This window comes from Osmerus eperlanus, chromosome 15 (assembly GCF_963692335.1).
Source record: "Osmerus eperlanus chromosome 15, fOsmEpe2.1, whole genome shotgun sequence".
NCBI lineage: Eukaryota > Metazoa > Chordata > Actinopteri > Osmeriformes > Osmeridae > Osmerus > Osmerus eperlanus.
Window position 1 is genome coordinate 15,177,195 of NC_085032.1, and position 70,790 is coordinate 15,247,984.

At 45.9% G+C, this 70,790-nt stretch overlaps 3 protein-coding genes and 1 pseudogene across 7 annotated transcripts; 3 read left to right on the forward strand and 1 right to left on the reverse strand.

Moving 5' to 3' along the window:
* Positions 1 to 14,949: 14,949 nt before the first annotated feature.
* On the forward strand, positions 14,950 to 18,547 carry LOC134035089 (E3 ubiquitin-protein ligase TRIM35-like; annotated as a pseudogene).
* A 3,124-nt stretch (positions 18,548 to 21,671) lies between these two features.
* LOC134035088 (E3 ubiquitin-protein ligase TRIM35-like) lies at positions 21,672 to 24,041 on the forward strand. The gene is made up of 6 exons (XM_062479899.1): positions 21,672 to 22,117; positions 22,342 to 22,437; positions 22,527 to 22,757; positions 22,844 to 22,866; positions 22,952 to 23,070; positions 23,401 to 24,041. Exons 1-6 carry the CDS (start codon positions 21,716 to 21,718, stop codon positions 23,937 to 23,939), a joined length of 1,410 nt encoding a protein of 469 aa, XP_062335883.1. The 5' UTR covers positions 21,672 to 21,715; the 3' UTR covers positions 23,940 to 24,041.
* A 1,464-nt stretch (positions 24,042 to 25,505) lies between these two features.
* LOC134035090 (cAMP-responsive element modulator-like) lies at positions 25,506 to 31,311 on the reverse strand. Of its 5 annotated transcripts, none has more exons than XM_062479901.1 (8): positions 31,128 to 31,311; positions 30,530 to 30,591; positions 30,254 to 30,348; positions 29,993 to 30,123; positions 29,732 to 29,902; positions 27,491 to 27,647; positions 26,203 to 26,342; positions 25,506 to 26,089 (listed from the first exon to the last, which is right to left on the reverse strand). In XM_062479901.1, exons 2-8 carry the CDS (start codon positions 30,584 to 30,586, stop codon positions 25,980 to 25,982), a joined length of 861 nt encoding a protein of 286 aa, XP_062335885.1. In that variant the 5' UTR covers positions 30,587 to 30,591; positions 31,128 to 31,311; the 3' UTR covers positions 25,506 to 25,979. The 5 variants fall into 5 exon arrangements, with proteins under 5 accessions (XP_062335885.1, XP_062335884.1, XP_062335886.1 ...); XM_062479900.1 differs by having other exon boundaries at positions 29,993 to 30,126; XM_062479902.1 differs by having other exon boundaries at positions 25,506 to 26,342; positions 29,993 to 30,126.
* A 1,010-nt stretch (positions 31,312 to 32,321) lies between these two features.
* On the forward strand, positions 32,322 to 43,924 carry cul2 (cullin 2). Its single transcript, XM_062479898.1, has 21 exons — positions 32,322 to 32,458; positions 33,640 to 33,775; positions 33,942 to 34,044; positions 34,139 to 34,233; positions 34,938 to 35,043; positions 35,243 to 35,325; positions 35,455 to 35,551; positions 35,730 to 35,840; positions 38,609 to 38,771; positions 38,953 to 39,077; positions 39,258 to 39,365; positions 39,618 to 39,677; positions 39,777 to 39,905; positions 40,076 to 40,162; positions 40,456 to 40,608; positions 40,995 to 41,072; positions 41,491 to 41,557; positions 41,892 to 42,094; positions 42,250 to 42,351; positions 42,449 to 42,565; positions 43,128 to 43,924. The coding sequence occupies exons 2-21, from the start codon at positions 33,657 to 33,659 to the stop codon at positions 43,257 to 43,259; spliced, it is 2,238 nt and encodes a 745-aa protein (XP_062335882.1). The 5' UTR covers positions 32,322 to 32,458; positions 33,640 to 33,656; the 3' UTR covers positions 43,260 to 43,924.
* Positions 43,925 to 70,790: the final 26,866 nt, after the last annotated feature.

The following is a 70,790-nucleotide window of genomic DNA, read 5'->3' on the forward strand; positions in this document are numbered from 1 at the left end:
AGCTTTCATGTCCTGAGAGGTTGGGGTGATTATCTGGTTTGCTGTGTTTAATGGTAGTTCAGCAGTTTCCCTGTTCTGTCTGGAGGGTGGGGAAGGGTGGGGGAGGGGGCGGGGAGAAGTGGGGGAGGGTGGGGGAGGGTGGGGGAGGGGGCAGGGAGAAGTGGGGGAGGGTGGGGGAGGGTGGGGGAGGGGGCAGGGAGAAGTGGGGGAGGGTGGGGGAGGGTGGGGGGAGAAGTGGGGGAGGGTGGGGGAGGGGGCAGGGAGAAGTGGGGGAGGGTGGGGGAGGGTGGGGGAGGGGGCAGGGAGAAGTGGGGGAGGGTGGGGGAGGGGGCGGGGAGAAGTGGGGGAGGGTGGGGGAGGGGGCGGGGAGAAGTGGGGGAGGGTGGGGGAGGGGGCGGGGAGAAGTGGGGGAGGGTGGGGGAGGGGGCGGGGAGAAGTGGGGGAGGGTGGGGGAGGGGGCAGGGAGAAGTGGGGGAGGGTGGGGGAGGGTGGGGGAGGGGGCAGGGAGAAGTGGGGGAGGGTGGGGGAGGGGGCGGGGAGAAGTGGGGGAGGGTGGGGGAGGGGGCGGGGAGAAGTGGGGGAGGGTGGGGGAGGGTGGGGGAGGGTGGGGGAGGGGGCAGGGAGAAGTGGGGGAGGGTGGGGGAGGGTGGGGGAGGGGGCAGGGAGAAGTGGGGGAGGGTGGGGGAGGGGGCAGGGAGAAGTGGGGGAGGGTGGGGGAGGGGGCGGGGAGAAGTGGGGGAGGGTGGGGGAGGGGGCGGGGAGGGGGCGGGGAGAAGTGGGGGAGGGTGGGGGAGGGGGCGGGGAGAAGTGGGGGAGGGTGGGGGAGGGGGCGGGGAGAAGTGGGGGAGGGTGGGGGAGGGTGGGGGAGGGGGCAGGGAGAAGTGGGGGCATATGTCGTGCATATGTCAGGAGCATGTCGTGGGAGGTACTCAGTGAAGTCCTCCTCTAGGAATCAGCAGAGGAGAAATACGCTCTTCACACGCACGCACACACACACACACACACAAATGTCTTCAATCACCCGGAGAGAGATCATTAATCCGCCAAGTTGCACTTGGCTGGACTTGCAAGAGGTGGTTGAAGAAGCGTCTGTGTTACGGATGAAAAGCCCCGGGGGAAATCGACCTCACAATCCCAGAGGAGAACATGAGAGTTCACCGGGACAGAGCACCCTACCCTGGGGGTGTGAGGGAGGAGGGTCTACATCACCCACTGCTGATGAGAGGGAGCGGTGCTGGGGGTGTGTTGCACTGGCCGACCTGCCGTTGTGGGAAACGTGATAAAGGATGAGAGGCAGAGCACTGAGGTGGGGGGAGCTGCGGCCTGTGTGTGTGTGTGTGTGTGTGTCTGTGTGTGTGTGTCTGTGTGTGTGTCTGTGTGTGTGTGTCTGTGTCTGTGTGTGTCTGTGTGTGTCTGTGTGTGTGTGTGTGTGTGTGTCTGTGTGTGTCTGTGTGTGTGTCTGTGTGTGTCTGTGTGTGTGTGTGTGTGTGTGTCTGTGTGTGTGTGTCTGTGTGTGTGTCTGTGTGTGTGTGTGTCTGTGTCTGTGTGTGTCTGTGTGTGTGTGTGTGTGTGTGTGTGTGTGTGTGTGCGTGTGTCTGTGTGTGTCTGTGTGTGTGTGTGTCTGTGTGTGTCTGTGTGTGTGTGTCTGTGTGTGTGTGTGTCTGTGCGTGTGTGTCTGTCAGGACACTGATCTTCTGATAGGATCAGATTTGCTCCCCATCCTGGGACACGTGACCTGAAGATCTGAGACACGCGGAACATGTGGTTCTCGTTCTGCTCGGACAGGCTCCTCTCAGATCAGTTCTGATTCAGAGAGAATCAAACCCGATTCCGTTGGATACTTTCTGAAACTGATGATCAGTGTTAGAACGACGACAGGCACTTGTAGAAAGTCTATTATCCGGAAACCTCGTGTTTAATCGAGTCAGGAGAAACACTAGCTATGATTCACCATTATGCTGTACCTAGAAAAAGTAATTTGTCATCATTATAAGATCATTAAATAGATTTGAGCTAATTAACACTTCCAGGGAGCTAATACAACAGCAGCTCGGTAGCCAAGATCCTAATTACGCATGTTGCTTGTTTTGTATCTGTAATAAGACCTCCTAGGGTAGAGCGCATCCCCGGCCTACATCAAAACCTCTGCAGAGATAAGTAGCCTTTCTCCGTAAAGGACCACAGTCAAGGTAGACATTTACATTTAGTCATTTAGCAGACGCTCTTATCCAGAGCGACTTACAGTAAGTACAGGGACATTCCCCCCGAGGCAAGTAGGGTGAAGTGCCTTGCCCAAGGACACAACGTCATTTTGCACAGCCGAAAATCGAACCGGCTCTCTCAATACCTTGATATGTTTCTCTAACTTTTTTATTTACTGGGGCAAAAAAGGCTGCAATGTCCCTTCCTTGTTTCATGATGACTACTAGAAGAAGAAAAACTGTGTAAAAAAATGTGTAAAAAAAAAATATAAATATTCAGTCTGCTCAGGGGGGCCACAGGGGGGGGCCAGGGACATTGTTACAGGAGCACTGGCCCCTGTAGGACTGGGGTAGAACCGCCCCTGGTTCAACACCATGTCTGGTGTGCGAGTCCTTCAGTGGCAGGCTGCCTGTTGCTTTGGTTCGGCTCAGGACATTTATTCTGCCTCGGGACTCTGGAGTCAAAGAAACCTGGTAACACTGACCTTATCTGGAGTCACACACGAACACACACACACAGCACTGAAGGTCAGCACTCAGCAGGCTTGGACTAACAATGGATGTCCGTTGGAGAGCTAATCTGATGGGGAACACAGTGGGTAGTAGCCAGCAGCCACGCCAGAGGAAATATTTATACACACACACTTTGTCTACTAATGGTCCATATGGTGGTTGAGAAGGCCTTGACGTAAAAAAAAGAAAAAAAAAACACCTTGCCCCAAACACACACACACACTACCCTACGCAACCCCTGCACGTCATGCAGACAGCAGGAGGCTGAGAAGATCCAGTCCTCCGGTGGAGGAGGGGCAGGGCAGTGTGCGCTCCAGCCTGGCAGAGGGACATCAGTCATTCCTCGCAGCCATCTGGCCTGAGGAGGCCAAGCACACCAGCATGTAGCTCACTTCCTGTGAGCACTGACATATGGGAAGGCACTTCCTGTTCCAGAGAGCGGGTCATATCCTGCTCTCACCCCTGAGATGATAACGTCATGCCCAGACTGAAACATTCATGACATTCACTGCCAAGAAGGGAATAAGGACACTGGAACTGGAAGACCTCAGAATGCAGAAGACTCGAAACCTAAGAAGATTAATGATGTAAATGAATGTGAAACATCTGAAAACTTAATTCAGTATAGCTGATAGTGTGAATGTCTCTGTTGACACTTTGTCATGCATACCAATGTGTTGAGCTGGTGTGTGTGTGTGTGTGTGTGGGCAGGTGGAGTGGATCACACACCGCCAGCCTCCAGCGATGGCTCCCTAGCAACGGGGGGAAGCGTGAGGGCAGGGCATGAGCCCAGCCGAACAACCAGGACGCTGTCTGGGGAGTGTGTACTAGAGAGAGGACGGCGAGAGAGAAGGCCAACTCTCACACACACACACAGTCTGAGTGGGGTCTTTTTACTCAGAAGCATGTATCTAGATGCATGCACCATTAATCTTCTTGAATTCAATGGTTTCACTAACTTGGCTAGGTGAGGCGTAATTCAATGTGTGTGTGTGTGTGTGCGTGTGTGCGTGTGTGCGTGCGTGCGTGTGTGCGTGCGTGCGCGCGTGCGCGTGCGCGTGTGTGTGTGCGTGCGGGTGTGTGTGTGTGTGTGTGTCTGTGTGTGTGTGTGCGTGTGTGTGTGTGTGTGTGTGTGTGTGTGTGTGTGTGTGTGCGTGTGTGTGCCGGTTGTGGTGGGGGGTAGCAAGAGGAGACACGCCCCTTCCTACTCCGCTCCCCGTTACCAAGCAACGCAGGCATGAAACGACTCCGCTGGCAAAGACAATCTCATCAGGAACTCTCTCTAACTCCCCCTCTATTCCTCTCTCTCTCCCCCTCTCTCTCTCTCCCCCCCTCTCGCTCTCTCTAACTCCCCCTCTATTCCTCTCTCTCTCTCTCCCCCTCTCTCTCTCTTTCTAACTCCCCCTCTATTCCTCTCCCTCTCTCCCTCTCTCTCTCTCTCTCCCTATCTCTCTCTCCCTCCCCCTCTCTCTATAACTCCCCCTCTATTCCTCTCTCCCAATTTACCACACGGCTAACAATAACATCTTGCTCTGTCAGTTGTCACAGTAGAAACACACACCTCACCTGTGGTATCACCCCCCCACCACACACACACACACACACACACAGAAAAGCAGACATGAGAATAGTTCCCCTGGGAGTGGTGCCCAGCTGGTCAGGCAGGAGCATGGACGCCTCAGTGAGAGGTTGGGGTCCTGCAGGTGCTGACACACAGGAAGGGAGCTGACCAATTAAATCTGGGCTGTGTGAGGGGAATGTTGGGCCAGACCCAGACAGCTGTTGAGGGGACAATGATTGGAGAGTGTGTGTTTGTGTTTGAGCGCAAGTGTGATTATACGTGTGAATGCGACTGTGTTTGTTTAGGTGTGTTTGTGTGGCTTCACACCGAGTCATTCAGGGTTGAATGGCTACAAAAAGCATGAGCTCAGTGGAGCTCAGGTTAATCCATATCCTGAGGGAAAGACTCAAATTGATGCTGTTGATTTACACCGATTACAACTCTATCAATGTTCATGCTTTTGTTGTTCAACAGTAAGGTTTGTTTGGTGCAACAGTTCTCATTCAGATTCTTTACAACACCTCAGAGGGAAGCAGAGTAAGCAAGACAGATGTTCTCCCTAGTAAGTGATGGACCTCGGCCATGCACACCAAGACGGTTTACTAAACAAACACTTGCTCATCTCGAGGAGAGAGGCGTGAGGCCTTTATCTCCCACATGTGATTCATCAGCCTTTTTCTTTTTCCCTGCTGTTTCTTCTCCCTTCTCTCCAACCTGTCTCCTCTCCTGTCTTTTCATTCCACAACCCTCATTTCTTAATCCTCTCCATCTGTCGATCTCTCTCTCTCTACCATCACTGTCTATCCATTATCTTCCTTGATTCAACTCTCATTCTCTCTTTTCACCTCACCTTTTCTCTACTTGTCTCTCCCTCTCTACTCATCCCTCCTTCTCTTTAGTCTCACCATCTCTATTTGTCTCTTTCTCCCTCCCTCAGGTTAATCCTATCCTGTCTAGGAGAGAGGAGGTCTGTCATGTGTCATACTGTGGAAGGAGGGCGGCCGGAAGGCTCTCTGTGCCAAACTGTCTGTGTGACATTCACAGACACACACACACACACACACATACACAGGTTGTGTCTACATTATCATCCATCTGTCATTAGCACCAGAAATATTAACCCAAAGTTTCACGTTCATTGGAAACCACGAAAAGGGAAGCGACTGTTCTTTTTTTAATTGCCTGCAAGGAGAGAAAAACACGTTTTGAATAACAGTGTGCAACTAGGAAAGTATGGATCATCGGGTGTAGAAATAAGGCAGTATTCGTTCCGAGAAAAAAGTCACTATTTTCTCACGCAACTCTCCATTCCATTTTAACACTGGCCTCTTTTTTATCAATACCCACTGGAATAGGACCAGAGATACTATCTGCACATTCCCTGCAGGAGAGAAGACAAGCTGATGCCAGTGGACACGCAGTATAGCCTCCTTGAACAGATCTCTAAAGCAAATAAGTACCAAAACCAATCGGCGTTGAACCCGATATCTAGCACAGTCAGACACTACACAGATACCTGCACACACTGCAGACAGTAGCCTCAATACGCTTTCGGAGAGCACAACGTTTATCTTCACAAACTACAGTGAAACCATGATTCTGTTGAAGCGTTTGAAGTCTGAGCCCAGACACTTAGACAAGAACCACAGATAAAAGTGATTCTTCCGGTAACAAGGGTATTCGAAAACACGAAAGAAACAAAATAAACACAACAATGCAGTCCTTTTCTTTTGTAATCAGGGAAGATAAATTACTTTCCCACAAAACATCAGCCCATTTATCCACCAGATAAGCTGGCTGTCCACCAGTAGCTTTGGCAGTATCGAGAGATTCAACAGGCCAGTGGTAAGGCTACAGTAACTTTGAAAGTCATGCTCAAAGTACTGAAGGTGACTACAATGCTGCCATGTATTTGAAGACTGAAATCCTAATACTGGTGGGTTAGAAGGATAGTCTGTTTGATGTTGTTCCTGCCAACACATTCAGACCTAGCCTGGTCCCATTTACAAACCAGCCATCATGCATCCAGGAAAAAAACTGTCATCAAGTTCAACCAGTTCGTGCAAGTCCTCATTCACAACCCCTTCCTGTTCCCTGAGAGTGGAACCAAAGTACCAGCAGAGGGAACAGGGAGAAATTCAAATTCAATTCAAACTCAAAAAAGCTTTATTGTCTAATATGTTGCTATGTTAGAAAATTTTCTAAATTTCCTTCAAGAAGCCATTAAGTGGAGCACAGTGAGGGCTGACATCAAACCAAGAAGTTCTATATGATCTTCAAACAAATATATAAAAGTCTGAAATAGACCAAAGTCAAACTCCTGCTGTTTAACTGCTCTTTCCTTTTCCCAGAATCCTCTCTAAAAGCTGTTTAAAAAATATATATATTTACACCCTTCCTGTGTCAATGTCTCGATGGCACTCGTGTGAATGTACAGTGAGGTTACAGGCAGCTCATATTTTAGGACTTTACAGCCCAGCGCCAGGCATTTATGTCTTTAGATCTCAAAGGCAAAAGCAGAACATGCACTTTTGAACTTATTGCGATTTAAAACTGAGACGCTTCTCAAACCGGAACCAAATAATCCTAACGTTTAACGTCCCTTTTTCTGTGACAAATCAGCTCAGTCGCTACCGTGGAAACCAGTGATTGAGGACAATTTAATATTTGAGAAACAGTTTCCGCTGTCATGCGTCACGAGCACTAATGGATCTTCAATGGAGATGGCTTTTTTTCTTCTTCTTTTTCCCCCACTAGGGAAATACATGTCTCTCCATTAACAAAGAAATACTTCATTTCTCACTGAACATTCTGGAACATGACTACAATATGGTTGGGAGCCAGTGATTATAATCCAGTGTTCTTCAGAACATCAGTCTTTTCCACTGGGGGAAAGATGAGATAGTAAAAGGCAATTTTTCTTTCATTACTGCTTTGTGAATCAGCCAATTGGAATGCATTGAGCGGAAATTGTGTCATTCCTTTGAGGAATAACAGTAGACTGATGTTAAATGTTACCAAGGTGATGTTTCCAATGGGCTTTAACACACAATCAACAAAACGCCCTTCTTTATAAAAAACAAGATTCTCTGCTACTGGCTGTCTCCATGGAGATTCTTCACAACCTTCCAACGTATTAGAGTGGCCTCTAATTCCAGACCAAATTTTACACAGCTTCTTTCACAAGTGTGAAAGTGTGCAACCCCTGAGAAATACCATGAATACGATTATGTTGGGTTGTCTCTCTAAATTATAAATAACTGATAAGAAACAGAACTGCCAACCTCTCCAAATGCTCTCCAACAACAGAGAGACAGAGAGAGGAAGAGATATATTGTGAGAGAGAGAGAAAGCAGTAAAGAGAAGATGAGAGAAGATTCCAGACAAACCGAAACGCCCAGCTGAGGGGGAGGAGCCCAGGACTGAGATGATCCGTGCCAGACCTGGCTGAACCAGGATGAACCAGGCTGAACCTGGCTGAACCAGGATGAACCAGGCTGAACCTGGCTGAACCAGGATGAACCTGGCTGAACCAGGATGAACCAGGCTGAACCTGGCTGAACCAGGATGAACCAGGCTGAACCAGGCTGAACCTGGCTGAACCAGGATGAACCAGGCTGAACCAGGATGAACCAGGCTGAACCTGGCTGAACCAGGATGAACCAGGCTGAACCAGGATGAACCAGGCTGAACCAGGCTGAACCTGGCTGAACCAGGATGAACCAGGCTGAACCTGGCTGAACCAGGCTGAACCAGGATGAACCAGGCTGAACCAGGATGAACCAGGCTGAACCAGGCTGAACCTGGCTGAACCAGGATGAACCAGGCTGAACCTGGCTGAACCTGGCTGAACCTGGCGGGACATGAGCGAAGCAGAGGGACCCGCCCCTGCACCTGAGACTGTACCTCTCTCTGTGGAGAGGTAGCTCTGTGGAGAGGCTCTCTCTCCCCCTCTCTCTCCCCCAGGGAGACTGGGAGACAGAACAGCCCAGCCTGCTGGGAGCTCCAGGCTAATGTCACATAATCACCCCACACTTACATACAGGGGACCGTGTGTGTGTGTGTCTGCTCTGACAGAACGGACTGTAGAACGAGCAAGTATATGAAGCGGTGTTTGTGTGTGTGCGTGTATGTTTGTGTGTTCACACTGGTGAGACTAGGCCTGCTAATGAGTACTGCCTGTGGGCTGTGTCAATGTTGAATAAAATCCTAACTGGGTTAGACATCATTTTTAATCATGCACATTGCTTTCTATTCCTAGAAAACACCTACTCGGCTCTTTAGTCTATCTAATAGACATGTGCAGGCTTCATGTTCAGGCTTAACACTCCAAAATAATAACTTTCTCAATAGATGGTTCCGGTAAAAATATCTCACTGGTCTCTTTAAGTCCCGGGGCTCCACAAGACAGAGAATTAAGTCCATCCTTTACTTGAAGAAAATCTCATATTTTATCTTCCACAGTCTTCTTTCTTCTCTCCTTTCTTCACCTCCATCTCTCTTCTCCTCCAGGGCATAGTCTCTCACTCACTTCTTGACAACCTGTTCCTTCTCCGACCTGTGATCGCTCCCATCACACCACATCACCATCCTATGCATTCATCTCTATCTACCTCTCCATCCATTTCTCCATCCCCTCTGTAGATGAAGTCTCCATCGTTGTGTCCTGGTGTCACCTTAGATGAAGCCAGGGTCTATTAACAGACCAGACACAACCATCTCTCCCCGACTGCTACCGGAGGACTGGATTTAAGACTTCACTGCTCACACGGCTGAAGAGGAGTAAACAGTCTTGTTGCCTCCACATCAACGGGGATGACTGGCTTACAGATGGATCTTCACGCTACACCTTCTAGCCCACGGTAAATGTTGGAATGGTGTGATGTCAGGTGGCTGAGCGGTTAGGGAATCGGGCTAGTAATCTGAAGGTTGCCAGTTCGATTCCCGGCCGTGCTAAATGACTTTGTGTCCTTGGGTAAGGCACTTCACCCTACTTGCCTCGGGGGGAATGTCCCTGTACTTACTGTAAGTCGCTCTGGATAAGAGCGTCTGCTGAATGACTAAATGTAAATGTGTTCACACGAGGGATTATGCTGGGGTATATCTGATATTCTGATATGGGGGATCTGTCGGCATTGCGATTAAACTGGAGGACACATGGAGAGACTGAAAGGGTACTATGTAGGGCTTAGGTCTGTAGTTGTGTGTATGTGTGTGTAGTGTGTGTGTGTGTTTGTGTGTGTGTGGGGGGGGGGGTTGGTCATAGCAGTCAGCAGTTCCCATGGCTGATTTTCTCGCTGTCACACAAGAGTGCTGGGGTCATACACAGACCTAAACACACCCTCACACACATGCACACACACACACACACACAGCTATCAGTCACGAGTGGCTCATGCAACCTCTGCATTATCACACACCTCTCTTATCACAGTCCATTCATACGCGCCAACATACACACACGTTGACCCGATGTTACTATTCACTGCACTATCAACAGGGAAACAGCATTATCGCATGTGTGCACCCTACTTAAATGTCTAAAAATACCTCAAGAATTTACACTGCATTCGGACGTCTATCTCCACAGCCCTCTTAGTAAGGCACGGGGTGATTACAAGTTCAGATACTCCTGAAGGAGTCACTTGACATTGGAATGTCCCACGGACACCAATAGAGACGGTCAACAGGTCAAACCCAATCAGTGGAGTGAATACCCAAAGACAAACAACTCAGTACGAAGGACAGGGGAAGGAAGAAAGAGAAGGGGGTGGGAAGGAGAGGAAGAGGTGAGGAAGAGGAGAGGACAGGACAGGACAGGACAGGACAGGACAGGAGAGGAGAGGGAGAGGGAGAGGGAGAGGGAGAAGGAGAGGGAGAGGGAGGGAAGAGGAGAGGGAGAGGGAGAGGAGGGGAGAGGAGAGGGAGAGGAGAGGGAGAGGAAGAGGGACGGAAGAGGAGAAGGAGAGGAGAGGAGAGGAAGAGGGAGAGGAAGAGGGAGGGGAAGAGGGAGGGGAAGAGGGAGGGGAGAGGAGAGCAGAGCAGAGCTGAAGGATGAGCCGTGAGGGTACATTAGTGAGAGCGCTGGGACCACCGGGGCTGCTTGGGTCTGCAGCAACACAATGCAGCCCTGGTTTAGAGACAGTCTCTCTCAATCTGGGTGTCAACTTCTTTGCTGTGCTATATTTCAATAGCTGAGTCTACAGGGTGTGTTCTTTCTCGGTTGTTACAACGGCTAGGTTGTTAGTAGATTAATATTAGGATGTAGTTTATGAACTCAAATCTTATATCTGCAAAACCAAAGTGTGATAACAGAGATGGACATGATGAATTAAAAGTGGGTGTTGTGATCAAATTCCTTTCCTTGTATCTGTTTAATTGTGTTCTACACAGCCTTTGTTATCTGTGAACAGAGCTTCCTCCGCGAGTGACTCACAGAACACAGAGACTCAGCGCTCCAGCTCACCATTCTGGTGTTAATGAGCGCTAACTCACTTCACTGGTCATGTTTAGCTTACCAAGGAGATTTATGGAGAACGGGCAGATTCAGACTGCCACCGACAGCATCCCTCCCCAGGCCAGTCGGCACCTGGCACATGCATCTGGCACACATACACTCACACACACACACACACACACACACACATCACTGGCCCAGGCATTGATGACACTGATATGGAATGACCCCTCCATCATCAGATTGTTTTCAAGCTGTGATCTGTTCACCACTGATGACTACAATCTAGGGTTGATGTGATGTTGGATGCTTCTTGGTCACATGGTTAAAGTTGTTTTGAATGGCCCACCACTGCCCCAGAACGCCCGCCACTGCCCCAGAACGCCCGCCACTGCCCCAGAACGCCCGCCACTGCCCCAGAATGCCCGCCACTGGCCCAGAACGCCCGCCACTGCCCCAGAACGCCCGCCACTGCCCCAGAACGCCCGCCACTGCCCCAGAACCCCCGCTACGTAACTCCAGATTAGGCTGGCGGACAGCTCCTCTGATGAGCGTGCAGTACACACATACACTCTCTAACACGCAGGCAGTACCTGGCACCATCACATACGTGTCACACATTCCCCCCCCCCCCACACACACACACACACTCACTCACATACGTGTCACACATTTCTGGCCTATGAACACTGACACACACACACACACACAGAGAACACAGGCGGAAGGCTACAGCCTGCATCAAGTAATCTACAGTAGAATTACTGTTGGGGCCTTGAATGAAGAATGGACCAGCCCCCCCCCCCACACACACACACACACACTCACACACACACACACACACACACTCACACTCACACACAACCATCCTGGGAGAATCATGTCAAATAATTCTTTCCTGCACACCCTTCACCAAAATAGGAAGATTAAACGTCACTGAATATAGATCTGAATTGGCAAGTTGGGGGATTTTTGCATTGGTTCTGGATCTTCAGACAGTGCCTTACCCAGAGGAGCTTGATGCTTGTAATAGCTTGCAGGCTTTTACGATGTTATATCAATTTCGTCAAGTGTAAGTTACGTTATTTTAATATGGCAAGATATTAGTTCAACAATAATATATTCTTACTTCTACCTCTAATTCCCATATAACAAATTCGTGTTTGGTTAAGACAGTTTAATGAGCTTAACAAACATAAATGCATCCATTCATTAATCCTACCGTCTATGTTTTCTCTGTCGCTGATGTGCTGAAGGTTGCAGCCCGTGTCCTCCCTACTAAACTGCTGTTCAGGGCGGTAGGGTTCAAGCCTTGAATGGTTATTTCTCCGGTGCTTTGGGCTTGAAGACACGCAGCAGGAGGTAGTATTCCCCATCGTCAGATCGCAGTAGAAGTAGCCGCCTGACAGCAAAAATGTATCTAATTCCTTTTATCCGCGCCTCGGAGACAGGCGAAAATGGGGCGGTAACGCGGATACTTGTGGCGATGTGTAAACGATTCAGACGGGCGGAGGTAAACGTACACCCATTCAAAAAGTGAGAAGAAATACTAATAAATCAATATCGCATCTTTTTCAAATGTGGACGCACAAAATGATGCTCTTCCCACGCATTTGCCAGATGTTCTCTCGTCCACACAGCCCTTATAATTCAGACATTTTGTCCATCTGTATTTTGAACATTTTAAAGCTAATCGGAAATAGTCACAATTGAGAGTGATCTGTCCGCTACATTGTTGCTAGTGCACGGCCGCTTTTGCAACTGAGTCTCCGGAGCAAAAAAAGCGCAAGCGAAGAGACGGCGCGCAGAAGCCGGGGCTAGGCTGCTGTACGCTCCATTAAAAAAGGTTCCGGGTCAAATGGGAGGCGAAAAAACCAAGGCAACACTTTACGCACCCACTCTTATCTCCTCTCCAGATAATTTGCATTTTTAAATTATTTTAATCACAGTGGGTCTTCTTTGCCATTTTTGTTTGTCTGGTAGACTGGTAAGCTAGGCTATATATAGATAGGGAAATATACTCTCAGAGACTTGAAATTGCAAAATAAATGCTGTAATGTCACTTATATGAGTGACTTTACAGCTAACTTATAAGCCACGGTTTGTCTTTATACCATGATGTGTGTGTTTTTTATGTATGTAATTGCATCACCGTCCGTAGATTCCATACAGGTGGCCTGTCATTAATTTTGATAACATTGTCATTATGTCAATGTTATATTAACCACAGTGCAATACAAGGCACACCTAAGCCATACTGTAAAATTTGTGTCTCTTACTTCTCAAAAATGTTGTGCATAGGGGTAAACAGGTAACTTCTGTAATGTATCTTTTAGATAATAGATTATTGGTGTGTTATTCCTGTAAAAGCGAATCCTCATTTTAATCACTCATGGCCCACATGATCGATTTAAATAGATTTCTACAGAATCCTGGGTTTTATCCATGGAGACAATGTGATAGTTTTGTTTGGAGTAACAAACCTACAACACTGATTTGGTGTTGTGTTTTAGTGCTTCCTACTGGTGCAGACAACTCATTACAAACAATAAACTGTTCTTTTAGTCTAAAGGCAAAACAACCACTTAATTAATCATAACAGACATTTGAGATACCGTGTCAGAATATACGGTATAGGCTACTGCCTTGCTGATTCATGGTGACAGAATGACATCATGATGATGGATATGGTATTTTCCCATGAATAATCCTCAATTTCGGTAACACAATCTTGAGTTCCATTTTTCATAATCAGTTTGGTAACAAAACATGGTTTGAGGGGGTGAGGCTGGATTTGGAATCTAAGACGGTTGGTTGCTCCTCTTACACACTTAACATTGATAGACCAAGATGAATGAACAGTGGAAATGTGTGTCCACTTGATGGAGACAGATTCTCAAATTAAAACGTGATCTGGGTTGAGGAACAGTCTATGCTACTAGAAAAGTATAATGCAAGCAATTATTTGAAGAAGACTATTTACGGCTTCAAACTACATCCCTTTTTAGCACAATCTTGCACAAACAGTGCATAGAAATTTCAGCAGAAGATCAAGGGTACAACAAGTGCATTCTTCAACAGTAGGCTAGTTTGCTGGTCAGAGCCATTACATTACATTAAGTCATTTAGCGGACGCTCTTATCCAGAGCGACATACAGTAAGTACAGGGACATTCCCCCGAGGCAAGTAGTGAAGTGCCTTGCCCAAGGACACAACATCATTCGGCAGAGCCGGGGATTGAACCAGCAACCTTCTGATTACTAGCCCGATTCCCTAACCGCTCAGCCACCTGACTCAGACTCAGAGCCACCTCACGAAGTGTCCTTTCTCCTACCCCATCTCAGCCACCAGGGACGGTAAACACAAAAGTACTACAGTGCAACAATAGCATCTCAATTACTTAAATGTAGTCTTACAATAAAATGACGATGACAGGAATGTTTAGTATATTGCAGTTGTGTAGGCTACAGTGAAACACGTCGTAGGGGCCTACTCGAAAGTACAATAATCAAGCACTCGTGATTGCAGTCGCTTGCCAGACACTGTAACTGATCTTGAACACAACGTGAACTGTTCAAATATCAGCAACAATATAATTTGTGTGTTTGAACATATTTAACTATTTATTTTACTACCGAGTGCATCATGGATATGATGACAGCAACAAGAGATTGCAAAAGTACACACATCCTTCACTCGCCGGTCCAGCCTGTTAACACAGCTGGCTGGAGGAGAGAGGAAGGAGGCTGGGGAGAGAACAGCCAGCAACACCAGCCCTGACAAACACACACACCTGACACACACACAGATCATTAGTACTGGGCGGAGAGGCAAAAGTAAACACATCCTTCACTCAAGTACAAGTACAAATACTCATGTTTAAAAAGACTGAAGTGAGTACACTTTTTCACTCAAAATTAAGTATAGAAGTGTGGGCTCTGACATATACTAAGTAAAAAGTAGCCATTACTACTACCTGTTGGACCTCACATCATATTAATACATTAATTAAAAAATACACTATAGACACGCCGCACATACGCCAGGAATACTTTTTGACACCGACAATTTCTCACATATGGCCATGGGTGACCAGGAATGTCTCTATTCTCAGTCATTTATTTTTTGAACTTTTCTTTCAAAACGTTCTTTCAAAATTATTTTTTCAATCTTTCGAGTTCTGTTTGAATCTTAGAGTTCAGTATTTCTCTGTTCAGTGACAGGTTCTGAGATTCACCGTTCTGCTCTAAGAGAAAACTGGACTAAAGTACAACTCAGAGAGAGAGATACTGTCTTTACTCATCTATAGGTGCAACACTGTCATCAACAGAGACTTGAACTCACTGCTGACTGAACCAGAGGAAGTTTTTATGAATAAAACTCAAAAGTGAAAGTAAAATCCAGACAGCGTTTCATATAGCAGGGTGTGCTATATCATATAACTGGGTGAGAAAATGGCGTCCAGCTTGTCTCTCCCAGAGGAGGATCTCTCCTGTCCTGTGTGCTGTGACATCTTTACAGACCCTGTCATCCTGTCATGTAGCCACAGCTTCTGTAAAGCCTGTCTGCAGGAATACTGGAAGGAGAATAAGTAAAAGAATTGTCCAGTTTTCAGAAGAAGATCTTCAAAGGACTTACCTCATTCTAACCTGGCTCTGAAGAACCTGTGTGAGTCCTTCTTACAGCAGAGACTTCAGAGAGCTTCAGCAGGGTCTGAGGTGCTCTGCAGTCTGCACAGGGAGACACTCAAGCTCTACTGTCTGCAGGACAAACAGCCAGTGTGTGTCGTGTGTCGGGACTCTAAACTACACTCCAACCACAGATTCAGACCTGTAGATGAAGCTGCACAGGATCACAAGGTATGATGACTTAATGCTCCAGATGTGTGATATACTTAGAATTAGACTCTCGGCTGTTTTACGGTGTTGTCAGATAGACATGTCTCAGAACCAGCTGGTCAAATGAGAGGATCAACAACTTTCCTTCAAACATGTTTTGTTTCATTCTAGGAGGAACTCCAGCCTGCTCTGAAGTCCTTACAGGAGAAGCTGAAGGTCTTTAATAAAGTTAAACAAACCTGTGATCAAACAGCAGAACACATTAAGGTAAATATGTTGATTAACAAAAGTATACAACACTGTTTTGACATTGAACTCTGGTCACCTAGACCCTGTATGAACCTCCATGTCTGTAGATCCAGACCCAGCACACAGAGAGGCAGATTAAGGAGGAGTTTAAGAAACTTCACCAGTTTCTACAAGAGGAAGAGGAGGCCAGGATAGCTGCACTGAGGGAGGAGGAAGAGAAGAGTCAGGTGATGAAGGAGAAGATTGAGGGGCTGAACAGAGAGATATCAACACTTTCAAACACAATCAGAGCCATAGAGGAGGAGCTGAGAGCTGAAGACATCTCATTCCTGCAGGTCAGGACTGATCTCTCTACGTTCATATGGAATTGCTGGCTGGGTGTGTTTATGAGTGTCTAACTTCATCTTCTGTATCTCCACAGAACTACAAGGACACAGTGAAGAGGTAGGTGACCTGCCTCCTGTCTCTCTCTTGTCTGTGGTTGTGAACCCAACCCCACAGCAGCTCTGACTCCAGAATGTTCTTCCAGAGCCCAGTCCACTCTGCCGGATCCACAGCTGGTCTCAGGAGCGCTGATAGATGTGGCCAAACACCTGGGCAACCTGACCTTCAGAGTCTGTGAGAAGATGCAGGACATTGTCACATACAGTGAGTATCTTCAGACAACCGCCTGGTGGTCCCACCGCTCAAGACCGCCCGGTCCCAACACAAGCTCTTCTCCTGTCTGGCCCCCCAGTGGTGGAATCAACTCCCCACCTCCATCAGAGACACTGACTGTCTCTCCACCTTCAAGAAAAGGCTCAAGACGCACTTGTTCCGGGAGTACAACGGTACTTAGGAATGGTTCGCTTGACCCGATGTTAGTTTCCTCAAGGATCACAATGACTCTTGCTTAGAGACTTGTTGCTCTTGTGGTTAGTGGTAACTGACTTAAATTTTTGTACTCGCTGTGATATATTGTTTTTATTATTGTTGCTTGCTTTTTCCACAGGTACACTTGCACTTATAGCAGTTCATGTTGTTTAATTGTAACTTGTTTAACTACATGCTCTTATGGTTCTTCCCTTTGGCACTTATTTTGGTTGTTCACAATGTGTGCTTCATGTTTTGGCTACTCGCAATGTTTTGTGGCTATCTCGTTGTTATGATCAGTGACCTATGCACTTTGTAAAGCTCTCTCTTGGAAGTCGCTTTGGATAAAAGCGTCTGCTAAATGAATAAATGTAAATGTATTAGATCATGTAGTTATATTCAACAAAGTACTTGCAGTCTCCTACATTACTACATTATTATAATTCCATGGCATAGACCATCCTTAACACTGGAATACAGGCTACATTCTGTAAATGACCAAATCTCACACCAATATCTTATGTTAAATACAACATGATACATACATGTAGAAACCCCCTGACATCCACATACATGATATGTAATCATTACTGGGTTTGTCTTGGTGTCAACTCCTGGTGGGTGAGGGTGTAAACATCAAACACTGCATCAACACAAACCTGATCTCTCTCCTTAGCTCCTGTGACTCTGGACCCCAACACTGCCCACCCACGCCATCCTGTCTGAGGATCTGACCAGTGTGACATCCAGTCAGGAGAAACAGCAGCTTCCTACCCAGAGAGGTTTGATTACTATAGATATGTCCTGGGCTCTGAGGGCTTTAACTCAGGGACACACAGCTGGGATGTTGAGGTGGGAGACAGTGCATTCTGGTTCCTGGGTGTGTTAGAGACTGTCCAGAGGAAGGGAGGAAAACTGGGTAAACGCTGGGGAATCTGGTTCAACAAGGGTAAATACACAGCATACTCCTCATCAGGCGCAGGCACTGTTCTCACAGTGAGACAGAACCCCCAGAGGATCAGAGTGCAGCTGGACTGGAACAGAGGAAAGCTGTCATTCTCTGACCCTGATAGAAACACACACCTACACACATACACACACACCTTCACTGAGAGAGTCTTTCCATGCATTTATATTGGCTGTCCTCTCCACCCTCTGAGGATCTTACCAGTGAAGGCCTCTGTAACAGTAGAACAGCACAGTCATTAGAGATGGTTCCTCCTCTCTCTGTAACAGCAGAACAGCACAGTCATTAGAGATGGTTCCTCCTCTCTCTGTAACAGCAGAACAGCACAGTCATTAGAGATGGTTCCTCCTCTCTCTGTAACAGTAGAACAGCACAGTCATTAGAGATGGTTCCTCCTCTCTCTGTAACAGCAGAACAGCACAGTCATTAGAGATGGTTCCTCCTCTCTCTGTAACAGTAGAACAGCACAGTCATTAGAGATGGTTCCTCCTCTCTCTGTAACAGCAGAACAGCACAGTCATTAGAGATGGTTCCTCCTCTCTCTGTAACAGTAGAACAGCACAGTCATTAGAGATGGTTCCTCCTCTCTCTGTAACAGCAGAACAGCACAGTCATTAGAGATGGTTCCTCCTCTCTCTGTAACAGTAGAACAGCACAGTCATTAGAGATGGTTCCTCCTCTCTCTGTAACAGCAGAACAGCACAGTCATTAGAGATGGTTCCTCCTCTCTCTGTAACAGTAGAACAGCACAGTCATTAGAGATGGTTCCTCCTCTCTCTGTAACAGTAGAACAGCACAGTCATTAGAGATGGTTCCTCCTCTCTCTGTAACAGCAGAACAGCACAGTCATTAGAGATTGTTCCACCTCTCTCTGGAACAGCAGAACAGCACAGTCATTAGAGATTGTTCCTCCTCTCTCTGTAACAGCAGAACAGCAGTCATTAGAGATGGTACCACCTCTCTCTGTAAAAGTAGAACAGCATGTTGGGTGTTTAAAACCTTCCTGTCATGAAGACCACCAGCCTCTAACATGAGCATCCAGGTACACAGAACAACGATCAACATGAGGGAATTATAGGTAGCGTTGTGTTGTTGTGAAGTCATTTAGCTCTGTGGTAAAAATATAATTTACATTTGTGTACTTATATTTTCTAAATCAAATGCTTAGTCAGCTCAGAATCAGAATCTGGTTTATTGCCAAGTAAGTTCTCACAAAGAAGTAAATCCCTTTGGTAGGTTGGTGCATAACAAACAACATAGTGAGTAAATTAAACTCACTCTAGTATTCTACTTGTGTACACCTGAACTTGAATCTTGACTTTATTCAGCTGTAGTTTCTTATTGTTGTAATAAAATACGATGAACTGTAACATGTTGTGATGCAGTGTTTTAAAACTTTGTAACTGTACTTTAGTAGATTTTTCTGGTATCAGTACTTTATTTCACTGTTTATTTTTCTGACAACTTTTTACTTTCACTCCTTACATTTTTTACACAAATATCTGTACTTTCTACTTCTTACATTTTAAAGACAGTCTTGTTACTTTAGTTTTAAGCTGTATTTGGTGGCAATATCAATATTATTTCTTGACATTGTGCACATCTTGTCATTTCCTGGCTATCACGCAACAAACGTCAGCTTGCTAGTCTACTAAGCTACCATGGAGCAAGGAAGAAAGCATCAAGAAAAACATTGTCGAAAACATTTACATTTATGCATTTAGCAGATGCTTTTATCCAAAGCAACTTCCAAGAGAGAGTTTTACAAAAGTGCATAGGTCACTGATCATAACAACGAGATAGCCCCAAACATTGCGGGGAGCCAAACATGAAGCATACATTGTGAAACCAAATAAGTCCCAAAGGGAAGAACAATAAGAGCATGTAGTTAGACAAGTTACAATTAAACAGTAAGAACCTCAAAAGTGCAAGAGTGGAAAAAAAGCAAGCAACAATAATATATCTCACGGCGAGTACAATAATGTTAAGACAGTTACAACAAACCAACAAGAGCAACAAGTCTCTCAATAAGAGTCATTGTGATCATGGAGGAAACTAACATCATCATCAATCATTCCTAAGTGCCGTTGTACTCCCGGAACAAGTGCGTCTTGAGCCTTTTCTTGAAGGTTTGGAGACAGTCAGTGTCTCTGATGGTGTCCCTTTTTCGAAAAAAGGTTCTTAATTTTTGGGGGGGAAAGGTTAGAAAAAAATGCTTTTGCATCGCATCATTGATGAGTACTTGATGAGGACTACAATGCTACTGTAATCTAGTGTACTCTGCTCTGCTCTCCTTAACTCTGTTTTAGGCCTCTCTGTTCTCTCTCACCTTTAACTTACAACTTTAAAATAAAGTTTCTAAGAAGGTTGAAAAAAGTTTCTAAAAACATGAAACCTTTGTGTCGTGTTTTGTGTGACTTTAAAAAAAAAAGTTTTTCAAAAGTCCATCACCTTTTCTGTGTCACACAAAGTATGACAAAAAGTTTCGAAAAAAACTTTCTTAAGGTTGAACAAATATTTAAAAAAGAAAAATTAAGCCCTACGTTATGGATGAGACAGAGGGAGTCAGCGATTTCGACAGGACTGAGTATAGACACATTCCTGATCACCCATGACCATATATGAGGGAGATGTTCGAAATTGTCGGTGTCAAAAAGGATTCCTGGCGAATGTCTATTTTATTATGATGTGAAGTCCAACAGGTAGTAATGGATACTTTTTACTGAAGTATTTGTCAGAGTCCACACTTCTTTACTTCAACTTGAGTGAAAAAGTAGTCAGTACTTCAACCTTTACCAGTCTTTTTAAACATGAGTATCTGTACTACTAGAGTGAAGGATGTGTGTACTTTGCCATCTCTGCCTCCAGCCCCCATGAACACACCATCCTTATCGATGTAATATTGTTTACTAAGTAACCTAAATAGACACATCATATTATTTTGAAGCAGTTGTATTCAGTGGAAAGATTACTTCCTGGTATGAGCAGCTCTGCTTGTTATCTGAGAACACAAGGAGCAAAGTTCTGAGTTTTATAACTGCTGAGAAAGATACTTTGCACTCACTGAGCGGACAAGTCTGGAACCATGAACTGACCCAGTAGAGAGGACTTCACTTCTCTCAGCTACAGGAGGGAACACTGATCCAAGGTAAGTGAATTCACTCCTCTAAACAAGTGGTAGCTACAGACAGGCAAGTGAAATTTGTGATTTGTGAATATATCATTATGTTGGGACTTTACCTGGTGAGGCACATGACTATTACGGTAACAAATGATTATGTACCGTCTCTGTGAGGTCATGGTTATTGGGTATTCATGGTCGTCAGGCCACACACCATCCACACTTTAGTTCTGTGGATCATTTCCAGAGTGACTGGCCTACTAAGTCAGAGAGCGGATGAAGGAGGGGTAAGTTGCGCTGTACGCAAATATCAGCACAACTGACCCAGTAGAGAGGACTAGTGAGGGCAGCTGTGGCTTAGGAGGTGGAGAGGGTAGCAAGGTTTGTGGTTCATCCCCGACTCCTCCTGGCCATGTGTGGAAGTGTCCTTGAGTGAGACACTGAATCCCAAGTTGCTCTCGATGGGCAGGCTAGCGCCCTGCATGGCAGCTCCGCTGTGTGTGTGTGTGTGTGTGTGTGTGTGTGTGTGTGTGTGTGTGTGTGTGTGTGTGTGTGTGTGTGTGTGTGTGTGTGTGTGTGTGTGTGTGTGTGTGAAATATGGAGCGCTTTGAATGCCGCTGAGGTAGAAAAGCATCATATAAATGCGGTTCAGTTTACTTCATTTAGTTTCAGGAGAGAATACTGCTCTATGACTTCAATCCTGTAAACAAGTGGTAGCTACAGACAGTCAAGTGAAATTGAGGAGAAGGAGGGGGTGATGGTGAGTTGAACCTGTCTGCTCTGAAAGACTCAACACTCTGCTCACACTGAGAGGAGACAGACAAACAGCTACAGGAGGAACACTGTCATCAACAGAGACTTTAACTCACTGCTGACTGTATACGTGAGTTTACGAAATACAACTCAAAAGTAATCTCCACACTACGTTCCACAGGAGGGTGTGACTGGGTGAGAAAATGGCGTCCAGCTCGTCTCTCCCAGAAGAGGATCTCTCCTGTCCTGTGTGCTGTGACATCTTTACAGACCCTGTCATCCTGTCATGTAGCCACAGCTTCTGTAAAGCCTGTCTGCAGGAATACTGGAAACACAGTGAATCACGGGTATGTCCGGTCTGTAGGAAAATAGCTTCTATGGATCCTCCCAATAACCTGGCTCTGAGGAACCTGTGTGAGTCCTTCTTACAGCAGAGACTTCAGAGAGCTTCAGCAGGGTCTGAGGTGCTCTGCAGTCTGCACAGGGAGAAACTCAAGCTCTACTGTCTGCAGGACAAACAGCCAGTGTGTTTGGTGTGTCAGACTTCTAAAAAACACACCGACCACAGATTTAGACCCATAGATGAAGCTGCACAGGATCACAAGGTATGATAACTTAGTACTAGAATATATATTGTATGTTGGTATCAGAATACTGTATACAGTAAATAATGTATATACATACGTGTTTTATTTCCTATATGTGAAGTATCACGTTCCATAATTCTGTCACAACTTCTCGGCTTTGTCAATTAGACACGTCTCAAAACCAGCTGGTCACATGACAAGATGATTCACTTTTCCTTCAAAACTGTTTTGTTTCATTCCAGGAGGAACTCCAGCCTGCTCTGAAGTCCTTAAAGACGAAACTGAAGGTTTTTAATAAAGTGAAAAAAACCTGTGATCAAACAGCAGAACACATTAAGGTAAATATGTTGAGTCACAAAATTATACAACACTGTTTTGACATTAAGAACTGGTCACCTAGACCCTGTATGAACCTCCATGTCTGCAGATCCAGACCCAGCACACAGAGAGGCAGATTAAGGAGGAGTTTCAGAAGCTTCACCAGTTTCTACAAGAGGAAGAGGAGGCCAGGATAGCTGCACTGAGGAAGGAGGAGGAGGAGAAGAGTCAGGTGATGAAGGAGAAGATTGAGGGGCTGAATAGAGAGATATCAACACTTTCACACACAATCAGAGCCATAGAGGAGGAGCTGAGAGCTGAAGACATCTCATTCCTGCAGGTCAGGACTGATCTCTCTACGTTCATATGGAATGGCTGGCTGGGTGTGTTTATGAGTATCTAACTTCATCTTCCATATCTCAACAGAACTACAAGGACACAGTGAAAAGGTGAGTGACCTGCCTCCTGTCTCTCTCTTGTCTGTGGTTGTGAACCCAACCCCACAGCAGCTCTAACTCCAGAATGTTCTTCCAGAGCCCAGTCCACTCTGCCGGGTCCACAGCTGGTCTCAGGAGTGCTGATAGACGTGGCCAAACACCTGGGCAACCTGACCTTCAGAGTCTGGGAGAAGATGCAGGACATTGTCACGTACAGTGAGTATTAGATCATGTAGTTATAGTCAATAAAGTACTTGCAGTATCCTGCATTACTGATCATGATATGTCTTATCATATATGTGCATAGACCATCCTTAACACTACAGTACAGGCTACATACTATACATAACCATTGTTTCTTAATCAAATAAACTGCTCTACCAAATGTATGTTATGTACAACATGATCGTTACATGTAGAAACCCCCTGACATCCACATACATGATATGTAATCATTACTGGGTTTGTCATGGCGTCACCTACTGGTGGTTGAAGGGATATAGACATCAAACACTGCATCAACACAAACCTGATCTATCTCCTCAGCTCCTGTGACTCTGGACCCCAACACTGCCCACCCACGCCTCATCCTGTCTGAGGATCTGACCAGTGTGAGACTCGGTCATGAGGGACAGCAGCTTCCTGACAACCCAGAGAGGTTTGATGAATATGAATGGGTCCTGGGCTCTGAGGGCTTTAACTCAGGGACACACAGCTGGGATGTTGAGGTGGGAGACAGTGCATTCTGGTTCCTGGGTGTGTTAGAGACTGTCCAGAGGAAGGGAGGAAAACTGGGTAAACGCTGGGGAATCTGGTTTTACCATGGTAAATACACAGCATACTCCTCATCAGGGCCAGTCACTGTTCTCACAGTGAAACAGAACCCCCAGAGGATCAGAGTGCATCTGGACTGGGACAGAGGAAAGCTGTCATTCTCTGACCCTGATAGAAACACACACCTACACACATTCACACACACCTTCACTGAGAGAGTCTTTCCATGCATTTATATTGGCTGTCCTCTCCACCCTCTGAGGATCTTACCAGTGAAGGCCTCTGTAACAGTAGAACAGCACAGTCATTAGAGATGGTTCCTCCTCTCTCTGTAACAGCAGAACAGCACAGTCATTAGAGATGGTTCCTCCTCTCTCTGTAACAGTAGAACAGCACAGTCATTAGAGATGGTTCCTCCTCTCGCTGTAACAGCAGAACAGCACAGTCATTAGAGATTGTTCCACCTCTCTCTGGAACAGCAGAACAGCACAGTCATTAGAGATTGTTCCTCCTCTCTCTGTAACAGCAGAACAGCAGTCATTACAGATGGTACCACCTCTCTCTGTAAAAGTAGAACAGCATGTTGGGTGTTTAAAACCTTCCTGTCATGAAGACCACCAGCCTCTAACATGAGCATCCAGGTACACAGAACAACGATCAACATGAGGGAATTATAGGTAGCGTTGTGTTGTTGTGAAGTCATTTAGCTCTGTGGTAAAAATATAATTTACATTTGTGTACTTATATTTTCTAAATCAAATGCTTAGTCAGCTCAGAATCAGAATCTGGTTTATTGCCAAGTAAGTTCACACAAAGAAGTAAATCCCTTTGGTAGGTTGGTGCATAACAAACAACATAGTGAGTAAATTAAACTCACTCTAGTATTCTACTTGTGTACACCTGAACTTGAATCTTGACTTTACTCAGCTGTAGTTTCTTAGTGTTGTAATAAAATATGATGAACTGTAACATGTTGTGATGCAGTGTTTTCAAACGTTGTTACTGTACTTAAGTAGATTTTTCTAGTATCAGTACTTTACTTCACTATTTATTTTTCTAAAATATTTATTTTTCTTTTTACTTTCACTCCTCAGTTTTTTTTAACAAATCGGTACTTTCTACTTCTGTCTTGTAACTTACTTGTTACTGTCTTGTTAGTTTTAATCTGTATTTGGTGGCATGAACAATATTATTTATTGTCATTGCGTGCCTTTTGTCATTTTGTGGCTATCACGCAACAAACATCAGCTTGCTAGTCTACTAATCTACCATGGAGAGCAAGGAAGAAGGCACCAAGAAAAACATTTTCGAAAAAAACGTTTGAAAAAAATATAAACTTTTGTGTCGTGTTGTGTGTGGGAAAAAAAGTTTTGAAATGTTTAAAAAAAACAAGTAGCCATTAGGACCTACCTGTTGGACCTCACATTATATTAATACATTAATACAAAAATACACTATAGACACGCCGTATGCTACCAGTATCAGTATGCTACAAACTAAATAAAGGAGTGTGGTGAAATGAGACTTCTTCCGACAGTGACACTGTAGCCTTGAGGAGTGCATTCAAGCCAGCCTATTCAAAAGGACAGCACATCATGTTCTGTTGAGACAGCTTCAAGGTTGAAAATCAGTGATACACAAAGTCTCCCATGAATCACGGGGCCTTCAAAGTTTATTTCTTACATCTCAACAGTTCTTAGTTGTTCTGAGGCTTCATGTCTGATTACAGTATTTGGCCAACTTGTCACACTGAATAGTATTCGGCAGCACTGACTACTGACTGTGTATTGTTTTGTATACATAAAAGCAAAGCTAGATATGCTTTTAATACTATGCACATATTTTATTAAATTTTTCAATTGTGAAATAAATGGAATTCGAAGCAGGTTTAAATGAATAGAAACAAGAGTATAATTTAATCTGAATCCAACAAAACAAACATATTAACCACTTTGTGAAGGAACTCTCTGTGTTCTTAGCATTTTCAAGTTGTGCTTAGCTTTATAGAAATACAGTACATTCATTCACATTCAGACAACAACAAGGCTCATTGGAAGATAAAAAGCAAAGAAAGGCACACAATGTAAATACAAAGTCAAAGCTACAGTACATAACAATGACTGACAACAACCTAATAAATATCCAATAAATAAAACAACAATCTTTAAAAAGATTAAATGACTCGTAGGAATGCCGTTAGGCTTTCTGCTGGTACAGTAGGTGTCTCTGTTTAATGACAGCGAAGGTAAGGTAGGCTGAGGCCTCAGTATTATAAGTTATCACAGTTATCTAAACCAAACATTAGTGTCAGGACTTCAGCTTCTGATTGTAACATAACCCCCCACAGGAGGTCATTTCCCTGATGGGTCATCTAACCCGAATCGTGCAGACAATTTAGTATTTTGGGGACAAATACTTGACATTTCAAAAAGCTTGAAGCTGTGTTTCAATCCATGAAAATCTAAACCGATTGCAGAGGAATGTTATTAACAGGCAAGTTTTCAAAGGCATTGATGTTAGCAATGTTCAGTAACGTGTGTGAAAAGATAACATCTGTTTTCCTGCTCTCCTAACCTGTCTTAGAGCCGTATACTTCGTGGAAGTACTGAAGATCGTCCATCAGCTTTTTATTGGCAGCCTCAAGCATGGTGAGACGCGTCTCCAGGCAACGGACGTACTCCCTCTTCCTCCGACGACACTCTTTGGCAGCCTCCCTGATAAGAGCACATGCAACAGGGACACCCCATAATACTCACCAATGTCAGACCTGACCAGAAGGCATATGATTGTGGATCATATTCAAAAACACAGATATAGTGTACATTATTATAATGTTATCCAGTAACACCTGGATAAAATGTTTATAGGCTACTGTGTAAAAAGACTGTTTGTGTGTGTGTGTGAATCCTGGACAACAATGCTGGATATCAAGTGGATGGTCTCACAGACCTTTATGTAAACCACACACACTCCAAAGCCCACATTAGTCTATAATCACATTGGACTGAGCCAGTCCTCAGTTGGATTTGTGATACATGTCTTTTAGAGCCTTAAGTTCTTCAATAAGAGTCTTGTTTTGGTTTTCAAGGACTGCCACGCGGTTTTCGAGACATTTGACATATTCTTTCTTCTTCCGGCGACACTCGCGAGCAGCCTCCCTGGAAGTGAGTGAACAGACATGAACCAAACTGCTCCAAGTCTTCTCAGCAAAGCACAGAGTCAAGAATATGCCCCTCTGACAACACAACACACTGTGTGTTCACCTACAGAGGAGACTCGTGGACAGCTCAGGGGAATGCAATCGATCAAAACGACAAGGCAGTCCGGCGAGACAACAAAGGCTTGTGGCTGGTTGTTTCCTGTACGACTGTACAGTAAGCCACATTCACTGCTGCATCCCCACAGGCTGGGTGGACCTTGTGAGAGGCTAAGCGGCAGGTTAGCTCAAGAGAAATCTTTAAAAAAAAATGATGGATCAAAGACAAGCGGTGCACTGGCGCATGCAGCAAAGTTCTCCAGATGTTTGTTTGTTTGTTTCAAAGGTGCCAGATAGAGACGGTTCAAGCACAGGAAAGCAAACAGGTGCCAATATGAGCTACAGGTTCGTATTCCCCAGAAAACCAAACACGGAGGAAACGTGAAGTGTACGAGGCAGACTATCAGCTCACAGGGGTGAGGGACACAGCCAAGCAGACAGGACAGGGAGTGACCAGACAGACAAGCCCTCAGCAGACGCAGGGAGAGGTGACCAGGGAGCGGGTGTGGAGCTGGGAAGAGCGTCGGAGCAGGTCAGGGATGGACAGAGAGAGACAGAGAGAGAGAGAGAATGAGAGAGAGGTGAGGGTGCTGTGGTGGCTCGTACCGGTTCTTCATGAGACGGACCTCCCTCTTGCGCGTGGCGTCCTCGACCAGCTGATGAGGGTTGCGTGTGGGGCCGGGCGAGCCCGCCATCACCACGCCCTGGGGCAGACTGGAGGTGGGAGTCTGGAGGTGGTAGGCCGACATGTCACCGGTGGCAGCTGAGAAACAGACACACACACACGGGACATAGGAGGTCAGTCAATACACGAGGTCAGCAATTAAGTGGGTGGTCTGTAGAAAGGTTTGTTTTATGTTGAACATGCTAGCAAAAGCGATTCAGCAGTTTTATAGGCGTTTCACGATGCCAATGTCCAGTATTTCACTGGAAAGGCCAGTCACACAGGAGAGTGGATTAACTAGCTAGCATCATGAGGTAACTGAAAAACTGACGGCACTGGATGACACAGCAAGGCTATGTCACTGTGAACTGTCAGTGTTTGTGTGTGTAGGGAGGGTATTACACATTCTTCTGTTATCTGTTATGGTACAGATTTAATGTCTCATCATAATATTTGTTGTCATTTTTTATCCTTATTTCAATTGAGCAACTCTGTAATGTAACACAGATATGTATCAAAAGTTATGTACAAGTCCAAAAGACTGTAAGTTCAGGCATTGAACAGCGATTCATATTTTCTTAGAGGCAACCTGAGACGTTGCAATCCTACTTATGAGCTCTGGGTGCTTTCTTATTGGCACGGAACCTGTGTAGCACCATCTAGAACGCTGATTCATTTTCTAACATCAACGGAACTGCCGGTAATCGCAGCGTGGCCGTGACTGACGTCAATGTGCATTTCGCCGGCCGTTGAGCGTTTCCATTTCGCTACAGGGGGGCTGTTACAGGAACACCGGTGACGTCATCCGCAGTGTGTTCAGAGTGCGCTGAGCCGAGCGAGGAAGCGTTTCACCGAGCGAAAGCGAGCGGGTTAGTAAAGCGCTGAAACACTATGAAAATATCCTCTTCTGACGGTTACGTTCAAGTCAAGGAGAATAATCAGATCCTTGGTTCTCCACATTTCTTACGACTAGTCAACATCATCTCTCGATCTTCTTGACAACATTATTATAGGGTTATTTTGCGTTTGCATGCGTGTTTTCTACAAAACCATCAATGGTACAGTGTGTCTGAAAAGCCAAATATCCCTGGATATGTTTTCAGAATATCTTTATGGTAAATTTGTTTCGGGCATTTACCAGAACGGAACTGTAAGATTTGTAAACAGAGCTTCAGAAAGCAGTCATCTAAACAATATAAAGCCATGTACAGTAGTCCCTTTGTAACTTTATTAATTAAATAAAAGTACAGTTGCACATACCAGACTCCGTGTCATCTCTCCCCGTAACAACCATACCCTCCAAGTGTTCCCAGATAAATCCTGTCGTTCAAGTCACTGACTGAAATGTTTCCAAAAGCAGCGGCTATGTGTTCTATTACAATTAAGGGCACTGACATCACTATGACATCATTGCCCCCCTGATGTCAGTGTCATTGATAGTTGTGACCCCTCCCCCTTGCTCTGCTCTTATCCTTGGTGTTTAGCTCTTGGCTCTCTATAAATTATTTTCACTGGACTGGAACAGAATGCAAAAGTAGATGTTTGCTAAATATGTATTATTAAAGGCATATCATATGCTATTACTGCATTGACAAATAGCTTTAAATATTCATATATATTGTCAAAATATATTATGTATGACATATGTACCTCAAAGACAACACATGCCTAATCCCTCAGAGATTCATTTGGAGGAAATGAAAGGAGGGTGAATACATGCTTTAGCAACTAGTCATGTACACACTGGTGATACCACTTCAACAATATGACTTGTGGCTCCCTCTGCTGGTAGTCATGAAGCAGAACGATGCAAACTGAACATTGAGTCGCTCATTTATGACACCAAAATTGTGGTTAGGGAAGTTATACATTTAATATCTGATATCTTTAAGAAATACAAGACGACTGTCCTAAATAGCTTTACACTATACATGCCTACAACCTGACTGAACCAACCAGTAATGTCAGTAAAGACAGGGAGTCAGGTGGCTGAGCGGTTAGGGAATCAAGTAATCAGAAGGTTGCCGGTTCGATTTTCGGCCGTTAAAAATGACGTTGTGTCCTTGGGCAAGGCACTTCACCCTACTTGCCTCGGGGGAATGTCCCTGTACTTACTGTAAGTCATTCTGTATAAGAGCGTCTGCTAAATGTAAATGTAATGTTCAGTCCTGTGTTTAGCCTACCTTGCACCATCACCTTGTTGCCCGGCATGTGGTAGTATTGTTGACTGTTATCCCCTGACTGTGCAGAGTACTGAACAACAGTGGCAGACTGTCCATTGTTGGTCATAGTCAGAGGCTGCAGACCCTGCATAGTCTCAGAAAGCTGAATAGCACCTCCAGGGGTGAAAGCAACTATAAGTTAAGAAATAAAAGATGTACATATTTAGAAACCTTTAACGTTGTAGTATGGTCATACTTTCCTCAAAATCGTCAGGAACTTACTGAACTGGCCATGATTGGTCTGGTAGAGAGTTGTTGACATGGGCTCTGCAGTCAGATTACAGGGAGCTTCTGGTTTCACTTGCTCTATTTGGGGAATGCCTGTTGCCTCTGGCGGCACATCATTGGCATTTCTTCTAAAGTGAAAACATTTTCCTTATTGTCAAATGAAGTGATTGTGTGCCTTCTCTGTCTATGTCTACTGTATCAGCATGAGCTTCACAAGATGCCTTCTTGTGATCAAAGAAATGCCCTTCAGTTCACCTGCAAGCTCGTCTAGGGGGAACCTCTCTTCTCTTCTGTGGGTTTGAAACGTCTTGTTTGGACTCCCTGTCAATTGATTTAGCTCTAGTTGCCACCTGAGATAGTACAGAACAGTTGTCAACTGATGAAACATGGAGGGACCCGAATACACTCTTAAAAGCATGGTGCATGACAGTGGAGCTGAACAACAGTTTTATACAGTAAGAACAATTTTCAGTTAGCTATTGGCTAAGCAGAAACTATGGAAACGCTGAACCAATTTGTGCCTACATTTACCTGCACTAGAGAGCACTGTGAAGCACTGTTGTGGTTCTGCCCTTCAAGACTTTCCATTATGACTATTGTAAAGAGAAAGACCCACATTAATAGCTATAATTAGCTACACATGTAGCTAGGCCTACCCTGATTTTAACGAATCAAAGACCGTTGTTCTGCTGCTAGTACACTAGTAACGATACGGCCGGATGTTAGTCTACATGCATGGGGATAATAATAATACAAGAAAGTCCACCATGGTACTGTACTGCCCATTATTTACTGTAAAGTAGACAATACTGGTAGGCTACTGACTATTACAGTTTATTTGGCAATTCAAGACAACACTGGGATACTGTAGAGCTACTTGGTCTCAATCCATCACTACTGAACTGTAGATGTGCCTCGCTGCTACTGTAGTTGACGAATTAACAAGTTTTACCAACAGTGCTAGCTAATACTATCAAGTAAGGTTAGGTAGTATTTCGTCTGAAATTATCTGTGAGATGATAAAGCTATCTTACAGTTAGTAGCTCTAGCGGCTACAGTACTGTACAGTTCAGTTGCTAGCTACAGTACAGTAACGTACTGTACAGTACAGTAGTCCAAAATCACAGACCTGTTGACAGAAGGATAATCTGAAGCGACGAACATGTACAGTAGAAACTACGTAATATAATGATGCTGCGATCTGAAACGGGAAAAGATTGAGGACCAAAATTCTGACAAAACAAAGTGTCATAAACCACCAACTAGATATCAGCTACTACTACGATCTAAGGATAAATTTAGTTTATCTGGTGGTTTGCCAGGCTATAACCGTAATTATTTAAAAAGCATTGAGTTTAGCGCGTGGTCCATTGACGATTTTGATTGGTCCAGGGTTTACTGTCTTGAAACGATGGCTATTTGTCGTGATATTTTCCTTATTGCGTATTTTCTCAATGAAAAAATACAGATGCAATGTATGGGTACAAGAGCAAGACAGAGGTGAACATTAAAATGTTCACAAATGTAGGCCTACAAGTCATTTATTCATCTCAATTAACATGTCAGTTAATATAATGTAATGTCCCTCACAGGCTAAAGCAACAGCGTCAAACACTGCAAATCAAAATACCCTATATACCCCATTTTAAAAAGGATAATGAGAAACTCGTCAAATATTTTGCCTGGATTAGGACTACCCGATCCAGATTAGAGTGTCGAAACTCTGTCACATCACCACCCCACCTCCAATGGCTCGCCGTCTACTACCAGACACTACCAGACACACTTGTAGGAACGTTTAAAATTGAATGAGTGTACTTTTTACCCATATATGCCTGAATGAAAGTATAAAAAATAGTAGGCTACAATACAAATAATGCCATGCACACACTGTCAAAAAGACCTAGCAATAGGCCCTACAACACACACACAAGGATATAATCCGTTTAAAATTGTAATTTAATGTTTATCATGTGTTCAGTAAACGTATACAAAGCTTTATAAACCCACTAAATGTCACAAATTGTATTTTGTGAATTACACCTCTATTTCTATTTCCCAACAGAAAGCAATCTAATAAATCTAAAAATGCGATTCATAATTTGATTAAAGTTACCAAGTAGTGCCCCGTAGTTTTAGGCAAAACTAATCAGACACAGGGAAGTCAAATATTTATTGTTTCTGGGAAGCAAGTATTCAAGTATTTATTTTCAGTAAAGTGTCAATTTTTAACACAATATACATTCTAAATATGCACATTGTTGGCAATCCTTTAAAATCGCCCTGTAAATAATGCAGGAAATGACAAAGTACGGAACTATGACAGTCCCGGTTACCCCTCCAGCTGATTCAAAGGTATAATCCAAGTGGTGGGGTAATGGAAGACCTGTAAGTAAAAGAGATCAAGCTTGTGACATCGGCGAAACTTGAAATATTAAAACAAGTACATATTGGCCAGGGGTACGTATCACACATAAATCATCGCTTGACCTTTTAAACATGCATTTGTAAACAATAATACAACCTGGGTCAGTGCTGTCAGGAAAAAGTGTAAGAAAGTCGGAGCAAGAAAGCTCGCTAAGCTAGTGCTAGCTGGCTAGCTACCGTAGACGGTCGCTGTTTCCCAATGCCCAAATTCGCTTGACAGCTGCCTTGATAGCAACTAGCTAGCCTGCACAACTGGTTGGTAGCAGATCATCCAGACAAGTAGCATAGCCATTTATTGCGGTTAATGCATGTGAAGGCAATATACAATTCAGTTGAAATACTTAATATTCAGCTAGATTCAATGAGTATGAAAACAGACACCACAACATGCAATGTTGTCTTGTTTAATAGTTAGCTTAGCTAGGCTACTTAGCTAACTTTAGCACTATCGGTTGAATGACGAATGAAATTGATACTAGAGAGTTAGCTAAGCTAGCTTGCTCGCTATCCAGCCAGGCCTTCTCTGACATTCTCGTTTTCTATAATGTTAGCTAGCTAGGCCATGTTAAACTCACATTTCAGGTGACATCAGCTGGTAGAACTCGATTGCTAATATTATCTGTGAATTAGCTCGCAGACCACGCAAACACTCACAGTACTGTTAGTAAGGCCTATACATTTGCCAAAAGGAATGAAGCTACATCATTAGTTACCACACCAGCTAGTTAGTTACATACACAGGTAACTGTAGCCAATAGCGGGCTTGGTACTGATTCGGCCAATGTTTACAGTCTTGTTGTGACTGTCAGTGGTCGTTCGTGGACGGTCGTGTTTAACGGTTTCATTGTTTGGATTAATGTGTCATTGTGTAGTGACAAAAACAAGCTAATAATTTGATTTATGTAATAAGGCTATTGGTTTGTTGTGGGATATACCGCATCGCTTGCGAAATTGTAATGTACAGAAGGAGGCCAACGCTGAAAGTATATTTCATAGTAGGGTTGCAGGATTCGCAACTTTGAACAAAGATTCTGTAAGGGGTTCTGACCATACACTTTTTTTGTCGCATGTGATTAAGTATATAATATAAAGTCATATTTACAGAATTAGAGTCATATTGCTTTCCATTTTTTAAATGTAAATAATAAAAGATGAAGGTGTAGCCTTTCACCCAATAAGCCAAGCCAACACCTTAACCCTTTTTCCTCTTGCAGAGTGAAGAAGCCATACAATGTCCTTGAAGCCGCGGGTGGTGGATTTCGATGAGACATGGAACAAGCTTCTGACAACGATCAAGGCAGTTGTGATGCTTGACTATGTGGAGAGGGCTACGTGGAACGACCGCTTCTCGTATCCACCATTCTTGGTTCTTCTCTGCTGTAGAAATGAGCTGTCTAAATGTGTTGCCCAATAGGAGATTCATGTCCAATCCAGGGTGTGGACCATTACGTAATTTGCCTTAGTTGTGATGACCTGTTTCTCTTCTCAATGTTGCTTTCTTTAACATTTATATCAGTGACATTTATGCCTTGTGTGTCGCATACCCGGAGCCACTAGGGGAAAGATTGTACACAGAGACAAAAGTGTTTCTGGAGAATCATGTTGGGCAGTTATACAAGGTAAACATCGATCCTTAAGTGAATGTGAGTTTAAGCATAGGCTACGGTGACTGACACATTAGTAACTGATATTCTGGCTTTTTCTACATTTCAGAAAGTTCTGGAGTCAGAGGAGAAGGTTTTAGTGATGTACCACAGATACTGGGAGGAGTATAGTAAGGGGGCAGACTACATGGATTGCTTGTACAGGTAATTTCCCCAGATTGTAAATAAAGCTTTGTGAATATTATAAGGGATGGGATTCATGACTGCATGTGTCTATGCTTGTCGGGGAGTCAGGTGGCTGAGCGGTGAGGGAATCGGGCTAGTAATCCGAAGGTTGCCAGTTCGATTCCCGGTCATGCCAACTGACGTTGTGTCCTTGGGCAAGGCACTTCACCCTACTTGCCTCGGGGAATGTCCCCGTACTTACTGTAAGTCGCTCTGGATAAGAGCGTCTGCTAAATGACTAAATGTAATCTAAATGTAAAATGCTTGGCTGGACCTGATGTTAGTTTCCTCCAGGATCACAATGACTCTTATTGAGAGACTTGTTGCTCTTGTTGGTTAGTTGTAACGGTTTCAAATTCTTGTACTCGCTGTGAAATATTTTACTGTTGATTGTTTTTTCTACAGGTACACTCTTGCACTCTTGTGGGGAGTTTCATGCTGTTCAATTGTAACTTGTTTAACTGCATGCTCTTATGGTTCTTCCCTTTGGCACTTATTTGGTTTCCCACAATGTATGCTTCATGTTTTGGCTGCCTGCAATGTTTTTGGGGCTCGTTGTTATGATCAGTGACCTATGCTCTTTTGTAAAGCTCTCTCTTGGAAGTCGCTTTGGATAAAAGCGTCTGCTAAATGTAAATGTACATGATGACTAATGCAGATCATCTTCCCTGCTGCCTATGTAGGTACCTGAACACACAGTTCATAAAGAAGAACAAACTCACCGAGGCAGACTTGCAGTATGGCTATGGCGGGGTCGACCTGAATGAACCACTTATGGAAATAGGGGAGGTAAAATATAGGATCTCTGCTGCACACAGTGTGTCTGTTGCTATTGGCGACGAGCTCTGTGTTAACCAAACTTGAACACCATGCTTTACCTGATGAGCATGGAGTCGATGAGAGCTCCCCATGCCCAGTATAAGAAGGCTGTGTGTGTTTCGGTCTTTAGTGAGATTCATGCCTGTGTTTGCCTTCCTTTGTATTTCAGCTGGCACTCGATATGTGGAGGAAGTTGATGATTGAGCCCCTTCAAGCCGTTCTGATCCGCATGCTGCTGAACGAAATCAAGAAGTAAGTCATTGCATCCTTGTTTTCTATTGGTTAGCACATAATGGCGACCTGGGCATTAAAGCAAAAATAAGTAAACAGTCGTCTCCACGGACCCTTTTCGCAAATGCTTGTTTTGCTTGTATCTGTCAGCGATCGGTGTGGTGAGGATCCGAACCAGAAAGTAATCCATGGCGTCATCAACTCCTTTGTTCATGTTGAACAGTACAAGAAAAAGTTTCCTCTAAAGGTAAGTCTTTCAGATCTACATCTCAAGACAACTATAACTCCCCTGATTCAATCCTGGCTTATCCTCCCCACAAGGTGAGATAGTCCGCAAAAATCAATGGTTCCTCAGAGTGCCGTACACAACCAGTGTGTCCTCCTATCTCCTGAGGCACTTACGGGTTTCTTGTCCTGTCTTCCAGTTTTATCAGGAAATCTTCGAAGGGCCGTTTCTGACAAAAACAGGAGAGTACTACAAGCAAGAAGCCTCCAATTTACTGCAAGAGTCCAACTGTTCACAGTATATGGAAAAGGTAAGCCATGGCTCGTCCTTGTTCCTGTACGCAGCTCTGGGCTCAGCGAGCGCAGCATCAGCAGGTCAGCGTGCGTGCACACGCAGGCAGGTGTGACACGGCTGGGGCAATACAGAGTCGAACGCTACCTGCCCTGTATCTCATGTCGTTCTGTGGTGGCTTCACTGACTCACTGCACGGTTTGAGTTTAGTTTTGTCTCTGAGAAAACCCATGGGGCAACGTGTGTGTCTGTGTGAGCGTGTGTTCGTGTCTGAGGTCAAATATACTCCATAACTCTGAGGCTGACTGGAAAGTGGAAGTGGTGTGTGTGCGTGTGCATCTGTGTGTGTGTAATGAGGTCATATGAAGGCTCTATAACTCTGGGGCTAACTGGAAAGTGTAGCAAGGATATTTCAGAGGTCTTGTTGACTTGGGGACAAAATATTTAATGTGTGTTAGCATCGCTGTGTGCCTACAGTCTCCCTTTTAGGCTATTTCACAAATCCCAGCTGTCGGCTGTCTCTCCTCGCAACGCTCATCCTGACCCTGTAGACCAGGGCCAGTCATCCTGACCCTGTAGACCAGGGCCAGTCATCCTGACCCTGTAGACCAGGGCCAGTCATCCTGACCCTGTAGACCAGGGCCAGTCACCCTGACCCTGTAGACCAGGGCCAGTCACCCTGACCCTGTAGACCAGGGCCAGTCATCCTGACCCTGTAGACCAGGGCCAGTCACCCTGACCCTGTAGACCAGGGCCAGTCATCCTGACCCTGTAGACCAGGGCCAGTCATCCTGACCCTGTAGACCAGGGCCAGTCATCCTGACCCTGTAGACCAGGGCCAGTCATCCTGACCCTGTAGACCAGGGCCAGTCACCCTGACCCTGTAGACCAGGGCCAGTCATCCTGACCCTGTAGACCAGGGCCAGTCATCCTGACCCTGTAGACCAGGGCCAGTCATCCTGACCCTGTAGACCAGGGCCAGTCACCCTGACCCTGTAGACCAGGGCCAGTCATCCTGACCCTGTAGACCAGGGCCAGTCATCCTGACCCTGTAGACCAGGGCCAGTCATCCTGACCCTGTAGACCAGGGCCAGTCACCCTGACCCTGTAGACCAGGGCCAGTCATCCTGACCCTGTAGACCAGGGCCAGTCATCCTGACCCTGTAGACCAGGGCCAGTCACCCTGACCCTGTAGACCAGGGCCAGTCATCCTGACCCTGTAGACCAGGGCCAGTCATCCTGACCCTGTAGACCAGGGCCAGTCACCCTGACCCTGTAGACCAGGGCCAGTCATCCTGACCCTGTAGACCAGGGCCAGTCACCCTGACCCTGTAGACCAGGGCCAGTCATCCTGACCCTGTAGACCAGGGCCAGTCACCCTGACCCTGTAGACCAGGGCCAGTCATCCTGACCCTGTAGACCAGGGCCAGTCATCCTGACCCTGTAGACCAGGGCCAGTCATCCTGACCCTGTAGACCAGGGCCAGTCATCCTGACCCTGTAGACCAGGGCCAGTCATCCTGACCCTGTAGACCAGGGCCAGTCATCCTGACCCTGTAGACCAGGGCCAGTCATCCTGACCCTGTAGACCAGGGCCAGTCATCCTGACCCTGTAGACCAGGGCCAGTCATCCTGACCCTGTAGACCAGGGCCAGTCACCCTGACCCTGTAGACCAGGGCCAGTCATCCTGACCCTGTAGACCAGGGCCAGTCATCCTGACCCTGTAGACCAGGGCCAGTCATCCTGACCCTGTAGACCAGGGCCAGTCACCCTGACCCTGTAGACCAGGGCCAGTCATCCTGACCCTGTAGACCAGGGCCAGTCATCCTGACCCTGTAGACCAGGGCCAGTCATCCTGACCCTGTAGACCAGGGCCAGTCATCCTGACCCTGTAGACCAGGGCCAGTCATCCTGACCCTGTAGACCAGGGCCAGTCATCCTGACCCTGTAGACCAGGGCCAGTCACCCTGACCCTGTAGACCAGGGCCAGTCATCCTGACCCTGTAGACCAGGGCCAGTCATCCTGACCCTGTAGACCAGGGCCAGTCACCCTGACCCTGTAGACCAGGGCCAGTCATCCTGACCCTGTAGACCAGGGCCAGTCACCCTGACCCTGTAGACCAGGGCCAGTCATCCTGACCCTGTAGACCAGGGCCAGTCACCCTGACCCTGTAGACCAGGGCCAGTCATCCTGACCCTGTAGACCAGGGCCAGTCATCCTGACCCTGTAGACCAGGGCCAGTCATCCTGACCCTGTAGACCAGGGCCAGTCACCCTGACCCTGTAGACCAGGGCCAGTCATCCTGACCCTGTAGACCAGGGCCAGTCACCCTGACCCTGTAGACCAGGGCCAGTCACCACCTGTGGCTGCTAGCCCTTTGAATACGATAGTCCCACACTGGATTGAAGAGACCCGGAGCAGCAGTGTGTGACTCATCTGTCACCGTGACAACTGAAAGCTCTAACAGTGTCACACGATCACGCCTCCCCGCCCAGCGTCGGCGAAGCTCACGTTTAGACAGACATGATGTAGATGACTGTGTGTCTACATCCTGTTTGAGACAATGTAGATGACTGTGTTTACATCCAAGTCAACAGCCTCTTCTTGCATTCACAGCCTGTTTGTTTGCGTGTTGTTTTGCTTTGTTGGCAGCCTGGCCTATCAGGGACCAGGGCTGTGTAGCTTTCGATGATGTCAAAAGTCTCTCTTGTCCCAGTGCCAACGCGCACTGTTGAGTGAATGTTATGTAAATCAAATCCTCGTGTGTCCCCCCCCCTCCCCCACAGGTGTTGGGACGGTTGAAAGATGAGGAAGTGAGGTGTCGGAAGTACCTGCACCCTAGCTCCTACGCCAAAGTCATCCATGAATGTCAACAGAGGATGGTGGCAGACCACCTGCAGTTCCTCCACGGGGAGTGTCAGAACATCATCCGGCAGGAGAAGAGAGAGGGTCAGACACACACACACACACACACTGTACTCACTTATCCAGCTGTGTGATGTCCCCCTTCCCCCCAGCAGACGTCTGCTGCAATCTGTGTCCATCATCAGTTGGCCTACACACACATTTTGCTTATCCATCCCTGAGATCTGACTGTCTCTTCCTCCCCTGTGTGTGCCTGTTGCTGCAGACATGGCCAACATGTACACCCTGCTGCGGGCTGTGGCCAGTGGCCTACCTCACATGATCCAGGAACTCCAGATCCACATCCACGACGAGGGCCTTCGAGCGACCAGTAACCTCTCTCAGGAAAACGTCAGTCCCCTGTTCACACGCTCACTCCACAACACCATACCCTCAAGAAGAGAAATCTACTTTACTTGCATTGGTTTCTGCGACTTCAGAGACTGTTTCATTCTGCCTGGTGAGATTCTGAAGTTCTGTTCAGTAGAGATGTTTATTTGGATTTCATTTTCTTCCCTTTCCCCCCCACAGATGCCAACCCTGTTTGTCGAGTCCGTGTTGGAGGTTCACAGTAAATTTGTTCAGCTCATTAACACAGTGCTGAACGGGGATCAGCACTTTATGAGCGCACTTGATAAGGTATTAACCTCTGACTCTGTAGTAAAGAGCCTTAGTGGGATAAGCTTGTCATGACTCCACTGTCCAGTAGATGGCGCTAAAACAGCTGTAATGTAATGAGCTATCTGTAATTGTCTCCTCAGATCCCTTTAGAATCAATACCTAAACGAACACGTGTTTAACGTATTGAAGTGTATAATTCCTGTAAAATCATATGAAAGTGACTGAGATTTTAATTGTTACCTTAAAATCATTTTCATTTTCTTCCTTCAGGCTTTGACTTCAGTGGTAAACTACAGAGAGCCCAAATCCATTTGCAAAGCCCCAGAACTGGTGAGTGGAAACCAACCAAATACTCAGAGACAGAATCTTCCCGCGTCGTGTTTGTCCGAGGTTAACTTCATCCTATTGTCATCCTGTTTTCCCGCACAGCTTGCCAAGTATTGTGACAATCTGCTGAAGAAGTCCGCCAAGGGCATGACGGAGAACGAGGTGGAGGACAAGCTGACCAGCTTCATCACAGTGTTCAAGTACATAGACGACAAGGATGTGTTTCAGAAGGTGACTGCTGGCGCCGCTATCCTCGCCGGAATACATATTTCTTGTCGTGCAAACTTGAGTGAAGGAGGATGTGGAGATGTTACTTTCCTGCTAAGAAGCTGGTATTTGATACTCAAAAGTGCTATTTGGTTGCTCTCTTCTCTCTGTCTTTCTTTCTTTCTCTCTCACAGTTTTACGCCAGAATGCTTGCAAAGAGGTTAATACATGGCCTGTCTCTGTCTATGGACTCGGAAGAAGCCATGATCAACAAACTAAAGGTGAGAATGAAAGTTTAACTGTTTTTAAATTAAAGTCCTCATGCTGAAAGCCTCCCATTACCCTCATTGTAGTCTGTGTCCAGCCTGTAGAGCTCATTCTCCTTGACTGAATGACACGAGTGTATAATCACGCCATTCCCCCCGCCAGTCTGCTTTCAGTCTTCTGTCAGCGAGTGATATTTGACTGATAACAGTGAAGGACAGGATTATTAAATTCTGCATGTCTGTGCTCCACCCTCTCCCCCCCCCCCCCCCTCTGTGTGACCCCCCTTCTCTGTCTCTTCTCTCTGCAGCAAGCGTGCGGTTATGAGTTCACTAGCAAGCTCCACCGAATGTACACAGACATGAGCGTCAGCGCCGACCTCAACAACAAATTCAATAACTTTATCAAGACCCAGGACACCGTGGTGGACCTGGGGATCAGTTTCCAGATCTACGTATTACAGGTGAGGGCTGGCCAGGTAGGGGGGTCCGGGGTTTGAGGTGGGGTGAGATCGGGCCAATAGAAAAAGTGAATGAAGGGTGAATAGAAGGAAAAAAAAACGGTATTTTAACGTATCATTAACTGGAGTGAATATGGTCATTATTTGAATCAGTGTTTAGGTTTTAGCTGCTCTTCTTGTTCGTACCGTGTCCTTCATCTATGGAATAATCTCAGTATTCACAGTTTCTTCTGTCTTGCCTTGGGATCTGAGTCGTTGTCATAGCAGAGGTACTTTCCCACACAGTTCTCTGCAGGAATCTTTGGAGGTCACGCATCTCCAGCAGGTTTCTAGCTGAGGGCTCTGGTGTTGAGTTCTCAACGTGTGTGTGCGTGTGTGTGTCTTTACAGGCAGGAGCCTGGCCCCTCACACATGTCCCCTCTTCTACGTTTGCCATCCCCCAGGAGTTGGAGAAGAGTGTACAGATGGTGAGAGCGTGGATCTGGGAGACGGGGGCGGGGGGCGGGGGGCAGGGAGACGGGGGCAGGGAGCAGGGAGACGGGGGCAGGGAGACGGGGGCAGGGAGACGGGGGCAGGGAGACGGGGGCAGGGAGACGGGTGCAGGGGGCAGGGGGCAGGGTCGGACTGGCCGTCGGGAGACATAATGCAACAAAAAAAATAACAAAAATAATAATAATACACGGCTGTGGGCCGGTCTGCCTTTCAAAGTCCCGGGACGTTTTTCAGTCCCAGTCCAGACCTGGGTGTGTGTGTGTGTGTGTGGGTGGGGGTGGGGGTTGTCTGAGGACGTTGTCCTAAGGCTACCCTCAGCTGCTCTATAGTCTGATACTGATATGATGATGATGGTGTGTGTGTGTGTGTGTGTCTTTCTCTGTTTCCCAACAGTTTGAGATGTTCTATAATCAACACTTCAGCGGGAGGAAGTTGACTTGGCTACACTATCTCTGCACAGGTACGCACGGTTGCACACACACACACACACACACACACACTGATCCACCCAACGCTGCACTTGCTAATCTTTTGAGCAGCAGCTCAGTGAGACTGTGCCAACTTGCTGTATGGGGGCACATCAGTACTGCTATTAAAGGATTGGGGCCTAATCCCAACTTGTTCTAGAATGCATGGGGGACACTGTTTGTGTGTGTTTGTGTGTGTGTGTGTGTGGGGGGGGGGAGAAACAAAGACAATTTCTAAGAAAGACAATTTCTTGTTTCTTCTTTAAATAGAGAGAGTGGAGAGAAAATGTTGCTGGAGTCTGTTCATGGTGTGACCCTTTCCCCTAGGCGAGGTCAAGATGAACTACCTGTCCAAGCCCTACGTAGCCATGGTGACCACCTACCAGATGGCCGTGCTTCTGGCCTTCAACAGCGGCACCACGGTGGGCTACAAGGATCTGCAGGACAGCACGCAGATGAACGAGAAGGAGCTGCAGAAGACCATCAGGTCCCTGCTGGACGTCAAGATGCTCAACCATGACTCCCAGAAGGTCAGACCACACCCCACGCCCCAGGAGGGCTAGACCACCAAAAACCTTCTAGGCCTAGAAGCTTGTCTGGGACACTGTCCTACTAGAGGATCTTCTTCGGCCGTTGCTTGTCGGAACGTAATTTCCTCTGACACTGTTTATGTCCTTCCTCACAGGAGGAGATCGAGCCCGAATCCACGTTTTCGCTAAATATGAGTTTCACCAGTAAAAGAACAAAGTTCAAGATCACGACGTCGATGCAGAAAGACACACCACAGGTGAGCTTGAAGGCTGGGCATCCTGGCTGACGGAGCAATGTTTTGTGCCTGTGCCTGTCTTAACGGAGCGTGTGCGTGTGTGTGTGTGTCCTGGCAGGAGATGGAACAGACGAGGAGTGCTGTGGACGAGGACCGCAAAATGTATTTACAAGCTGCTATCGTGCGAATCATGAAGGCGCGCAAACTGCTCCGACACAACGCCCTCATCCAGGAGGTGAGGGGGAGAGGGCCAATAACAACTGTGTGGTTGCAACATAGAGAGAAGATAAGATCTCATCTCTGTAGGCTCTCTTAGAGCCGTGTTACATGGATGAAGACACGCCGCGGTCTGTGAGCCCCCAGGGCGAGAGCCCCTATGTGTGTCGCTGTTTGAAGGGGGGCTTTCACAGAGTCGTGGAGGGGAATGTCTAAGCTGATAAGACAGCCCTGACTGACACGTATGTCAGGAATGAGTGTCTCTCTCTGGGAAAACGTTACGACACGTCTGGCCTTAACATGGCATCTTGCTAGCTGTCAACACACGCACGAAAACATCTATCTGTCCATCCCAAGTGCGCACACGTGCACGCACACACACGCACAAAAACATCTATCTGATGATGCAAAGTGAGCACACACACACATTGTTATATTTCCCTATCCTATTTCTCTCTGTGTGTTCATGAAGGGTTAGATGATGTAGAGACGTAGGGAAACATAGCCGATGATCCGAGCCGGCAGACACAACCAATCTAACCCTCCTCTCTCCTGTTTCTGCCCTGCCTCTCTCTCCCCAGGTCATCAACCAGTCCAAAGCCAGATTCAACCCCAGTATCGCCATGATCAAGAAGTGCATTGAGGTGCTCATCGACAAGCAGTACATTGAGCGCAGCCAGAGCTCAGCGGACGAGTACAGCTACGTGGCATGAATCAGGAGAGAGGGGCGGCGCTCACCCGCCAACAAGGAACAGAAAGAGAGAGAACGAGAGAGAGACCATTCATTTATTTTTGGGACTGTCGCTGTCTCGTGTGTTCTCGTGGGGGGGGGGGGGGAGAGGGAGGGGGGCTGTGCCTCCATCTTGGAAAAGGGTTAAAGAGACCACGCCAGACAACCAACCCCACCACCACAACACACCGCCCGACTCTTCTAACTGCCCCGCCCCTGACCCCACCCTCTTCGGCCCAATCTGATTTTATGCTGTTTACAACATCACCAGTGCCACGCACCAGTGCGTCAACAAGAAGAAATGCCTCTATAGCTATTCGAGCGCCAAGCTGATAATACGTTTTTAGTCGACTAAACCGAAAAAATATAAAAAAATTAATTGGGGAAAAGACCTGTGACATGGCAGGTGGAGACGAGATGGAAACCATGCTTTCTTTTCACACGTTTGCAGTTGTGTGTGTGTGTGTGTGTGTTTTCTCTCTTTCTTTTTTTAATGTATCGAAGTTAGAAAAATATTGTAATAAAACTGGTATACTGATAATTGTATCTACTTTCAAATGTAAAGAGAAAAAAAAACAATTGAGGTGACAAACATGATCCCGCTGCTTGTCAAATAAATGAATAAAAACACACGGTTTTTATGTAAAATGTTTTGGATAAGCGCGTGTGTCTCTGACGTGAGAATAGTATTCCTGTGGTTTGTTCATGCGGGAGTCAGTCATGCTGACCACTACCAGTAGGGGGAGTCTTCAGGTGTGTGTGTTTACTTACGATTTAACGGCATCTGTCTTGTTCATGGGGACAATTGGATCAATTTGATCTGGACTTAATAATACGAGTCCATAGGGGTCCAGGAAACCAAAATAATAACCTTTGTGGGGTATATGACAGTCCATAAACTTCAGTGTAAACAAGGAAGATTCTGGTCATTTTTATGATCTGTTTTAGATGTGGTTTTAGAGTGAGTAAAGGTAGGTCACTTAGAATTTTACTGTGGTTTTACTGAGAAATATTGCCCTGTAATTATGGTTACACTTAATATGTACTACTGTATATCTTGGGTGACTTGCCTGGTCAAAGACGCTCTCCTAATCACAAACATAGTCGTTATGGGCCCAGATGTCTTCTGCACCGATATTCATATTCTTCTTAGTTTTATGATCTGAACCACTGCCGAAAACTGGTTTTTACAAGCATTTTATAGGATAATATTAATAATGTATTAATTTACACAATATAACCCTTTTTCAGTTAATCATGGAACATATTGCTGCTTTGATGTCAGATGTGTCGGTTGGACAATGTTTTGTGGAATGCAAAATGAAAGTCTGAAGCCAAACTATATTAATCGAAAGAAAGGGTGTCGTTTGCCATGTCATGATCTACCTGGTCTTCTGTGCCGAGATATGGATAGGCCTGCCTAGAAGTTTCGGTTTATGAGTCAACCCAGGCTGCTTCACACAGCCTAGCCTACTTGAGTCGGGAGCGCAAAGACAGACACCACCCAGCTTCGTGCTGGATCGGAATATATCACAGAAGACGCATTTCAGGGAATGAACAGGTGGTCTGAGCTATTGAGCACATTAAGGATATCAAGCGAGGATATTATTCGTGCCGTCCGACCCTTTGGGATTTGTATGAAGCCTACACGACTCTGAAGGAATCTAATGTACGTCTTTAAAAAGTAACGACCCGCTCAGGTGGGCGACGTAGAAAACTATGAAAGTGACTGTGTGTTTTGGGACGACCAGGGTGGTCGTTCCGTGTGGAAATGGAAACATTAAAATCCACTGTCTTATCGAGCAAGCGGCCGTGAGATATAAAAAAGCTATTGCCAAGGTAAGCGATGGTGCTTTTCAACATTTTCGATGTGTATTCCCCATGGAAACATTCTCGCCTGTCCTCGAAGCTGCTTTCGCAATATGGCGCATTTCTTAAGAAAACATCTGATTATGATACTTTGATGGAAAGCATACGAATGAAATACTTTGCACAGTTGAGGTTTGAGTGAAGAATGGTCGATCGGTTTGATTGGCACATTGGCAAGAAAACGCATGGTGTCAAAGTTGCATCGCGGTGTCAGCAGCATCGGAGCAGTTCCTGACATGAGAACTTATGGGAAATGTCGTGATGCTATGCACATAGTTTACATTTCAGCATTACAGTAGCCTACATTAGGTCACTGTTAGTAAACTGAATTTATCATACACAGTGTATGATTCACTGGATCTCTAATGTCGTAGGGTAGGGTAGATGAGTGTTGATTATAGTAAGTCCGCTTCCAATGAGCTACAAACTCCGTAGCCTACAGTGTAGGGATCTGAAGTAGCCTACATTTATGTTCATTTATGGACCTGTTATTGACCTAAACTGAGCTGACCCAAGACATTTAAAGAGCAATCAAGCTAAATGTGTCGAGAACCACAGTATGGTAGGAGTAAACATCCTTCTAAAGATCTTTAAGAATATCAGTCATTAAGTCTGATCATTTGAAAGGTTTTGATTCGGGGTGAATTTGATTGGGCGGTTGTGTAATGTATGCATATTTCAGTATACACCCCAATATCCAGATTGTTGCCTACCTGGATGAGCCAGTTCCTGCTTCTGTTCAGGTCTGTTCTTGCCCGACAGTTTCAGAGGATTGGACAGTTACGAGTCATTTTCTACACTCAGATACTGTAATGTGGCGATTTAGTCAAGCAGGTAGACAAACATTGCAACACCATGTCATAAGGTTGCATTGTAGACCGAAAGTTTGATATCTGCTCCATGACCATTTCTTAATCAAGTGATGGCTTCATATTTCTCCCTGTATGAGGTATTGGTGAGTCTCTGCCAGTACTGAATGGGCCCTTAAAGGAACACAGTACATTTCTTTGTGGAATTTTAATGGTTTGTGTTAGACCCATTTAATGTCTATTGGATGAATGAAAGTGGGTTACTGTTGCTACGGCCAGTTCCAACACTGACTGGTCCTTAGTGATGGGGCTGCATTGATATTGGAGTCACGTCATGGACCTTTTGTTTCATGGGCTTTGAATAGTTTGGTGAACCAAAGCTGGTACTATTGCCAAGATATTTATTTACAGGGAGCTGTTCTCGCGTGGAAAGTATTCAGCATTTCCCTTGTTCGTTCCTGAGAGAGACCGGGCCAGTCTTTGCAAGGTTGTCTGAGGCTAACGTTCCTGGTCATTAAACAGCGTTCAGATGTGTTTTAATCCCTTCATAGAGCTGCCATACCGAGAATAAAGAATGAAACCAAAGTCTTAAATGCTTCCTCTCGCTTAGTGTCATTATCAGGCTTTTCTGCGGATGTGGACTTTGACTAAGTCTAGTTACTTTGCCCACACTTTTAAGTTACCTTGAATCTCACTCCATAAATACTAGATGATTATTTGCAGCATGCTTGATGCAGTTAAATAAAGCCTTGGCGACGTGGCTGCTGTTGCTTCCGCGGCGCCGCCTTGGTTTCCTCATGACGAAGACACTAAGATCCCCTCCCCCGACACAGGCCACGGTTTCCCACACTTCAGCAGAACGTAGGCGACTGTTCCATTGATTAGGTAAGAGCGGAGGATAGGTTTACCCCCAACAGGACCTGGCGCTCAGCTGTCAGTTCTCCGTGGCCGGATCCGTGCAGCGCTATGGAAGCCTGGACCATGAACTCTGTTCTGAGCTGAGCTAGTCTTTGACGAGTCTAGATCTACTCACTTTCCTTTCCACCACATACAATGGAGGGGTTTGAATGCCTACCCAAACCCATTTGCAGCCTGTTTCTGTAGTTTACCGGCTGGTGGAGAGCAGCAGCCAGACAGCTGAGGAGGACTCCTCTAAAATCCAGTCTGATTGGGGCCTGTCGGTCTTGAACCCCATCAGACTGTGTTACTGCCTGCTGTCGACAAGGTAGCAGAGCCCTCTAGCTAACCCCACCCACTCCAGGCCTTATGTAGGATGAGAGAAAAACCTTGATGTATGTACACCCAGGTCACAAGTTGGATAGTTTAGGTGAGATTGTTTTACGTCGGGGTAGAACCCTTCAGTTCCCATCTTGATTAGCTGTGCGCTGTGTGGTGACCTCACCTGGGAGTGAACTGCTTGATACGAGATTCTCTGACTTTCTCCTCCTGGAAACCGACTCAACGTGAGGATCGTTCATCTCATACATCTTGTCGAAAACATCCCCCTGTCTGTTCTGGATATTTCCATATATGTTGCTGCTCCCGCTGCTGTGTGGTTGTACTGCACATGAGCAGTAGCTGTGAGGGCCGCAGCCTGAAGCCAGACCGTGAAGACTGATGATGATTTATCTTTTAGTCTTTCATCTCAGCGTCGGTTCTCACCGAGAGAACGTGTCCTCTCCAGGATCAGACCTCTAGGCTCCTCCCACAGTGGGTTTACGAGTGCTGTGAGTCACGAGTTTGTACGTGGGCGTTTGCTGTTTTTCCCTCTAAACGATTCTTCCCAGAAGATAACAGGTTCTGGTGCAAGTTGTGGTTTTCTTCGTTAGTTGGGATCACCCTGCTCACTTGTGTTGTTACTTTGTAACACGGCAGCATTAGTCTTTGGATATGGTATAGCTTACCCCTGAACCTGAAGAGAGAGAAGAAGAAGAAAGTTCCATTCCCTACAGTGTTGGTGTTTCCTAAGACCCTGTCTTATTCTGTGTTCCTGTACATCCCAAACCATTGAGTTGACCTGATCCCCCCCCCCCTCCCAGCCGCCCCCCCCCCCTCCCAGCCCCCCCTCTCAGTGTGTGTTCTCCCTCTTGGCTCTGTGACTCCTGGAACCCTCCTTTTGTCCCCCGAACGGCCACATTTCTCACATCATTTTCTGGTTGGTTGCACTTTGACATCCTCTCCTAACCTCCATACATGCACAAATTCAGATACACACATGCACACACACATACACACGTGCACACACATTCCTCATACACACACACACACAGTACAATTCTTAGAACTGTTTAGCTGCTCCCTGCTCGCGTCTCCCAGGATTGGGAGATTTAATAAAGTTCTACACAACCCCACACACATACACAGTATACACACACAACCACACACACACACCTGACCTCACACCAACAGCCCTCAGTCAGACAGGTTCCTGGAAGTTCTCAGCTTAGCGCTGATTGTGTAGGAACTAGGAAGGTCCTGAGACACGCCTGGTTGGAAGGCACCACGCCAGTGAGCACAGCTTCCATCCTCTCAGCCGGAACCCTCCGGAGGGGCAGTCAGGTCTGAACACGGGGCTGACCAGCTCAGCCCTCCTCCCTGCTGAGGCTCAGCTGGGGAGCTCTGAGAAGCCAGCTGCATCCAAACGCCAAACAAGGAGAGTAGGAATCGAGTCTGTGGAATGTGTGTCAGCTCTCGTTAGCTCTGATGCACTGTGAGGGCCCGTGGTTACGTAAGAGACAAGCCCCTTTCGTCCTGTCAACAGTGATATTATTATGGTAACGACTGAGACTGTAGTGCTGCACAGAGGAGGATGTGACCTGAGACTTTAGAGCTGCACAGAGGAGGATATGACCGGTCCTGGCTGCAGCCTGGCTCCGGCTCCTTCAGCGTGCGTTTGCAGTTGTCTGTGGTGAAGTTGGAAAGCGGAGAACTGCAGGGAGGGGCAGGGGACCAGTCCAAAGCTGAACCCAGCGACCCTCGACTCATCTGGGCCACAGGACACCGCGGAGTCCTCCCTTTCTTCCTCTGACTGCCTCTCTCGCTCTCTCTCTGTTTCTGTAGCTCTCTATTTTTCTCCCTTTCCCTCTCCCCCCCTCTCTCTCTCCCTTCCCCTTCTCTCTCACTCTCCCTCTCTCTTTTCTCCACCTCTCCCTCTCTTTCAGTCAGCTGGTCCACAGGTCCAGTTCACCCAGTGGAAGGGAAGGCCTTTCTGGCCCAGAGACTGTGGAGACGCAGGAGACACAGGCAGCATCTGCAGTGTGACATACCAGTGGAACTCTAAGACAGAACATTGGGTTGAAGTGAGACAGACAGTCTTCACAGCACCCCAGGGAGTTGGAACAGCTCAGTGGTCGCTTCTGACTGCAGATCAAAAGGTCCCCACCCTCCACCAGTAGTCCTCAAACACAGAGAGATGAAGCTATGGGATTTTGTTGTCGTTCGGCAGTGGGCACACTTTCTGGCGGTTGTGCTTGGCTTAAGGGTAATGTTCCAATTGTAACTAATAAAGCTTGGGATTTCCTCTGGTCTAGGGCATTAGTAGTGTAACTATCCTATAATGCTACCACTCTACTGTGGGATACAGGATCAAACACTACACAGCAGCACCATATTTGTCAGAATTTGGGTCAGTAGAGATTAGTTATCTGTGATGCTGTGTAGAGACTGGCTGCCTGCAGTGTTGACTGACAGGGTGTCTGGTTTACTTTCGCTGTTAGACTGAGGATGAAAGCACCACAGCCTATTCTTATCTCTCTTTACCAGACAGCTTCCACAGGGGTCAAACTGGGGTCACAAACACCAGCGACCTCTGAGCTATCTCACTGCTTCTCTTTCAGAGAGATGCCCATCTGCTTGCATGTGCACACACACACACACACACAAACACACACTGACAGATGCAGGTTTGTTCTACTCTGCTTATTTTACATCCACTGTAATCATTGACGTCCCCTTCATAGGTGGTCATGGATGTTGACTGTTAACCGTGTGTAATGAATAGTAAACTTGGTAGTCAGCCCACAGACGGACAGTTCATCCTTGTACTGTGTAGTATGCCTGGAGGGTTTGTGGGATATTAAACGTATACAGCTGGTTCATGGGACTACCATGACCACACCCCTGGTTGATAGGAGCCCTTCACAGACCAGTGTGGCCTTGACGCAGACTAACAGCTAATCTTTGCTCTGTGTTTGTGTGTATCTAAATTACTCATTAAGGATATTTTGACTCCAGCAGAGATCAGTGATGTGTGGGTGTGACTGGCTGGCCTCATTCTCTTTGTCCCTTCTCCCCCCTCTGGCCTGGTCTGGCCTGCTCCGGCCTGGCCTTACTCATAGGACCTTGGTTGAAATATTAGCCCGTTGGGAGAGATAGCTGGGCCAATTATTAGCCCGGACAATAAGCAGGGAAGGAAAGTCTCCATGAAAGGAGTCGGAAAGTACAGATCTTTGCTGAGCTAGCGATGACAAAAAAGGCTACCCCCCCCCCCCCCAACAGCCTTGGAGAGACGTGTGCTTTTATCAGGGATCAGCGCAACTTGAAGATATATATTTTCATTCGAGTAACCTCGAAGCTTTTAGCTACTGGTCGCTAGACGTTAGCTGTTAAAACGTATGGCCCAGAACCCTTTATTTGTAGTTCAAGTCTTGGTATTATGAACTCCACGACTTCATGTCTCCCCCACAGCTGTTGCCGGGGTTACGGCACTCCTGAGGTTTGGAACGTAGTAACACCCTTCTACTGGCGTCTAAAAAGACCTCGCCGTCTTTATGTATTATTTTTCCCTCCCTTTCTATACTCTTCTATCTCTCTCTCTCTAAGTCTGTCTTTCTCACAAAGTATCTCTCTCTCTCTTTCTTTACTCCTCCCCGCCTTCTCCCTTTCGCTCTCCTTCCTTCCCTCCTTCTATCTGTCTCTCTCCACCCCTGCTTCCTGTTTCCTCCCATGCTAGGCCGCCCCTTGTGTTGGCTCAGGTGAGTCATTACCAGATAGCGTGGGCACGTTTGGATAGGGATGCATGCATTTACGTAACTCCATTGTCAGAGAACATGCCTTTCTTTTAGAGGTGAAGGTTTCAGACAAGCACAGCCAGACACACCTCCTCCAGGGTGACATAAAACGAATCGTCCTTATCTGTGTTCCAGGATCTAATACACCATGTCGAGTCGAAGCATAGTATCTCACAGCCAAGTGTCTGACACCATCCTTCTGTGTCCTCGGTCCTTTTCAGCCAGGGGGTTCTGCCCTGATAAAGGTTTGTCTGTGCTGAGAAACAACAAGATGATTAATGTACATGACTTGTGTCTTCCCGCACTGTTGAAAGACCTGATCTGGCCTGTGCTGTGCTGTTCTTCAGGAAGACTAGTTGAAGTGAGAATGGATGAGTGTTTGGTTTTCTTCACCATCGCCCCCACCGAGGATGTTTTCTAGAGGAGAGCATAGCTCGTGTTTGGATTCTCGAGAACAGGGTGGGATCTACTAGCCTGGCTCTGCCCTCCTAGGTACTTTCGCTCAATTTTGATTTTGCTTCTGTACTAGGTCTGGGAATTCGGCACATAAGTCGGTTTTCTCAAATAATTTTTGTTGTAGGGCCAATCAGCAAACGGAGGGAGTGGCTGAGAATGATGACGTTGATGTTGTGTGCTAGTTTGAGTTGTAGTTCAGTAATGTCAGCGGAGCAAGATGCGAGCGAAGCCATTCATTCGGTCCGTTGTGGCAATGCTGCCGAATATCCAAAAGTTAAAGCCGGAGCAAGAACAATCTTTGCTACGTTTTGTTGGTGGCCATGATGTTGTGGCCTTCCTCCCACGAGGTTCGGGAAAAGTTTGATTTTCCAGCTACGGCAGGTAGCTCCGTTACAGTAGTGGTGAAGGAGTTGGCTAAGGCGAACGCTAGCGATTGGTTATGGCAGATCAGAGTGGCTCTGGGCAGATCCAATAGTTTTAAACTTCAACAGAGTACCCGCCTTCAAGGAAATTAACGCTTGTCAATGGAGCGATCCCCGACCCTCTGTACAAATGAAATGTACTACGGGTCTGGTTAGGACCAGGCTATGGATCTACTGTACTGTCTTACATACTGTCCGTACAGTATTTTTCAGAAACAGTATGTTGTGTTTGCTAATGGAATTAAAATGGAAAAAGCACTCGTCTTGTCCTTGACACCTTCTCCAATCCTGTTTTGACAGTTTCTTATGAACCTCTCCTGCGAGTCTTAACTTGGAAGCTGTCTGCTTCCAAGTTAAGACTGCCCTTAACATACACACACACACACGCTCACATTCCTGCTCTATGGAATAATGGCATGGTGAGGAGGCAGCCCTGCTTCCAGGGAAGCAGCCATCTCAGTCTGGAATCATGGAAACAGCCTTCCAGCTCGTCACAGAGCTTCCGGAGACAGAACCGGTAAAGAGTTTGTGCAGCAGACTAGACCCCCACGCTGACGACAGGCCCGTCCCAGGAGCCTGTGGGGAGGATATAGAACAGCGGTTCTCAACCCTGGTTCTCAGGGACCCCCCCTGTCCTGCATGTTCTAGATGTTTCCATCCTCCAACACACCTGATTCAAATTAATGGGTCGTTATCTAGCTCAGCAGAAGCCTGGTAAGGACCATTTGAATCAGGTGTGTTGAAGGAGGGAAACATCTAGAACATATGGGGGGGGGGGTACCTGAATACCAGGGATGAGAACCACTGGTATAGTTCAGTGGTAAGAGCAACTGACTGCTGATAAAGAGGTTGCAGGTTCAAATCCTGCCTATGCTACATGTTGCTTTGGATAAAAGTTTCTGAATAAATCATTATTATTAGCTGTAGTATTATTATTGGTCTGGTCTGGCTAACAGTATTACAGTATTACACTCATGAATCATGATCACATTGACGGTAAATATTTCCTTAACCCTTGTGTTCTCTTCGGGTCATTCTGACCCATCAGTCATTGTTACCCACCGTCGTATTGTGACAACTTTACCGCATACAAAAACAAAGTGAAGCATTTTCTTTTAACCGTCAGGCTGTCTCAGACCCTCCACATTGCGAAGGTTAAAAGAAAATGATTTTTATTTGTTTTTGTATTGGGTAAAATTGGGTAAACACAACGATGGTTCGTTATGAACCTTTGGGTCATGTGACCCGAAGGCAGCACAAGGGTTAACCAAGTGAGTGTGTGCATGGTCATTGAATATGTAATCCCCAAACACGACTCAACCAAATGAGACGGCTCGTCGCTGGTCAATAAATCAGGAGTGTTTGGATTTCTTATGAGAATCTAGTGGGAGTTCGGCGCGTAGACAGTTTTAACGTGCAATGTCATTATTTTATTACATTTCTCAAAGGTTTCAGATTTGACCCTGAACCCACAGAGCTTCAGGGTCCTGTTAATAAAAGCCCAGGGTGTCGGTGGACTGATGTGTAGTGCACATTCAGGTGGGAGTCAGGTGGCTGAGCGGTTAGGGAATCGGGCTAGTAATCTGAAGGTTGCCAGTTTGATTCCCGGCCGTGCCAAATGACGTTGTGTCCTTGGGCAAGGCACTTCACCCTACTTGCCTCGGGGGGAATGTCCCTGTACCTATTGTAAGTCGCTCTGGATAAGAGCGTCTGCTAAATGACTAAATGTAATGTAATGTAATTTGTGTAATCGCCCTTACGATCGTAAGGAGGTAGTGGTTCTGTTGTTGGAGTGGGAGAAGAGGGTACGGCTCAGTGGTAAAGGTAGAGGTCTCCGGTTCGAATCCCCACCTGTGCTTGGCTTCAAAAGAGTTTGATGTTATTAACAACAACATTATTGACATTAATAGGCTTTTAGGCCTATTATTACTGCATGAGGGGTGGATCTTGAAATTGGGTGATAGCCATCCACACATCAGAGGCAAAACATCTGAACGTTTCATTCAGCCTACAGATCAGGTTCAGGAAGTGCTAGGAGGTGAGGGAAATATGGCCAGATGCTTTTGATGCCAGCCTAAACACAAGGACTTGTTTGAGATTTGTGCAGCTGTGTTCTTTACTGTATTTTAATTGTTGTTTTTCTGGTGGTTTTGAGACGGCAACCTTGCCCTAAAGCTAATGTAATGAAAGCTGCAAAGCTGGAAGCATTACAGGACAAGTTGTAGCAAAGGCCAACTATGTGCTAGGTGGTTGCAACACGTTCGTCATTGTGCGTTTGTGTCCATGTGTTTTTTTTGCCGCTCATATCAGTTGTCAAAAGTACAGTTGTAGAGAGCTGTAGTACAGCGTGATTGACTGATCCGAGAGATCAGGCCCGGTAAGCATGGTCTGTGAAAGGGTATTTTCTGTTATCTGAGGTGTTTATTCACACGCCGTCGTTGCGCAGGAGAAACCGGTGTGTATCCCCCTTGGAGTTGAACGCCTGGACTGAGGGCTCAGCTACAAAACTGCCTGATTTAAAAGCTGTTTGAAAAGATCAACGAGGAATAGCCACTCCCTGGATTCTCTATTTACAGTCTTGTTGTTATTGTAGACGGTCGGCTTTTTCAATCACACGCTGAGTGACTCCAGACGTTCAGTTTATGAATCCTCACAGAATAATACACCACAATGTTCTTTGCAGTGATCGATTATGTTTACGCTAACCCTCCTCTCAGAGATGGGAAGTAACGAAAAATAATTCTGGTAAAGTTTCGAAAAAAAAAACGTTTCGTAAGGTTTAATGAAGATTTGCACAAAAATGTTTTGAAAAAAAAGTTTCGAAAGGTTGAAAAAATATTTCAGACGAAAGTCGTCGGTGTCGACATGACCGAGAATAGACACATTTCTGATCACCCATGGTCATAAACTATGATGGAGATATTCAAAATTGTTGGTGTCAAAAAAGGATTCCTGGCGAATGTGCTGCGTGTCTGTCTTTTTGTATTCATGTATTAATATGATGTGAGGTATGGCTACATTACATTACATTTACATTACATTTAGTCATTTAGCAGACGCTCTTATCCAGAGCGACTTACAGTAAGTACAGGGACATTCCCCCCGAGGCAAGTAGGGTATGGAGGACCAAGCCTGCCATATTTACAAATGAATGAATGAATAAATGTCCACATCCATGCATTTAGACAGAAATAAACGAATATATGTATTAATTAATGCACAATTGTCAATCAATAGTTACATATATTTTACATTTATGTATGTATTTATTTTTGTATTCATTTATTTATTGATTTATTTATTGATTTATTTATTGATTTATTCATTCATTAATTTATTCATTAATTTATTCATTTAATCATTCATTCATTGTTCTCAATATGATAATGAGAGGAGGCCAGTAGGCGTGGAAACTGACGTTCAGACATTGCAATCAATCCAGAGCCATAGATTCAATCTAGCCAACGCCTGGGACCCACTGGCTGCGAAGCGGATATCGTTTTTATGGACAACATAGCCTACATGGCCAGGCTGGCCGACCTCGTTGAAAACAAATATTTAATTCACCATATAATATTTGGATAAACAAACATGTTATAAAGAATTGACTACGTTAGTTGTGGGCTATCACTTAACACCCAAATTCACTACGCTGACCGGCCAAACATGTGTTTACCCCGATAAAAACGATATCCGATCAATTCTCAAAATGTAAACATTTAAAAATAAAAAATCCTGATTGTTGATTGTCAAACCAACATTTTTGTCCTGTGTGTTAGAGCGAGATATCTGTCATAGCCCCCAATCAAGCAGAAGAGAAATTTGTTAAGATTGACGACACAAAGTTAATCATCGAAGATGAAATGTAGCTTAGTCCTACATGGAGTTGTATGCCCCACAGCACGTATTTTACAAAGACTACGGCAACAAAAGCCAAACATTGCCACGTTATGTTGGGAATGGGATGCTGTTGCGACGGTTGTTGGAGCAACAAGTTGCCTGATTAGCCTGTAGCCTATGCCATGTTTATGTACAATGTCAGCTTTACATGTATAAAAGGAAAGCTCAGAGAAGGTGAAAGGCTTGGTGACCGGCATGGAGAAATGCACGTCTAGTGTGAACAGCATCGCGTCATTCGTAGCTGATTGTGGCGCTTCAGGACGCTTCGCAGCCAGTGTGTCCCAGGCGTTAGCTAGATTGAATCTATGGCTCTGGATTGATTGCAATGTCTGAACGTCAGTTTCCACGCCTACTGGCCTCCTCTCATTATCATATTGGGAACAATGAATGAATGAATGAATAAATGAATAAATGAATAAATAAATGAATTAAAAAAAAATACATACATAAATGTAAAATATATGTAACGATTGATTGACAATTGTGCATTAATTAATACACATATTCGTTTATTTCTGTCTAAATGCATGGATGTGGACATTTATTCATTCATTCATTTGTAAATATGGCAGGTTTGGTCCTCCATAGTAGGGTGAAGTGCCTTGCCCAAGGACACAACGTCATCTTGCACGGCCAGGAATCGAACTGGCAACCTTCAGATTACTAGCCCGCTTCCCTAACCGCTCAGCCACCTGACTCTGCTCAGCCACCTGCTCAGCCACCTGACGCTATTTTACTTAGCATATCTCTCACAGGCTCTAAAACCAGGCTTCGAGGGAGGTTCTGATTTTTAAGGCCATGTAAATAATGCATGGAGATCTGAAGAGTAGATGGCGTTAGAGTGAACTGTGTCCTTGGAGTTGGAGGTCTTCCCGGATGTTCGGCGTGTCATTCACCTCTGCTGCTCAGCCGCAGATGCGGACAGAGATATACTCCCGAGTCCTCTGGGTCAACAAACAAACAGTCGTCGCCAGTCAAGGGTCTAGTGGCGCCAAGCTTTCATCGAAGAGACTGCGATGGCCTATCGTTGTAAACGATAAATAAAAACAGTCTTTATATGCTACTAAACCAAATGTTGTATGTATAAAAATAACATGCTATTTAGCATGAATGTCATGTAAAACCAATTAAAACTGGGAAAACAATAGATCTGAACAAACGTTCTGCTTCAGCTAATTAGCAGTCCTCTTGTGTACCACAGTTCTCCGATGTAGTGTCTCTGCCTATAGGCAATTTTTAATCACTGTAGCCCTTTCATTAAATTCCAATTTTCTTTTTTTAGAAGTCTGAAACAAACGATTAGCTGAAGCCAGCCCTAAAACGAGGTTCAACGCAAGCAAGGAGTTGTATTCATCAAGGCTAATTGTTTTTCGTATAATTTCCCCGCAAGTCTGGTCTCCATTAGGCTACATTGTCAAGTTAGATCATTGTTATTCTATCACACTGGTGTACTGAGCCCAACCGGCTCACCCTTGCCAAACGTCTGAATAATCATTAATTCCTTGATGGGTTCTGTTTCTGGTCTTTAATTTTCCTGCATGCACGTGTTTGTGGTTCTGCACGAGCTCGTGGTTTCTTGCTAACAAAAACACATTTCACTGCAATGTCTTTGCCTCCGTAGCTAGCAGGCCACAGTGTTACGTAATAACGCAATTTCCCCATGACTGTGCTGCCCGCATCGCACTGATGTTCTGGAACAAGATGATACACACTCGCTGTAAGCCTCCATAGTCGCCATCTGATGAACCATAGCTAATGTGCTGTAGCCAATCAAGAAGAGCGGTTTGGACAGAGAGAGGAACGGGTTCTGGGTTTGGATATCTGACTAAAGGAAGTAGAGTTATAGACGAGAGCGCTAGGGAAGTTTCTGGCATCTTCTATTGCAGCTTTGGGCCTTGATCCTAACAGGCTTTACAATCAAAGCTAATAGAATCCATCTCTGGGAGTTTGAACTGTGTTCATGGATTTTACAGACTGGAGGAGTTTGGGGAGCTTGACCTGATCTAAATGGGGCGTGTGTAAAGTTCCTCCTAACCTTGTGAGACAGCTGGATTCTCCAGATAACAGAAAATCTATCTTGCCAAGCTCCAACTTTACCGTTTGTGTACGAACCAAAGTGGTATAGGACCAATCAGCATCTGGCGAGTCAGGTTATGTTGATTTTGTAAACATTTTTTTACTTTAGTCTGTCAGCCTCTAACAACCTGTAACAGACAGAGACAGAGACAGACACAGAGAGACAGACACAGAGAGACAGACACAGAGAGACAGACACAGAGAGACAGACACAGAGAGACAGACACAGAGAGACAGACACAGAGAGACAGACACAGAGAGACAGACACAGAGAGACAGACACAGAGAGACAGACAGGGAGACAGACAGGGAGACAGACAGAGAGACAGACAGAGAGACAGAGACAGAGAGACCCAAACTGTCACTCTTCTGTACTCTGGGTTTGTACAACCGTTTCAGTTGAAGATGTACGATAAGAACATTACAGATGTGTAGTTTAAGCCTCCCGGCCTCTATGAGCTCAGTAATAACAGGGTAGGAGATATCTGTTCTGCAGTGTGACCTTCCTCCTCTGGGTAGCAACCAGGGGGGGAGACACCCACTAGCATCAGCTGATAGCAATGTAGCCTTCTGCACGGGAATACCATATGTTACAATGCTGTAGTCTCTCCCTGGAAGAGACAGGGTTCAATGAGAGAATCTCAATCTGATACATCTGGGTACAATACAAGACGTGAGTGAAAAAAAACGAGCTAACATCACCCAGACTGACACTGTCTTTCTTGTTCTATGAGCCAGAGCGTCAGGAAGATTGAGTAACCTATAGAGGCAAAACCAGTTTGTGCAGAGTTAGAGGTTCTGATCTTGGTTATGTTCCCTCTTGTAATCCAAGACGCCTTTCCCCTGTCAGGACCTGTCGCGACGTTTCTCCCATGATGACATGCTCTCCCGCACTACTCCTCCAGAACTAGAACCTGTTAGCTTTCTACCCCACCTTCTCTGTTTTTATTTCACATTTCTATCTACATAGATAGATCTACATCTCTATCACCCACCCACCCTTTTTATCTCTTTTTTTCCCTGTCTCCTTTTTCTCTCTCAGACATTGAAACGTTCAGGAAGTTCTACTGCATGTGTGTGCAGTCTGTGTTTTCATGTCGGGGTGAATCACCTGGTTGAACCGGTTTGATGTTGTAAACTGAACACCATGTCCATCATCCCTTGAGCAGAAATAGATTTTGGACCAAAACCTACACACACCAACCATGTGCCAAGTAAAACCACCTATTTCTGTGCTTATAGTCATGGATAGCTAGACCAGCTTTCTACACGTAAATCTTTTTCTTGTTGATGCAAATCAACCTAGATTCAACCTAGAATCAACCTAGATTCTAGGTTAGGGAATCGGGCTAGTAATCTGAAGGTTGCCGGTTCGATTCCCGGCCGTGCAAATTACGTTGTGTCCTTGGGCAAGGCACTTCACCCTACTTGCCTCGGGGGGAATGTCCCTGTACTTACTGTAAGTCGCTCTGGATAAGAGCGTCTGCTAAATGACTAAATGTAACCTAAATCCTCTAAACAATTGGCCCTGCCACCTAACGGCTCCCCTCACAACAGCCTCTTCACAGCGCTCACCCGAATCCTCACCGTCCTGCCAAGCAGTCCTGCTGCCAAGCAGGATCAATGAGATCACCAGGTTCAAAATGCCAGCCTCTCTTACAGGCTTGCACACACTCTCACACACTCACACACAGGCCCAGGGCTGTATTTAGGCCGGGTGGCCACCATGTATTCTGCCCATATTGACAGTGGCTCTGAACCCAGCGGCACAGGCCACTGGCTGTTAGCTAGAGTTGAGAACTGACTCGACCGCCTAGGGGGTATTGAAGAACACACACTCACAAATTCTCTTTGTCTCTCTCACTCACACACACACACACACACACACACACACACACACACACACACACTATATCCTCAGCCCTGCCTTTCCTCACACACCTGGTACACACAAACAAACACACACACACACACAGGCACTCCACTCTGGTGGTCCTTAAGTAGGCGTGAACTTCATCACAGACTGACTTTAATGGGGCAGCCTCAGTGATGAGGCGGTCCTAGCGGACAGCTGGAGGACTGATACCACTAGCAGCTCTCTTTGTCTGACTGGGCCTGACTGGCTGCCTGAATGGCTGAATGACTAAATAGCTGGCTGACCGGAACACTGTTAGGCTGGCTGGCTGGTCTATTGCCTGGATGCGTCACACAAAGCTGCTGCTTTTGTCATCTTCTTTCAGGTTGTTTGTGTGTGTTTTATTTAATTTAAACTTGTGTTTTGTCATAGCAGCAGTTTGTGTCAGATTGGGGACCGTTCATGCTATTTAGAGTTTTTGCTGGAGGGTTGAAATGCAACCTTGCTTAAAGGATCATCTTATCGTGTTCAGGGTGTGTGTGTGTGGTGTGTGTGTTCCTAATGAAGAACATGCTAAGGGAGTATATGCTGTGTGTGCTTGTGTATGAACCCAATTCTCACCAGCTCTTGCTCTAATTGCATCCTAACTCAGTAGTCAATAAGGACTGAGCTCATCAGATTGAATCCTGCAGACTCTCTGTTTCTGTCTCTCACCTCTCTCTCATCCCTCCCTCCGCACTGTCAAAAAGATGGAGCCCTCCTCTTAGCAGTGTGACTGAACACAGTGGAGGGTTGGTTTGAGAGCTTGTTGCAAATAGGGTTGGTTTGTTTTGTCTGCATAAACTTAGCAGGGCTTCTTGCATTGATCTGTATCTTTGTCAAGTATTCCACGCACAAAAGATGAATGAAAAGATGTGTTGTGTAACTTGTCTGAGTCTCTCTCTCTCTCTCTCTCTCTCTCTCTCTCTCTCTCTCTCTCTCTCTCTCTCTCTCTCTCTCTCCTCTCTCTCTCTCTCTCTCTCCTCTCTCTCTCTCTCTCTCTCTCTCTCTCTCTCTCTCCTCTCTCTCTCTCTCTCTCTCTCTCTCTCTCTCTCTCTCTCTCTCTCTCCTCCTCTCTCTCTCTCTCTCTCTCTCTCTCTCTCTCTCTCTCTCTCTACCACACACACACTCACACTTTTTATTGGTGATTCAGTCTTGCCTGGTTGGCCTTTGAAGCCAAGGGGTCATTGAACAACTCCTGCCTTCACCTGATCTACTTATGACTGTCAGGTATTCTGGAACCAGGAAGGCATTTCGAACACGCTCCTTAACTCACCTGTGCCCGTCTATTGATTTTGCACATTCAGCACTTCAAGACTGCAGATCGTGTAGATGTTGCTCTAGTCAGAGCAGTGTTTAGATGGACCTTCTGAGACCGGAGTTATGGAGGATCTGACACAGCCTCACAACAAAGCCTTGAATTAGACAGACGTGCAGTCTTAATGTAGGTGATGAACCACTCACGTTGCATACCGACTGGCCGTAAAAAAAACAAGATATTCTAAACAGGTACTTGTCTCAGACTGAATTTAATTACAGCGCACAAACAGAAACATCACGTGTCCTACTGAGGTGTCCTTAAAGAGAGTCTTCAGCACAGGCAGAGTGAAATCTGATCAGCACGAGCTACGCTCACTGTTTCTCCCCCCTAGTCTACCGTGTCGCTGCTTGTTCAAGCACTTGCCTATTATCTGCAAATAAAGCGTATTATTACGTCCCCAGTGCTAACATTAGAGCTACTGAGGCATGAACACACAGTACAATACAGTCCCCACTCCAGGACAGCCAGCACTCTAGACATCTGCCTCGGCCCTCCCTCCCTCTCTCTTCTCTCTCTTTCCCTCCCTTCCTCCTTCCCACTTCTCTCCCTCCCTCCTTCTCTCTTCTCTTTCTCTTCTCTTTCTCTCTTTCCCTCCCTCCCTCCTTCCCACTTCTCTCCCTCCCTCTTCTCTCTCTCTCTTTCCCTCCCTCCCTCCCACTTCCCTCCCTCCCTCTCTTTGTTATCGTACGGTGTGTTGGGGCTGAGGCAGATCAGCCTTACTTTTGTCTCTCCTTCCTTGGCTCGGGTGCAGGGACACGTGAGTCCTGGCCGAACGCCCAGTTGGTGCTGCCTTGCGTTTGGCAGACAGACATCTTTTAGACATTTTTTGTCTCTTGAACGTCTATGTTTATCCAAACACTGATTTAGTCAAATATGCTCAAACGGAGTGTCAACAGCTAGATTGCTTTTCGTTAAAGGATGTTTCAGAACCATTCTGGATCAGCTTTTTGTCACAAGGGCTCATAAGTGGTGTAAAAACAGTGTTTTCAGGTGCCTGATCAAATTACATTGTACATTTTTACAATAATTTAACTCCACTCAGGATAGCAAATGGGATTTAGGTGTAAGGCAGTTAAATCCAATGAAGATTGTGGGAAATGTTCAGATGTGGCATTGGAGTAACTGCTACCATACACATGCCACAGATGTAGTACCACAGTGTAGTGTTGTAATCACTGGTTCTCCACTAGAAAGGTGTGTCCAAGAGGCGCTTTTAGCTGTGATTCAGGTTTACTGTAAACACATGATGTCACCAGAGAAGCAGGTGTGACAAAGGGCATTGTGGGATAGTATGAAATAAGAAAACCTGCCCTGTGTGTGCGGTGAGGGAAAGAATCCCTGGAGAGTTCAGTGCAGCATGTGCAGAGCAGAAACCCTCAGTGTCTCAGCAGAGTAAAAGAGTGATTGAGGGGTGATGGGCGGGGTTGTCTATTGCGAATGCTCAGACAGCATAATCACATCTGCACTGCATTCGGAGCACGCACGCACAAACACACACACCACAGGAAAACGACTTTAGCACCATCTTCTCTCTAGAATGCCAAGTATCCAGCCATCAGTGTTTGACCCTGAGTTTTGTTCGGCCTTTCTACCTGCACCACACAGTGCACCCTGAGGGTTACAGAGACGCTCTCCACAGGTAGCACTCACCTCCACAGCTCTCTTCATGAAGTCAACATCACTGGCACAGTTGTAGTTACAGCCACAGTACGTCCAAAAACTGACTTTGAGCGCCAGTTGGTTACATGGAATATTTCACTTCAGCTGTCAGCTAACATTCAGTAGCTTCAAAAAGGTCAATGCCGGAGAGGTTAAGTGAAACACAAGCAGTGTACAGAGATTTATTGAACGTCTAGAAATACTTACACAGTACAGTATTTTTTTGGCTTTGCTTATTGTATTTCTGTTCGTTTCTGTGTAGGTTTCGTGCCATCCCCGTTGCCCTGGGCAGGACTTGAAGAGTTTTGCTTTTAACCATCTGAACTGTGGTTCTCTGGGCATATTGAAAGGCCCCATCTGGCAAACATAACCACTGCTTATGAAATAATAAACAAATGTTTTCTAGAATAGTGCTGACTCTTCCTTCTTTGATGAGTTTCGCCATGAACAATGAGTTTTGAACAACAAGCATGAGCCTAAACAGTGCAAATTGGGATTTTACATACGTGTAACATTTACTTACTGTATGTCAAATTGACTGTTTGAGAAAATGTTATGTTCCATTCTGAGGTGCAGTAATGTTTATTTGAATATGGAAACATTTGGTGAGGATTATGATATGGTGTGTGAAGCCTGTTGGTTGTCTCCGTAGCCTGCTGCAGTGTCTGTCTACAAATGTTTACGTACGGCTGGAAATCTGCTCATATCTTGTTCTGGTCTCAATAAACCACGTCAACAGTTGGATAAAACAGCAATGTTGTATTTACAATTATTATTGGATATGGAATGAGTATTCCAATAAACAAACCCGTGAATCTCCACAGTCACCATAAATCTGGATTCCATTCTCCATCCATCCAGCCCAGGTTGAGTCTAACGAAGACGAGGTTAATATCTCTCTCTCTCTCTCTCTCTCTCTCTCTCTCTCTCTCTCTCTCTCTCTCTCTCTCTCTCTCTCTCCCTTTCTCTCTCTCCCTTTCTCTCTCTCTCTCTCTCTCTCTCTCTCTCTCTCTCTCTCTCTCTCTCTCTCGACCGGGGATATCCGTGTAGTGTTCAGTAACGTGACACACTCCGTGCACAGCCCATGGTGTTGTCAGGTCTTTACTAGTCTTGGAGTCTGTGTGGTGTACTGATAAGCTGCGTAGGCCTATTATGCTATTAAGCTTTGAGAGCAGTTAGCCATAGGCTATGTTAATACATTTATCCTGTTTATCTACCACATACAAGTTAATTCCAAAACAGAACTTGTTGGCTTTAAGTCAGGTAGGAAGCTACAGTACGAAGCTCATTTCCCTAGCGGTGTTAGCTCCATGTGGCTAAACCGTGCTAGCAACATGTCTGCCAGGATCTGGCCTCTGGGGTTTATACTTGCTCCACACAGGAAGTGTGTGTGAAGTGAGTGTGGAGCCCCTGCTGTTCAACACGCTAATGACCAACTGGCTCAACGCGAGGAGTGACTGGCACAGCTCCAACTCAGCACCGCTAAACAAGCTAGCGTTCACGGCCAATGCAAATAAACTGTCCGGCTCTGTGCCGATAGCTTCGGGATGCTGGGCTAGCCATACTGCTGTCGCCACAGTGTCTGTGACTGGTCTGTAGCACCCACAAACCCTGCCATGTTCCACATTTACTACTCTGTCAAGTCTTCTGGCAGCTAAATAAAAAAAAAAAAAAAAAAAAAAAGGAAATAATTCACGGAAGGCTGCTTGGACCGGGGGAACGTTCTAGGAACTGCAATTCACTAGGGCGAGTTTTTGACGTGATCGGTAAAACATTCCGATGGATTGTGGAAAAGGGTTGGACTTGCTATTGGGCTAAAACACGAACGTGAACACACGCACGCGCAGCAGAAGAATGTGTAGGTTGCTTAGGGCCATATTTTAGGGTGATTTATGACCCCAGCTGGGCAGTCTTCTCATGTACCTCCACACACTAACACACACACACAGGCACACTTACACACACACAGGCACACCAACACACACACACAGGCACACCTACACACACAGGCACACTAAAACGCACACATCATCAGTACTCTTCACTGCACAATATAGCCTTAAAAGCTATGCCCCTTGTTCTGTACAATGTTGGCATACCCATCTCAACGGTAATGCTTAGTTGGCATAATTAAGCATCATTATGGATCGGTCCAATGAGATCCTCATGCAATGTTAATTTGTTATTTAGCCCTTCATCTCATCATCATCATGTGCACATGCTGAAGCATCCACACATTGGCTACACAGCCCACACTCATTCATGCACACCACATATATTCATACACACACATCACACACATTCAGACACCCACTTGTTTTAAGCCAGCTACCAAATGCTTTGCCAAGCATGCGATGCCCTGCGCTGCTTAGCAGGGGATATATGTACTTGTAGTTTTGAAGCAGCAGGATTTAGTACTACAAATCCCTAGCTCTCACAACATAAACAGCAAGCGCGTGGTAGCAGATGTCTTAAGTATAGCTAACACACACAACTATGTAAAGAGGGGGTTGAGCAAATAGGCTGTTGAACGGTGTGTTTATGCTCCAGTGGGATGGGCCTCGTGGGTGTTTTAACCTGGGTTTGAAGCAGGATGCTCCTTGTGGTTCTCTGTCACATTGGGGGCTAAACATCACTCACACACACAGCTTAGATCCTGTTTTGGAGAGCTTCCACAGTAATAGGCTGAAGGATTTGGACAGTGCCAACACAGGCCTACTGTGTGCTGACCTGTTTTAGCACACTGATCCATACATTTACATTACATTTACATTCAGTCATTTAGCAGACGCTCTTATCCAGAGCGACTTACAGTAAGTACAGGGACATTCTCCCCGAGGCAAGTAGGGTGAAGTGCCTTGCCCAAGGACACAACGTCATTTGGCACAGCCGGGAATCGAACTGGCAACCTTCAGATTACTAGCCCGCTTCCCTAACCGCTCAGCCACCTGACTCCCTGATGACGGCCTCCCATACAGGCCGTCATCCTCATCATCATCCTTGTGTTTAGCACATCCACGGCCTGCTGAGAGATACATAAACACAACAGAGAGTTTGCATGTGTTTAGAAGTCATAGGGGAGACATTAGTCACACACTCCCATGCACACGCACACACGCTCACATTGAACGGTCTAATAAATCAGACTTTACAGGGACTGAGAAGGGGCTCTGGAGGTCAGAGGTGAACCAGTGAGTTATATGGGATATGGGTCACCAGTCAACCAGTGGCCTTGACAGGGGTCAAAGGTCAACCGGTAATCAAGCTGTACAACCAGGAAGTTAAACTATGTTTCAGTCTACTACAGGACTGGCGGCTGAAACTAACTCATCAAGTTAACTATTTACACTGTTTACATTCCAAGTCTGTAACATGACTAAGCAAAATAGTTCCATTCGTAGTATGATCCTGCAATTTTTTTAAATTGCAGGATTATTTTTCTATGCATAAAAGTGGGCTTAATATACTGTAGGTGTTTGACATTGGTGATATGTTTGTGTGATTGCATCCACGTAGGTGGGCACATTCAACTGTAACCAGAATCCAGGAAGTCTTGAATGGTTCAAAAGTTTGTAGTCAGTCGCTGGAATGTGTCAGTCACAGTTAATTTATTCCACCTCTAGCACACTTTCTTCACACTTTGCAGACAATAAGACGTTGTCTGGCACTTATGAAGCAGAACGTATCGTCTAAGCCATCGTACCTGGTCACGTTCCCTCAGCCTCTTACTCACAGCCATGTTCTTGTTGCATCAGGGTCTGACAGCTCGCCCATTCTCCACGTGACCGGTTCTCTGTCTAACAGGAAGTGTGTCATCATTCACGCCACACCACTCACTTATCCGTGTCCGAATCAACAACGCTTGTTTGCTTCTGCTCCGGTCGTTGTCCATTTGGAGATTGGTATTTCCCCTGGCGACGAGGATGTCTCTTGAATTGGCTTTGTTTGGTTTCTGTAGAGTGAATCCCAAAGACAAACACTGTGATAATGGGCCGAGGACAGTTGTGGTCCTTCTTGTCTTGTGTTTTAAGTGTGAGAACCATCTCTTTGTTGTCTCTGCTCAGGAGCGGAGACTTGTCTCACCTGAAGAGACGCCTGTGGCAAGCTTCAAGCTTCATTGATGAAGCTTGGTGACTCAACAGGTCACGGGGTCAACAGAGTGAATTTGCGTGTGTGAGTGTGTGGTTTGACACTTTTCCAGAAGAGGGTATATGCTATCCGACACCGTCTCTCTTACAGTCTCATCGTTGTCTGGCTGTGTTATGACAAGGAGACTGTGTTACAGGGAGGATTTGCTGACAGTTTTTTGTGCCTTCTCACTTTAGAAAATTAGGCTTGTTGTTTCCTATTACAGTTGCCAGAATACCAGTGCCTTGTAGTTCCTTACTGAACTTGAAACCGTTTTCTTACATTAAGTGATGGAGATGAATGGCCCAACAAGTCGACCTCAATGGAGTTGTGGAATCCTGTGAAAAGAGATTTATTTGTTTTTTTACGTCTGCTGTTTGAACTGGTAAAGGAGAATGACAAGCATCATACATTACAACGTTAAAACATGCACACAAGTCTCACCTTGGGCCTCCCATAGGAAGAACACTGTTTGTCTAAGAGCAGGAGCCTATTGAATAGGTTTGTGTTTGGCCCACTGAGCTGGGTGTCTGTGATGAAAGACTAGATGGATATCCTGTTCAGTAGACCAGCTTTGAGTCAACCCTACTTTAACCCCTCCACCCCCCCCCCCTCTCTACAGGTCTGTTGGACAGTTAGAAGTCTAGATGAATACAACAGGCTCTGTCTCTGAACGGTGGTTTACATTTCTGGAGACTGCGTGTTTACATTTCTTTCTTTATCATCCGTTGATACGTCTCCGTACTAGACAATGAGACCTTGACTCGACGTCACCCTCACAAAGCACCCGCCTGATATGTGTGATATGTAACCTGGCCGTGAGAGTAAGGGGGGAGTGAAGCCCCAATGCATCATGGGAATGCGGTTCTAGAGCTCTGCTAGGAGAAAGAGTTACTGTCTCCTCGCAAGTGATATCTGTGTTTGGTGTGCTTCAAGACAATGGAATTTCAGTATACTTTTGCAGAACAGCAGTCTATGGCTGGTTTATGTATTGCTGCTTAAGATTCAAGGATATCTAGTGAGAGAGAGAGGGGGGGGGGGGTGAGAGAGGGGGATAGGGAATGTGTGTGTGTGCTTAGAACTTGTCTCTCAGCTGTTTTGCTCAGCTGTGCCACCCTGGAGGGGGTCGAGGGCACTCGGATGGGATGCACTGGGACACACTACACCCCAAACCCCCAGTCAGTCCCTCGACCCTCACCCCCCGCTGAGGGATTGGGTCCAAGCCTGGCATAGGCACAGCAGGACACCAGCCCATGACCACATCTCAGCCTGCAGCTCACAGCTGGACCCGGGACAACCAAGGCCGGGCCAGGCCACAGCAGACTCCTCTGTTCCCAGCCCTATGCAGTTGTCGTAAGCAGATAGACCTCTGTCAAATCCAGATGCTGTTCCCCGACCCTAAGAGGATGCCGTCTGTGTGACCAGCCAACCTGATTAAGCTGTCGTTCCATCTGTAGCGTTGATGTTTCTCAAATCTCCTGGCGACTTGGCTGCTTGTTTCATGCCACCCTACTGAGGAGGATGTGTACCACCCTACATGTTCTCTGTGGCTTGAAAAGGGAGCATGTGCAGATTTGTAGAGAAATTAGCTGTTTTCTTGTAGTAATGTGGTTTTGTTTTGTGCCCAGAGATCTCTTCCAGACTCACCAGTAAATCTTCCCCAACATTCTTCTCCTGTGGGTTTAAATTAGATGGAAGATTGTGTTTTTTTAAGGTTTTGCTTCTTGTAATACTTTATAATCTATGGAAGCAAATCAGTAGAAATTGAAAATTTCTGATGATTTTACTTCCTGAATTTCTGAACCTTGAATTTTGGGATCTGAATTTGTTTTTACTTTGAAATAAATTCATATTTGAATTTTTTTCTTGGAAGCAGTGTCAAAGAGTATAGAAGACTTACAATACTATACTTATACTATATACGTCTTCTATACTCTTTTGCAGTGTTGCCAAATAAAATCTCACCGTAACCCCAGTCGACAACTTCCTGTAGCCAGCAGTAACGCAAGTTCTCTCCAAAGAGGAGTTTGGGTGATATTCCCAAAATTACAATTAACAATGTACACAGGATTCTATGTTTCTGCCTTTCAAGCAAAAGTGAAAAAAGGTTCAAACTATACGTTTTGACCTACATCGACAATTACGACGGTAAGGTTGATCTAGCCTAACTCACAGTAAAAGTCCATATCACTAGCTAGCCATGGAACGGATTTGAGCAGTACAGAAAGGTGACGTTAAAAATACTGTAGACTACAGATTGGTAAAAGTGAATCACAACACGGACACACTGCACAAACCCGAAATTTTATTATTGGAATTTTATAGTTAAGCTACTACTATAGCGGCATATAAAAGCGACCATCGTCTTTTATAGCGGGCGGCCGCAATATATATATTTTGTTATTAATCTCTGGACTAGGCCTACTTGATTAAATGTCAACCCGCAAAACGCTGTTCGATGAGGTGTAGAGATTGCTGTGGTCGCCGACGAAAGGATCCAGCGAGAGTAGTGCGTGCTGCTTTGAAGACGACGTCATGGCAGTTTCATGCTGCGTCGCAAAATAACAATCGATCAAAACAATCCCCAATCTCCAGTGAAAAACAACGTAGAATCAAGTTTACGCAGGAGAAAAGCGCCCAAAGTGTGTCGCCCACGGTGTGTCGCCCTTAGCTGTCTCTTGTGTCGGATGTAATTTAATACCCACCATCTTCTCACTCTAAGAACAGGGAGGAAAGAAAACACCACACATTCACTCCCCTCTAGAGAGAAGGCCTTGGGCTGGAACGTTACCGTTTACAGACACAGAATGGTGGATGTCCTTCCACTGTTGGTCGTTGCAGCACATTTAGAGTGAGATAGAGGGAGACAGGAAGGCCAAGTACTTCGAGTGTCTGGAAACAAAACAAATCAAATTTAATCGCTCCAAACCCACATAACCCTCTGTCTCTCCCTCTCCCCTCTCTTTCTCTCTCTCTATTTCTGTCTTTCTTTCTCGGTCTTCTTCTTTATCGCTCTCTCTGATTCTGTCTCTTTATCTCTTTCTCTCTCTTATTCTGTCTCTTTATCGCTCTCTGATTCTGTCTCTATCTCTCTCACTCTCTGATCTGTCTCTCTCTCTCTGATTCTGTCTCTTTATCACTCTCTGATTCTCTCTCCCTGATTCTGTCTATCACTCTCCCTGATTCTCTCTCTCTCTGTCTCTCTCTGTCTCTCTCTCTGTCTCTATCTCTCTCTGATTCTGTTTCTTTATCTCTCTCCCTGCCTGCAGGACCCAGGCTACTGGCTGCACGTCCACAGGTTGGAACACGGAGATGGAGGGATCCTAGACCTGGACGACACGCTGTGCGATGTGGTCGACGACAAAGACCGGGTGAGTCACGCTGTGTGTGTCTGCGTGTCTGTGTGTCTGCGTGTGCGTGTGAGAGCGTCTGCCGCTGTTCTGACCCGAGCACGTTGATCAGCTGGTGGCCGGTGGACCATGCTAGACCTCCTGGCATCGTGACTTCTCCAGGATGCAGGTCATGTCAGGAGGGCAGCTCAGCACACATCCTCGTCTGGTCTCCGGTATTTACATAGATCTGTCAACGTTTCAGTCTGCCTGCTAATTACCATACTGTAGGGAGCTGCTGCAGGCGACGTGCATTAGAGCACTCTGTTATGCAGAAGACTGGAAAGGTGTTACCTGACAGGAGTCATGTGGTTTTGAGGCCTGATCAGGCTCAGCTAGTAGAGGTAAAATACTGCACTGAGATGCTGTGTGATTACTGAGGCCAACTGTTAACTTCTTCATAGCTGTGTGTGTGTGTGTGAGTGTGTGAGAGAGAGACATAGCGTATAGTAACAGAATAGGATTATCCAGAATACCCCTGTGAGGAGTTGTAGCCCACTTCCTGTTCCCCCACTTCCTGTTCAGTGGGAGTGTGACCAGCTTGACAGACAGGAATATGATGTTTGGGTTTACTAGAGAAAC

What these genes read in the sequence shown, in the direction of transcription:
- LOC134035088 (XM_062479899.1), top strand. Translation starts at nt 21,716, where the DNA reads ATGGCGTCCAGCTCGTCTCTCCCAGAAGAGGATCTCTCCTGTCCTGTG. An exon ending in AAACAGCAGAACACATTAAG is followed by an intron (nt 22,438 to 22,526) that starts GTAAATATGTTG and finishes CCATGTCTGCAG; the next exon opens with ATCCAGACCCAGCACACAGA. An exon ending in TACAAGGACACAGTGAAAAG is followed by an intron (nt 22,867 to 22,951) that starts GTGAGTGACCTG and finishes ATGTTCTTCCAG; the next exon opens with AGCCCAGTCCACTCTGCCGG.
- LOC134035090 (XM_062479900.1), bottom strand. Translation starts at nt 30,586, where the DNA reads ATGGAAAGTCTTGAAGGGCAGAACCACAACAGTGCTTCACAGTGCTCT. An exon ending in GTCCGTCTCATGAAGAACCG is followed by an intron (nt 26,343 to 27,490) that starts GTACGAGCCACC and finishes TGCTCTTATCAG; the next exon opens with GGAGGCTGCCAAAGAGTGTC. An exon ending in AGTATACGGCTCTAAGACAG is followed by an intron (nt 26,090 to 26,202) that starts GTTAGGAGAGCA and finishes CAATCGGTTTAG; the next exon opens with ATTTTCATGGATTGAAACAC.
- cul2 (XM_062479898.1), top strand. Translation starts at nt 33,657, where the DNA reads ATGTCCTTGAAGCCGCGGGTGGTGGATTTCGATGAGACATGGAACAAG. An exon ending in TCAACCATGACTCCCAGAAG is followed by an intron (nt 42,095 to 42,249) that starts GTCAGACCACAC and finishes CCTTCCTCACAG; the next exon opens with GAGGAGATCGAGCCCGAATC. An exon ending in TGCAGAAAGACACACCACAG is followed by an intron (nt 42,352 to 42,448) that starts GTGAGCTTGAAG and finishes GTGTCCTGGCAG; the next exon opens with GAGATGGAACAGACGAGGAG.